Genomic DNA, 72,089 nt, shown 5'->3' with positions numbered 1-72,089 from the left:
ATATACGTCCATCTGTACGTGAGATCCAGACCGCCTATAGACACTCTTTCTTTCGCCATGGCTGACGTCATTGAACTACCGTCTTTTGCTTGCGAAACGAGGTTGTTACAATCGGAAAAGAAGAGAGGAAGGAAACAAAAACTTGGGTAAGTGCACTAGTTAACTATTACTTTAGTTAAATATTCCATTAATTATATATTCTTTTAGTGTAACTTGCTTTAGTATAGTACTAAGTAAGTAATATAGTTTATGACTACAACTCGTTAATGATTGAGGAGAATGGAATGGGTGAATCTGAATTTTGAGAAATCTTTGAATATTAATGTTTTGAAACATTTTACGTTACAAGGTAGCAAAATGAATGTTATGTGTTTATTCATTCCGTTTTATATGTGACGATTTATTACGTGGTGCAGAGTTACTACAGGACTGCTTAACATAATTGCTAAGAAACCGTTTTCAGCGCGAAAATTCCCTTGTGTAGTGAAGATTTAGGCTTTAGGTCTCTGGGCTTTCGGCATCAATGGCCTTGTTAGCCCGTCACATATGAGGGATGACGTCCCTCGATGAGCACACTATCCGGGTAAAGGAAGGGAAGAAAGGATTGGGGAAGGAAGAAAACGGCCTGGGACCTATATGTTAGGTACCACTCCGGCATTTTCCTGCTGTGAATGAGGAAAACCCAAGGAAATCTCATTCAGGATGGCTGGACTTAAAATCTTTTGATACTTTTTCGACTGAGGAAATCGATCCCCAACGGGATCGAACCCGGGACCGTTCGCACCGAAGGCGAGAGCGTTAGCAACTACGCTACGCGGGGCCACTTGTGTAGTCTAGAAAACTCAGTTTTATTAGGATATTTGCATTTTTTTTTTTTTACTTTTAGTTTAACGCCCCATGATTGTACATAAACGTAAGTGAGAAGGTGACGATGAGATACATGATAATGGTGGAATCAAGAAAATGTAAGGAAACTGGAAAGTCTTAAGAATAACCACACATACAGTGTTCACCAAAAGGCTATTTGTCGGGAGCAGGAATCGAACCAGGGACCTAACAGGTCAGAGGTAAGCGCTCTACTACAGAGCTTTCTTTTGTTTAAAGAACTTGTTTACATTGAAATATATATATTTGACGAAGATATTGATATATTTTACAGCCTCACTGAAATTTTAAAAAAAGTAGTCAGGGAGAGCTTACTTGTCAGGTTTTTATTTTTTAAATTTAATTTGATTTGATTTCTATTTATTTATTTTTGCTTGTTATGTTCCCTAGTTAATTAATGTTTGGGTTACTGAGAATTAAAACCTTTTTAGTATTATTGTTATGGCATCACTTTGGAACCAAAAAGTTTTGATTTTTTTTTTCTTGTGTTTCATATAAGAAGTTGGTAAGTTTGTGCCTTAGCATTGGTTTGGTTTCTACTGTAGAACGTAATTGAAGGTCATGTTGAGTTGAGTCTTGGCGGGTTTGAGTTCGTGAAGTGTCAGGCACTGATTGTGCCCTGTCTTCTGTCTGTGATGTTTCTGGTTTTGGGCAGTGACGTATTTATGTTGAGGAGTACCAACGCAGCCGCGTAACTACAACACAGCTTCAACACCTACGAGTGCCAGGCGTTTGAATTTCACCCTTCGTTCCGGCGTGACTAATGCAGTATAGTACTAGGTTCAAATTCTATGGCTGGTAAAAACGGTATGGTAAGAAACACAACGTAATAGTTATAGTTTAATTAGTGTTTCTTCATAGTATTGTTTCACTATTTCTAGAAGGAATTAACTATTAACGAAGTAATGAATAAGCAAAAACACACTTTGATTGACGTTTACGATTTCTCATACTCCATTGAGGATGTTTTGATCCTCAGTTGCGCAAACATCCAGTGTGCGTTTTTTTTTTTTTTTTTTTTTTTTATTTTTTTGTTGCTTACACTGCCTACAGATGAGGGTTATAGTTAAGGAGCCGTACTTCCCATTTAGGAAGGACGAGAAAACGCCATACTTTCAGGAATTATTCATTGACTATCTAGGACAGCGTTTCCCAACCGGTGCGCCGCGGCACACTGGTGTGCCGTGAAATGGGCCGCTAGTGTGCCGCGAGGAAGGTCGAAGCAAATTATTAATTCTATAGCAATCAAATTGCAAGACGAAGGAAAAATGTATATTTTTATTTCACATTACTATGAACCTCTACTATGAATCTACAACTTTAAGTTTCATACCGTGTTACTTTTCTGTACATTTTTAAATGTTGAAAATATATATTGGTTATCATTGTTGTGACTATTATTGCTTCTTTATTGTTGCAGACTATTTTGTAACTTGAAAATTTAAAATAACATTCAATCCTTTCGACAAATTAAATACATTTGTATTTTAAAAGTAAAAAAGATTTGTTTGTTCGTTCGTTATTTAGTGATCTTACTTCTTAGTGAAAGGTTGGATACAGTTTTCGAACAAGAAAGCTTAGTTTTAAAAACCTGAGTCCAATATTTCATTGCAATTGTTTTATATTTTTAAATTAGAATGAAAAATAAGCATAATAATTCACCACGGGGAAAAAAACAGTGATTGAGCTTTCTTCTCTGTGAGAAGGAGATCAATAATCGCAGAAAAAATACTAGTTTTATATTTACAAATAATAATATCTATGAGTGCGCCGCGAGAATTCAAGTTACATCCGTAGTGTGCCGCAAGTTGAAAAAGGTTAGGAAACGCTGATCTAGGATGTTAAAAAGCAGGTAATAGACTGAGTTCTTGCCCTTGTACTTAGGGTGTTTAGGTAGTGCAACAATAAGATGTATCCTCGTGCACGGGAGATGAGAAGTACCTGTTCTTAACTATTACTCAGATGGGTTCCCTCGTGGCTAAGTGGTTAGTGGGACACCCGGGTTCGATTCCCGGCCGGAGCTTATGTGGTTCGGATTTCACGTTAATCTGTAAGTCCATGTCTCATACAGCCTTGCTGCTGAAAGGAACGTTAAAATCAACTCAGCACTGCTTTACAGATGCAATTGTTCGATTCCGAGTTTGAATGGAGCTTTTTACGGGCAGGGGGTGACTTTTATATATACAATCCAAGCATTTTAGTTATCAGTCAGTGATGTAATATATATATACAGTAATATATACTGTAATATATATATACAGTATATATATATATATTACAAAATTGAAAGTGACTAAGTTTATGACTCTCAATCTCTTAGGGCCGCGGTGGCTCAATGGTAGAGCGTTCACCTCTGGTGCTTGGGGTCCCGGGTTCGATCCCAGCTCCCGCCAAATGAACTTTGTGGTGAACAAACACCGCGTGCGTGGGTTTCCTCGGGATTTTCCCGTTTCCTCCCACTTTCTTCATTCCACCATTTCATTCATTGCTCATCATCACCGTCTCCTTTAGCCTAACCGGCATAACCGTGAGACATAAAACTCAAAGATTTCATTTCATTTTCATTTCCATTGTAGCTCTCCCCGCAACCAGTGTTGCCAAAATGTTGACAATAAGTTTGCGAAACGAGAGGTGGCGACTCGAATTTTGGGTGAAAAGTCGCTATAAAAAATAATCGAGAAATTCATTGTCTATAAGCATTGTTTTAAAGTTGTAGATGTAAACTAAACAATATGTTCTACTCACTGCCGCAAATCCCGGGGGGGGGGGGATGACGGATACATGTCCCCTCCAATCTTGGAACTGAGGGGGAGTTTTCCCCAATAATCCGATTTGAAATGTGTTTTTTGGGAGAAATTTGATGATTTTTGTCCAATTGCTACAAAGGAACGTGAGATAAAATAGACGTCTCCCAGAATAAGCCTCAAATCTGCAGCTTCCCAATGCTGAAGACAACTCTGATACTCCACAACATTGTTTTTCAACTTCATAACTATTTTGGACATCGCAAAATAAAAAGTATGGTAACGGTCTTACCCTTCCCCCCCAATGTTGAAGACAGATTTGCGCCGCTGCTTCTACTCACATCTTTGTAAACAGGGCGCAACCAATCCTTGAATTCAGGGATCATTTCAGATTGTTTCGGGTACTTTTGTTCATATTGTGGAGTCAAAATAGTTCCGAAATAATTAACACTACAGTACTTACGTTAAGCAATTTTTTGTAAAAGAAAAACTGCAGAATAATTAAAAGACCCCAAAGAACAAATATAACAAACATCCACATCGCCTTTATTCACGCATCTATAGCTAATCTTTTTGCTATCGGTAAAGATGTATTACGTGTGTCTCTCAACGGAAACTGCGAACTAAAGGACATCAAGTTTGTAGTTCTTCTTCGTTAGAGGACAAGGGCAACATAACAATGCAGGATTGTGGGCCAGTGGGTACGCTGTATTTCCAAACTCTTCATCACTTGCGCTGATTAAAACAAACAAACAGAAAAAAGAACAAACAGAAGCATTATTAGTTCAAAAACTGTTTTGAACTAATAATGCTTCTCTACAGATGAAAATTTTGTTTGCAGCAAAAAGTCGCTAAATGTATAAGTAGCTGAATCGTCATTTAAAAATCACCCATAAAAGTCTCCAATCGGAAAAATTATTCGTAGGGCGACCATACGTCCCGTTTTGACCGGGACAGTCCCGTTTTAGGGGCGTTTCCCGGCCTTCCCGTCAGTAGATGGAAAAAAGTAGTATTCGTCCCATTTTATGTAAATGAAAGAAGTAAATAACAAACCCAGTACCTTTACTCCTTTTAAAAGTATTAATAACAACAAAGAGGCAAAAATTGAACTGAAATTCCCTATATTAAACATACTCTATAGTTCGTAGTACTGCTCGAAAGACAGCAGAGATTTAGCAGTTGGTTGTGTGTTGAACAAACTTCAACGTGTCTTTCCTTTTTCATAAGTACCCGCTCAGTAACAAAGAGAGAGAGAGGGGGAACTCTGATATCAAGGCACTGATAAATGAAATGAAATGAAATTTTTGAGTTTTACGTCCCACGGTTATGCCGATTAGGCTAAAGGAGACGGTGATGATGAGAGATGAATGAAATGGTGGAATGAAGAAAGTGGGAGGAAACGGGAGAACCCCGACAAAACCCACGCACACGGTGTTTGTACACCACAAAGTTCACTTGGCGGGAGCAGGGTTTGAACCCGGAACCCCAAGCACCAGAGGTGAACGCTCTACCACTGAGCCACCGCGGCCCCAAGGCACTGGTAAGAACAAAGGTAGATCTAAAAGCCAGAACCTATCCCGTTATTAACTGAAAATTTTATGGTCACCCTACGCTATCGTTGAGGTCGAATTCCCCTGATTTAGTGACTTTTCCCAAAATTGGCAACATTGACCCCCACCGAACAACACCAAGTCATCTGTAGCCTAGCAAGCATAATAGTGGGACGTAAAACTTAAAGATTTTATTTCATTTCGAACAACACCCCCAGAAACCTACTGTTATACCATTCCCAAAACACCCTTTTGTACAATTCTCCCTATTCGAAAAAAAATGTAAATAGCAGGGTTCATACATAAATATGGAACTCAATTTCCCTGAATTTTCCAGGTTTTCCAGGTATTAATTTTGCAATTTCCAGGTCTAGTGGAAGAAACTAATAATACGAGAAGACATAAATTTTAAGAATACTATATTTATATATTTGAGAATGGCCACCCTTCTCCCCAATGAACGATTGCAATTAAATATTGAGTCACAAGAAAATAAATAATCAAAACAAATAAAATTTAAGTTGAAAAATATTAAGTTGAGAAGCCTACTAAGGGAATTAACTAAACACTTTTGTTCCATACTTGAATACATTCAAAATATATAAAAATATTGGGTTGGGAAAGAAAAAAGGGCCCGCGAGATTTTAACTGATTCTTGTAGTACTCGACGACAGAAATCGATTACTGAAAGAATTTTCAAAATCGGCGCAGGCAAATATGGAGAAAATCATATTTTCATGTACCTGTTCAAAATGGGGAAGGAAAAAGGGCCCGCGAGATTTTAACTGATTCTTGTAGTACTCAACGAGAGAAATCGACTAGTGAGGGAATTTTCAAAATCGGCGCAGGCAAGCATGAAGAAAAACCCATTTTCATGTACCGGATCAAAATGGGGAAGAAAAAGGGCCGCGAAATTTTAACTGATTCTTGTAGTTCTCAACGAGAGAAATCGACTAGTGAAGAAATTTTCAAAATCGGCGCAGGCAAGCATGAAGAAAAACGCATTTTCATGTACCGGTTCAAAATGGGGAAGAAAAAAGGGCCCGTGCGATTTTAACTGATTCTTGTAGTACTCGTCGAGAGAAATCGATTAGTGAAGGAATTTTCAAAATCGGCGCAGGCAAACATAGAGAAAATGGCATTTTCATGTACCGGTTCAAAATGGGGAAGGAAAAAGGGCCCGCGAGTTTGAACCGTTACGATGTATGTTCACGAATGTGCTCGTCTTCTCAAATTTAGTTAATTACTGTAGCACTGAAACATGTGACACAGAGTCACATTGTGGATGACTCTGCAATCGGCAACCACTGCACATATACTCCTCCAGTCCCACAGTTTTATTATTTCGATCCATTCCTCACGTGCTAACGGCATGGTTTAACATCTGCAAGAAAGAGGTAAATGTAACGTTCAATTGGCAATAGCTTTTCACCAAATTAAGCTGCATGAAATCTGATTGCATTTTTGACATACTGAGAAAATTCTAGCCCGTGGCCATATGTATCACATATCCCACCAGTTCATAATAAAAATTTTGAACACAAAATTACGGTCGTCCGTGTGATGTACTCCCAAAAGGCCTAATGTGTATCACCCACCTCATATTCAATGAAACCACATCCGTGTAGAATTTAGAAAGGAACTTCTTATGATGTATACAGTATGTCTCAAAAGTTCCCTGACATAGGGTAACTCTGTTATTATCAGAGTTACAGCAAAATGTAAGAGGAAAAATCATATCGAAATATGACGTTTTCAATCTAAAGTGAACACTTTTTTTTTTTTCAAAAAAAATCGGACGAGATATTTGTGCTGTATACTCTTTATGCACCCAAATTTAAATGAAAATGCAACGTTGTCATTTACCTGGACCCACAACATAAGTGAATGAAGTTCCTGTTTGAAACGGGGGCTGGCCATCGAAATGTTAGCGCAAAAGAAAGTAACTTTATTCACTTATGTTGTAGGTCCAGGTAAATGGCAACGTTGCATTTTCATTTCACATTAGGCGCATAAAGAGTGTACAGCGCAAACGAGTCATCCGATTTTAAAAATTCCTTCACTTTAGATTGAAAACATCATATTTGGAGATGCTTTCCTCTCCTACATTTTGTTGTAACTCTGATAATAACAGAGTTACCCTATGTCAGGGGACTTTTGAGACACCCTGTATACCTTATTTAATGTATGTTTTATGTCACTATAACTGTAGTATAATTTAGTTTGTTTAAATTTACAATTTAATATAAGTAGATTCGGATTTACATGCGTAGGATTTTGTATGCATCTAACTAATGAATTCTTTTATATTCATGCTTCACTTAGTGACTTGGCTTTGGACTGCAACTGATTATTGTAACCCATTATTGCTTGAGAAGAAACAAGATATCCGAATCTTCATTTGAAGAAATCAAAGGTCTATTGGAAAGCTGGGGATTACAATCATTCATTTCTACATTTCAAGGTGCGTAAATTATATATTCTGTGTTTCTTGTTAAATTACTATTACTATTATTGGGTTTAGAATCAATCAAGCACTTCATGATATTTTATGGGGATCAAGATGGGTGCCGGATAGATAAGTATTTAAGCGTCAGGTTCTTAATTCTTTTCAATTTAATATTTAATCAATGATTATTTTCTCCCTCGTTATTCGGCCAAATCGTATTCCAAGATCATCAATTTTCATTACTCAATTCTGACCGTCAACCTACATAGCATATTCGTAGGACGTAAAACAAAGATTTCCTGTTATTTTTTTTGTTTCTATCTCTTTCCTCCATAGCTGTGAAAAATAACGCCTTCAGCATCATAAATTTGTATGCTACTTGCGCCTTCAGTCGTCTACTCTTCGTTGGCTCAGTGGTAGAGCGTTCACCTCCGGTGCAGGGGGTCCCTGGTTCGATCCCAGCTCGCGCCGTGTGGACTTTGTGGTGGACAAACACCGTGCTCGTGGGTTTTCTCGGGGTTCTCCCATTTCCTGCCACTTTCTTTATTCCACCATTTCAGTCATTTCTCATTATCACCGTCTCCTTTAGCCTAACCAGCATAACCGTGGGACGTTAAAGATTTCATTTTTTATTAATCTCAGTATTTTATAGTGTATTCTTAAGCTTAAGGTGATGTATAATTAAATTTTGAATTCAGTTAACTTATTTTATTTCTCAGATTGTTTTTAAAATGAATGTACAAACGTTTATTTTCATTCTTGAGTGTTTAAAGTGATGTATAGTTATTAAACATAGTATTTAATATTGTACTCTTAACGTGAAAGTGATATACAGTTAACTTTTGAATTCAGTTAACATTTTTCTTTCTGAAATTGCTTTAAAAAGTATGTAAAAACGTTTCTATTTTCTTTCTTGAGTGCTAAAAGTGATGCAAAGTTATTAAGCTTACTACTTTATATTGTATTCTTAACCCTAAACTGATACACAGTGCGTTTTTGAATAAATTATATCAAGTTATTTGAGTGACGAATACTGGTAGAAAATCCTGACTACTACTGGAACATTTTGATTTTAAGGTGACGACTACTGGTGCAAGGATTTTAAAATATTGTTTTTCCTTCAACGGCTACTCCTTTTTGAATTCTGACTATATGGTCATTATAGGAAGGATCAGTGAGTCCTTCCAACTATGGTACAGCTCCGACAGATTCACGATGCTCAGAGAAGAGACAAAATAGTATGTTTTCAACCTTAAAGTGAGAACCATTGGCGTTTTTACCCTGCTATGCAAAAGTAAGTGAGTACTCCAATGGGGTTCCAATGCGGTACCTAATTTCTGCATTTTAGATATTTGGAAATACATGTCTCTAAAATGTAAACAACTGATTTTTTTTTTTTTAACTGAAAACTGCAACTCGGTAAGCCTTATGGATACCGAGATATGGGAAAATAAAGAGCGATACTATAGGTATGTGGGACTTGCATACTTGACGCTAGAATTCGGAAATTGAATTAAAATATGACTAACGGCTATCAAGATGTTGTCAAATAAAGGGAGGACCAACACAGTTAAGGGGTTTTAGCTAAAATTAAGGGGTTTAAGATGCTAAAATTTCCGAAATCGGTCATAGAAAGTTAATAAACACCAGTAGCAATTTCATCTTAAAGTAATTAGATATCTTCAGGGGGTGTTAGAACATCATGGAGTCTACCAAAATTAAATTTTAAAAGCTTTTGAAAATATAATCTGACATTTGTAAACAATATTTGAAATATGTGTTTACCCAAAACTTCCAGCTAGTACATCTAACATCTGGAGAAACACTGAAATAAAAGCGTATGAGATCTTGAAATTTCGGAAACAATTATTGGTCGCAACAAAATTAAATCAGATGGGTACTTCTATGGGTTAAATGAGTACCTTAGTACAATTTCGATCGAAAATTTAGTTCAGTCCTAGGTTTTCTTCAGGCAATTCCAAGGGTTCATCGAGCTGTGCAAAAGAATGAAAAGTCGCTGTCAATATCTAAGATAGTCGAGAAGATATAAGGAATTATATATTTTATGACGTAAAAATAGATCTTTATGGATTTGTACTTTTGGGTCTTTCCCATAAGAAAAAAATTCAGGAAACTACTGTATATACCTTAATAGACAATTCAATGGACGGGGATACAGTAGCTTAGTGGTAGGGTTTTTAACTAGTCTTCTTTTGCAGAAACTATTGGAGTTTTCACTTATCCCATAGAGATACGATCATACTTAACTCCCTATTTCATTTTAAAATTAAATAAAAGGAAATATTTCAGTGTAGCGACCCACGATTATGCATTTTAGTCTCAGGGAGATTACGATTAAAGCAAGTGAATGTTGTTGACAGAATTGATGGAATGCAAAGGTGGGAGGAGAGGTAGTACCCCTAGAAAACCCACGAATACGATGTCCACTACAAACTGACGGCCGCGGATCGAACCACGAACCCAATACACCAGAGGTAAGCACTCTACCACTAAGCCACCGTGCTCCCGCCCATTTAATTTTCTATTAAGGTATATACGGTTGTTTTCTGAAATTTCTTCTTACAGCAAAGACTCAAAAGTACAAATCCATGTGGGTCTCTATTTTTACGACGTCATAAAATAATTTCTTATATCTCGCTTGCTATATTAGATATTGACAAAAAATGTTCACTTATTTCAGAGCCCGATGAACGCTTGGAATTGTCCAAAGAAAATTTAGAGCTGAATTAATCTTTCGATCGAAATTGTACTGACAAGTCTGAGGTAGTCACTTAACCCATAGAAGTACCATCTTATTTAACTTTTGTTAGGATCAATAATTGTTTTCTGAAATTTCAAGATCTAATACGCTTTTATTGTATGGTGTCTCTCTAGCTGCTAGATGTACTAGCTGGAAATTTTAGGTAAATACATATTTCTAATACTCTTTACAAATGTCAAAATATATTTTCCAAAGCTTTTAAAATTTAACCTTGGTAGACCCCATGATGTTCTTAAACTCCATGGAAGTACCTAATTACTTTAAGATGAAATTGCTACTGATGCTTATTAACTTTCCATGACCGGTTTCGGAAACTTTACCACCTAACACGAAAATCCCATAACTGTATGGATCCTCCCTTTATTTGACAATATCTTGATAGTCATATTTTAATTAATTTTCTAAATTGTACTGTCTAATATGCAAGCTCCACGTACCTATGGTGTCGCTTTTTATTTCACCATATTTCGGTAACTGTTAGGCGTACCGACTTGCAGTTTCGGCAAACACACACCTCTAACGTTCTTTAAAACGTTATTAAGACATATTTTAGAATATTTAGAAATGAGAGTTCTGCGAATATCATGGTACCCGAAAAGCCCCATCAGGGCGTGTGTGTAGTGTATTTAATTGAAATTACTTTTGAGGTTGTTGTAAGCCCTCGTAATTACATTTCCGAAACTGCACCATCTAGTACTCAAACCCCACACTTCTATGGTGTCGCTCTTTATTTTCCCATATCTCAATATCCATAAGGCTTACCGAGTTGAGGTTTTCGGTAAACAGATGTCAGTTCCTTACATTTTAGAGACATACATTTCCATATATCTAAAAAAAATACAGACATTAGATACCCCATGGTACCCCGAACACCATTGGGGTACCCACTTACTTTTGAATAGTAATACATTTTGAGTTGTTATTCAGCATCAATAAACACTTCGTAATTTTTCTATGTGCAACCTAAAAGTCCATACCTGACCGAACAGATTTTGTCCATTTAATCTCAAAAATGTTAAGATACTTTGTATTGTTAAGTACAACCAAGTTGAGCACACCGAATGTAACATTTTAAATGTTTTCTGATTTTTGTTTCAGGTATTTCGTGCATCAAACCAGGATTCTGCTTGAAAGACAGTGAAAAGAAGCAGTGTAGGTTGTGGCTAAAAGTACGTCCTTTCTGAAGACAGACCCAATTGTACTTACATTCTTTTGTACGAACATATAACCCTAATAAAGATACTGTACTACAAATTATTTCTTTCTTCCATAAATTAGAATAAAATATTGTCTCTGTTTAAAGAAAATGTTTGTTACTGTTAAGTCATTTCAACTCTTTTTCTCTGTAATAAGAACATTATCTTTCGCAATATTTTGTTATCTTCGTGCTATTACGTTTGAATGAAGTAAAATTCTATACGAAGCACTATTATTTCAGACATGCATTAATAACTAATGTATTGTTCTGTATGTAAGACCATAGGCGCAAATCTGTCTTCAACATTGGGGGGGACGGTTAAGACGTTCCCATATATATATAAGCGATGTTCAAAATATTTATGAAGTTGAAAAACAATGCTGTGAAGGATCAGGGGAGAAGAATTGTCTTCAGTGACGTATTTAGGAGGCTATCGGGTTCATTTTCCCCTCGAAATAATTTGTTAGTTTTACGCATTCCACGCACAACAATAATCCTTCTTACCATTTCTAAGAATGTCATTGGCTTTCCATTTTCTTATACTCTTTGTTCAGAAATAATACTGTATTTTTGTCAAATTTCATTCTATGTAAGAACTGCATCCTTAATTGTTCTTTCTGTCATCCTTTCTGTTTTTCTGTTTCTTTTTCTTGACGTTACTACTTTCATTTCGCCTATCATAATTTATCGACCGTTGTCAGTTGTGATTCAAGTTGGCCGTCATCGGTAACTCCGAAACTAACAAGGCAGGGTACACCGCGCAGTGCTGTCTCGCTGGCTGCCTATATGAACGGCGTTTGCATCCTTTTTGTGTGTTATCCCATCTTTGGGCATTGAGATAAATCTGCGTCTCTTTCGCATATGGGTGATGTATGCACCCAAAGCAAAAACACGTATTTTCTGTTTTCGTTTCTTCTTTCTTCCTGCTCCTTATCACCCTTTTCGCTCATTTCCGTAACACATTGTGACAATGTTGTACACGTGATTGGTCCATTTTCGGATGTTCTGCTCTCTTCTCATGGGTGCGTTCTACCTCATTGAATTGCGTCGACTATGGGTAGTATTTCGTACATTTAACCTTTTCCGATATCCCTTCTCGTTCTCGCTATATTCAACATAATCTCATTTTGACCCCATTTTTATGCCCCTATTTGACCCTTTCAATGTGCTTGTTGGCCGATATAAAAAAATACGTGTCGCTTCTTTTTCAATGTTCTTTATGTCTGTGGAATCTTATCACAATCGGCGTGTTACACCTGGGTACCCTGCCTTGTAAGAGGAGTTGATAAGAGAAACTAGTGTTCCACACCAACATGCGCGGATATCAACATGACAGGACTTTAGTTATTATAACAAAGGAACAATTACATCGTTTAGTTATTTTTAAAAGAAGGAAATGTTTGAATTAAAGAAAATCAAAACGGGGGAGTAATTAGCCCGGGAAATTAGGACGGCCAAGAGGATGCTTTCTTTTTCTTGTATGAATAGAATAAAGGGTTAGATTCACTTCTAAATTTTTGTATCATATCATATAGGATTTATCGATCTGTAATTCTTGCCATTATAACTTCAATTTATGCATAAACTAAAATATATTTAATTCTCAAATTCAGGGGGGCAATTGCCCACTTCCTTCCTTGTGTTGGACATAGCCCTCGAAAGAAAATCCTACGCCATTGGTTGTCTTCAACATTGGAAGGTGGGCAGATTTGAGGCTTATTCTAGATAAGGGAGATGAAACTCATATTACAGTAGATGAATCTGATCAACTGTTGTAGAGTATATTATATATTAGGTGATGTAGATGAAGTAGTAGTACATATCAGTATTACAAATCACTACCGTGAAAACATTCTGAAATCTGAATACATGCATATTTATAATTGGTATGTTTCTAATTAGGCATCCACAAAGATCCACGTTAAAATTGTTTTATAGTAATATAATAATTAAATGACGACTTCCCCAAAACTATGAAGAAAGAATATCAATTATGTATGACGCAACAATACTCTTTGAGCAAAATGATTATAATCTCAATAACATTACAGGAATCGTTTCAGAAATCTGATGCATGTCATACTCTTTACTTAACAGATGTAACCTTAAGATTATAGAGAAAAATATTCCAGCAACTGAATTCTTTTCTTTGCTTACGAAACATCCTCTCACAAAAGAAAAATTGGGACACGCGGAAATACGTAGGAACAAACCATGGTTATAACTAGCAGAGAAGAGAAAACAGGTAAAATTACGTTGGCTACAAAATCCGAATGAAATAACTACACAAAATTTCGTAGACATCAGGCGAGGAACTTCCAAAACTTTTAGAACAAAAAACGCGATATTTTGAAAGCTAAAATTTAGGAACGAAGATAATAGTAAAAATAAAAACATTCGGGACATGTATAAAGGGATCAACGAATTTAAGAAAGGCTATCAACCTCGTTCTTATATATGAAAGAAAGCTGATGGAACAGTTCTCACTGATACAGATAGCATTTTAAATAGATGGAAAGATTTATTTGACGATTTGCTTAACACGCAGCCAAAAACTAATGTGCGTGGAGAAAGGAAGATACACACCGCAGAACCATATATTCCAGAACCCAATCGAATAGAAGTAAAAATCGCTATAAAGAAATTAAAGAAACACAAATCTCGGGTGTAAACGAAATTCCGGCTGAGTTAATTTTAGCTGGAGGCAAAAAAATGTGGAACAAGATACATAAACTCATTCTCCTTATCTCCAACAAGGAAGAATTGCCACAAGAGTGGGAAGAATCAATCATTGTTCCAATCCACAAGAAAGGCGACAAAACTGACTGTAATAATTATCGAGGCATCTCTCTTCTGTTAACATCCTATAAAATCCTTTCAAACATTCTATTAGCAAGATTGACCCCATACGCAGATGAAATTTTTGGAGATTATCAGTGTGGATTTAGACGAAATCGATCAACTATCGACCAAATATTTACCATTCGCCAAAAACTCGAAAACAAGCGGGAATACAGTAGTCCGGTACATCAACTGTTTATTGATTTTAGAAAGGCTTATAACTCGGTTAGGAGAGAAACATTGTACAACGTTCTTACAGAATTTGAAACACCGAAAAAGCTAATTAGATCAATTAAGGCATGTTTAAATGAATCCCAAAGTAAAGTCCGGGTAGGAAAATTTTTGGCCACGAGCTTTCACGTTAAGAATGGCCAGAAACAAGAAGATGCGTTGTCGCCATTATTATTCAACTTTGTCCTGGAATACGCTATAAGGAAAATCAAAGATAGCAACCAGGGCCTAGAGTTGAACGGTGTTCACCAGGTTATGCGTACGCTGATTATGTAAATTTAGTAGGGGATGATAGGAGAAAAATAGAAAGAAATGCAGAGGTCTTATTAGACGCGCTTGCATGGACATGGGTTTAGAAATAAATGCAGAGAAAACTAAATACATGGAAGTGCGTCGGGACCGTAATACGGCAAATTATGTATGTGTTAAAATATTAAATAATACTTTTGATAAAGTGGATACTTTCAAATATCTAGGATCAATATTAACAGACGATAATGATATTCACGAAGAAATTAAATGTCGACTAAAAACAAGGAATTCGTGTTATTATTCAGTTCAAAACCTCTTGTCGTCGCGAATTCTGTCGAGGGATTTGAAGCTTAAAATGTATAAAACGATAATCATACCTGTTGTTCTGTATGGTTTCGAAACATGGTCGCTTACTGAGTGCAGAGCATAGACTGAAAGTATTTGAGAACAAGATCCCGAGAGAAATATTCGGACCAAGAGGAACGGAAATGGGGAATGGTGGAAACTTCATAACGACGAACTACGTAAATTATACGGCTTACCAAACATTGTTAAGGTCATCAAGTCTAGGAGGCTTAGGTGGGCAGGACATGTAGCCAGGATGGAAGAAAGTAGGAACGCTTTCAAAGTGTTAGCGGTAAGACCAATCGGAAAACGACTATTAAGAAGACCTAGGCGCAATCCAATTGGCTAAGAATAGAAGTCAGTGGAGAGCTTTTGTGAACGCGGCATTGAACCTCCGGGTTCCATAGGCTATAGAGTTAGTTAGCTTACGAAGCATGAGTAGATGCCTAGGCTGATACTACAAATAGATTAAATGCGCATTTACTGAAAAAATGAGTTCTACTGACATTGGATAGTCTATATACTCTTCGTGTGCTAGGGCCTAGGGGAGAGGAGGAGATAAGATTTCATATCAGGTTACGTCACGCACAGTCGCACGCCTTCATTTTCATTAAAAATGGAAAAACCAAGAAAAACAAATTTCATCTCACTTTCCTTTGTGGCAGTCGGACACAACTCATCACAGTTATCTGCAAAAAGCACTTTTCAAATCGGATTATTGGGAATGCCTCCAGTTCCAATGTTGGGGGGGACATGTTGAAGGGTTCCAATGTTGGTCTTCCCATTTCCCCGGAATTTGCGCCTGTACCTACAGCTGAGACAACTTTCCAGCATGAGGAGTGGGGCATATCCTCCTCTGGCATTTATTGCAATTTGTGCCCAAATAGCGGAAGTGGGATTAATACATATTGATGAGACTACTAAACTCACTACAGCACGAAGTTCAGTTTGAAATACTACAGAATACGATTCTTTTTTTAAAAAAAAAAGATGGAAAAAGCCAAGAGAAATCAATTTCATCTTACATTCCTTTGGGGCAGTCGGACACAAATCATGACACTTATCCGAAAAAGCACTTTTTAAATCAGATTATTGGGGGGACAGTCCCCTCCAGGTCCAAGATTGGGGGGGACATGTCCCCCTCGTCCCCCCCGGGATTTGCGCCAGTGTGTAAGACAATGTGTATACTGAACATGTCTAGCAAAGGTGTTGTTTTAATACAGAATCTGTAACTCAGCTTTTCAGTAGTCAACTTTATTGGGAATCCGAAGAAAGAAGTAAAAAAAAAAAAAAAAAAAAGTTCGACTTACCAACGTATATGTGTTCGAATTCTGGACTAATCCAAATTATCCAGAGAAATCATATATTTTTTGTTGCAATTTCAGATGTATCCTTTATCCAAGTCGTATGAAACGGAGACTTCATACATCGCTATACTTTGTATGAACTATGTTCCGTATTTACTTAATCACTTTGTAACTTTCTCTAGTGTTGACAAGGCCGCAGGTGTCAATCGAATAGTTTAGTGTTTCACTCATGTCACCTTGTGACTAAGGTACGTCCTGTCGGTATATATATATGGTACTGGGTTCAAGTAGCGATAAAATACATTTTTAGCATTAAACAAATGCAAAAGTCTACACGAAATGAGATACCATGATCTCTGACTTACGGATAACACCATGAACTAATGGTACTGAGTGTGATTGAGTTTACTAGTTACTATCTGGCTAAAATCAGTGTTCCTTTAGCTATAGTTCTTTTCGTGCTCTGAATTGCAAAGTTTGAAATAACAGTTTTAAATTATTGTATATATATATATAATATCTTCCGAGTAATTCTGAGAATCATTGCTCTTTCTTTAAGCAATGTATGAGACTGTTAATCCGCTCGTTGCTTAAAATGTTGCACTAAGAAGGATGCACCCACGAAAATCCAAATTTGCAGAATGTCTAGAGCAGGGAAGGATAAATATGTTTAGTCGATGGCTGCACAACGCCTCCGCTGTCACCACGTTGTCGCACAGCGAATACGGCGGACGTTTAAGAGTATTCTGCACTTACTATTAGGTATCGGCCTGGGAACTTTGGCGCAGCTACCCAGCCTCCTTCTTGGTGTTGCATTTTTATGGCGAGTACTGAGTAGAAATTATCTTGTGAGCGAACACGTTTTCAGCTGACACCATACTTTTAATTGTTGCGACATTAAAAAAAAAAAAAAAAAAAAAAAAAAACATACCTGTTAATTAAAATGTACAGAGAAGTTGTTTGAGTTTGAATATAGGATTGTATATGGCTGTGCATTTTGCATTATTATTAAAGTGCTGGAACTAACTAACAACAAAGCATATGATAAATTCTTACAGTAATATATCACATATTGATTTACTCTGTATGAAAACGAAAATAGTTTAACATATGGTTAACCTCCTTTGTGCCCATAATTTTAAAATTAACGCTTGTGTCACTTTTCAACACTTGGCTTTGCAGTAGCTTCCCAACGAATTAGCAGGAAATCCAAACTTATAGGACACCCTGCAGGTAAATACATTTCTTTGGACACTTTCACTGCTCCAAACTAAGATTGTTAATTTTATTATTATTGGCACAAAGGAGATCAAACATATTTTAAGCTATTTAGTTTTCATACAGAGTAAAACAATATTTGACAACATTACAGTAAGAATGTATCATGCATTTTGCAGTATGTTGCAGCACTTTAATAATGGTGCACTATACGTACAATCTAGATCCTGCATATGTCCAATCCATATATTACAAGAAGGCAATACGTATGCGATACAAGTAAAATCCGTATATTTCATATGGACAACCTATTAGCTATATACATCCAATCCATACATTACATATGGCCAACCTGTACGCGACATACGTATAATCTATATGCTGCATGCATACAGTCTGTAAGCTACATATGTGCACTCTGTATGGTGCATATGGATATTCTGCATGCTGTATCTGGACAAGCTGTGTGCGACATAAGGAAAATCTGTATAATACATACGTACAATACGTATACTGTATCTAGTCGTACGTACGGGGCACAAGTACAATATAGATGCTGTCTTGGGGTTGAACGAAAGAAACATACGTAAAGAACGTATATTGCATACTTCTTGAAATTATGCTCCGTCCTGATAGTCAGTGTGTGTCGTCATTATTAACCCACATGCTACATACGATCCTGACGTCACAAAGCTAGATATCACCTCCGTATATATTTGTTACTGCAGATGACGTCACACGAATGACGTCATTGCACTTATGCAGACAGTGCGTATAATACATACTTTTTCAGCTATACGTTTGCTGCAGGATGTTATATACGGTTGTACGTTAAGTCCAGAAACTACAGGAATTACGAATGTAACCTACGTTTTTAAGTATGCCACCTACATTTTTTTTTCTCAGTGTAAATGGCATAATCGTGGGACGTTAAACTGAAATATTTTTAGACACCAACACTGCTTTCATTTAATGATTTGACAGCCTCAAAATTAGTCATTTAAAGTTAGTTTCTATGGAAATGTATATATTTATGAGTTCTCCAATTTGAAATTTGCAACATCAACATTTGTTAGAAAGTATATTATTGTTATGAATTACGAAGGAAGCAGATATACCAATCCTATTCCAAGTGATGCAGTGTATTCTTGTTATACGCTACCAGTCAGCAACTTAAATGTCCAACGAGTGTCCAAAGCAGTGGTTATTATACTTGTTTATCTAGTGCCCTATTTTGTGAACCCCGCATACTTCACCCTCCCCTCTAAATTAACTATCCGTACTTCAAGTCCCCTTGTCCTTCTGTGGCTTCAGCTGCAGCAACGAATTCTCTAACCTTCAATAATAATAATAATAATAATAATAATAATAATAATAATAATAATAATAATAATAATAATAATAATAATAATAATAATCGAGGTTGGTAAAACATAATATGCATATGGTGGCTCAGTGGTAGAGCGTTCACCTCTGGTGCTTGGGGCCTCGGGTTCGATCCCAGCCCCCGCCAAGTGAACTTTGTGGTGGACAAACACCGTGTGCGTGGGTTTTCTCGGGGTTCTCCCGTTTCCTCCCACTTTCTTCATTCCACCATTTATTCATTACTCATCATCACCGTCTCCTTTAGCCTCACCGGCATAACCGTGGGGCGTAAAACTCAAAGATTTCATTTCATTTTTCATAATATGCATATGTTTACAGAAGAGCAAATTACAAGCAAGAACGTAGTCATTGGCGGATTAAACCAAACGTCTTGGGGGGGGGGGCTCTTTGTTGTGGATTTCGATATGTTCCCCGAAATCCATCCCCCCCCCCATAAAAGAAAGGTAAAACGGATTCAGGAAAAGAGGGTAAAAAATATAATTGCCACGGAATTTTCACCGCAATGCCCCCTCCCCCAAAACGATATTCTGTCTACAGACCTGGTCGTGGCTATGCTTTACTAAATATTTCGCTAGAAAAAATATCAGGTTAAACATATTTTAGAACGCTCATAATGTTTCTGTATTTTACAGGCAGTAAAATGAATTAAACAAAAGGACAAAAGAACTTAGAAGTTACACTCAAAACACGCGATCTACGACAATGTCCCTATGACATTTAAAAGTGCTAGTCCCTTCAGCCGCTTTTGCCAGAACGAGATCGCAACCACGTTTTCAGTCGGTGCAATGTGGATTAAGATCGTTCTGCACTGGCCACGGTCGAATGCAGCGTTACAAGTTGAGTTGATGTTGAGTTAAACGTCCCTTTCAGCAGCGAGGCTATATGAGACCTACTGATTAACGTGGAATCCGTACCACAGGGTTACAAGTATGCGCAGCAGTTTTCGAATAGTCAGTCACGTGAAAATCTTCGTCGCTGGGGGCAAGGCCTCCAACGCAGTCCGTGATAGAGTTCCACCTTCTTCTTTAATTCTCTTCCATTTAGAAGTGCACATTGCAAATTCAGAACTAAAGAGGGAAAACAGCATTTTCTCTTGAGTTCCGATAGTTTTGTAAAATCTTTCTGTTAGAATGCGGAAGTTGTTGCTCAGAGTTTAGTCAGTTGTGCGTGTTGGCAAAAAATGTTGAGTCCGTATACATTGAAAACTTCTTGTGCAAGACGAGTTTTGAGGTCCACTCCAACCGACTCTATAAACGGAATGTAGACAGTTCTTCAGTAGTAAAATGTCGTATCATCTGCCCTGAAGGTCGTACGATGTGTTTGTCTTTGAGTGAGATGAGGAGTTTGAATCTGCACGTCGACACTAGCAGCCATTCTGGATATTGCTTCGAAAGTTGCCTTGAATTCTTTGCTGTTTGAACGTTCCTTGTTTAATGCTGCGATAGTGTCCTGAATGGCATCTGACGTTGCGTTCATGCCTAAATTTGTCTTCTGCAAAAGTCGATTGAGGGGAGGGTTATCGTGAAAACATCCTGAAGACAAGTAATAGTTACGATAAACTCGCTGTCGTGCATGGCAGAAGAAAGTGCCCGTGGTTTGGCTGCTGTATCTAACTCGGACCACTTGGAACACACTGTAGAGCCTCGCTTATTTATTGAAATTTCACGTGAAATTGTAATACCGCGTCATTTCGTTCAACCCATCTCGTTTCACACAATGTCTCCAACTGGCCACTAACCGTAAGCTTAAGGACAGTATTACGTTTTGAGATGCGGTGAAAAACGCAATGATCTCTTTCGTTGTTCCCAGACAGTTCCTCACGCACTGTACTGACGACGACCTGAAGATGGACAAGTTGAGGCTGTGACTACAATATGAACAGTGCAGCGCATTTGAAGCCTCCTTCTGGATCTCCTGCACTGCCGGCGACTTTGAGAGTTCGTGGTGGCCCAACCATCTGTACCAATACCAACGCAGTTTTTCGGTTCGAGTGAGAAATCTCGTAGCAAAGATAGAACAATTTCTCCAATTTTCCCTCCAATCAGTGAGAGTTCGGGTGGTTCTGCGTATTAGGATTCCGAGCTCGAACCAATGTCCTCACCTTTCAGCTCTGCTGGTGGAGGATCAATGAAACAGTCTTCTCTTTTTTCACCCATGTGTTCGTACCTTAGAATCAAAGACAGCTGAGATGTGTGCGAAACGACCGTAGTCTCATCAAACATAATAGAATAAAACTGATCCTCTCGCGCTCGATTGACAATTTTACAGACGTGATTTCTCATCCACAACTCTCAATGAGGGCATTTTGTGTGGTTTTATTGGCAAAAATGATCCTTTTCGATGCTTTCTTTCAGCGATTCTTTAAGAAATCGTCACTACAAGCCATTCTAAATTTGAGCAATTCTTAAAAATTGACCTCGTTGAACTTAGTTTCTGCACCGTCACCATCTGAGGTCCAATTATCTGCACAAGCATCGTCCCAGGAATATCACTTTCCAAGGAATATCACATTCCGCAACATTAGTTTCAGTTTGTCGCGATTTTGGATGACTTATCTTCTTGACGAGTTGATTTGATTCTCGACTGATTTCACTGGTTCCCAGTAGCTTTTCAGAAACGCTTTTCCGACCTCAAGAGCGTTAATGTGATATTGTGCCTTGTTGTGAGTTTCTAAAATACCGTAGAAAGTAGCGAATTTCTTCAAAGGTTTAGTCCCAAGAGTTTGGAGGGGCACGGTTCTTCGATAGCCCCCCCCCCAAAAAAAAACGTTGCAAAAAGTGAACAATATTTACAAAAAAGACCCCTCTCCTTATGGGAAAGAACCAGCCATTGATAGTTTTCCAGATGTTCTAGCCTCAAGTAACCGTCATTCTTCCTGAGATTTATCTGATATTATGACTCGAGTTATTGTTAGCGAAAACGCGTCATGCCCGATAGAGACTATTTTTAAATATAATTTAAAGAATTAACCCTCTTTTGAAATAACGCAAGAACGATCCCAAACTTTCGTTCGTGTGGCGGTAAGCTACAAGCAGCAGTGTGTGTAATTTTAATATTTTAGTAATAGTGGTTATTAGTGTTACAGTGGTACTATTAACGTGCACAAATATTTCGTGTCAGACTCATTTCCCCAATTACGCGCCATGTCTGTTAGGTGACCTTACTTTGTGCTCGGCTGCAATGGACATTCATTTTAAATTTTGCTTTTTGTGTGTGTTTTACTCTTCAAAGTTTTAAAATACTCTTAAAACTTTGAAGAGTTAAGAGAAGCTTAAAATACTCTTCAAAGTTTTAAAAGACAAAAATTAAAATCAACTTTACTGTATTTCATTTAGGTTTTTTATGTTAAAAAAGAAAGTTATATTATCACCAGGTAATTACACATTCTCATTTCAAGTGCTGCCACCTGTCAGCAAACACACATAGTAAGAGAGTTGTCACAATTTGTGACGTCATTTGAGGGGTTGTTTTTTTGTTGTTGGCCAATAGACATCAACTGCTCTTCCCTCTCTCTACCTCTTTACCTAATGACACGTCTTCCCATCCAAAGAACATCCATCATCCACAGAGAGAGAGTTGTCCATCAATCCTTCTTTCCATCTGTCTATATATCTAGACTTCGATAACTACGTTTTCTGGATCACCGCAAATTACCTTTTAATAACGGAAGATGGCGGCTGTGCATCCTGAGGAAGCACATGAAAGAAAAGTGTCGCCCTCTCGCGACATAGGACCGAGGACAGACTTGCTGAAAGCTCCGGGTGATTAATGGAATGTAAACAAACACAAGAAGAGCCTCTTATACACTGCTCTGTAGGACCACTTGACTCACTCCCTTCCTGCCTCTTGTAATGATTGCTTTCCTTTTTATATATAGTAAGCAACAGTGCAAGAACAGTGTTGCAAGGTCAAGTCCTTTAAGCATATAAGCCAAAGATACTTGTATATATGATGCAGGGACGTCATTTCGGGCCAGCAGAACGAAATTTTCTCCCCTGAGTTTGAAAAGTCCATACATTTTAATTGACTGTATACTAATATTGTAATTTAAAAAAATAATAAAACGTGAATCTCTACCTCGATGGAGCATCTTGCATCCCCTGGGGAAATCTGAAATGATGCTATTGTACGACGGTTGATTCTTAGATTTTAACATTTGCTTCAGCACCAAGGCTATACGACACGTGGACTTAGCTTTATATATATATATATATATATATATATATATATATATATAGTGGCGGATCCAGGATATGATCAAGGGAGAGGCTAAACCACAATTTGCCGTTTTATCCAGTGTAAAGCTGAATTGAAGCCCATTTTATCCAGTGTAAACCTGAGCGTCAAGGGGGGGGGGCTATAGCCCCGTAGCCCCTCCCTTGGATCCTCCCTTGGATCCGCCCTTGTATATATATATATATATATATATATATATATATATATATATATATATATATATATATATATATATATATATATATATAGAGAGAGAGAGAGAGAGAGAGAGAGAGAGAGAGAGAGGGCAAGGGAGCCGATTTCTCTGTAACTTTAGGGGGTATTCATATGTGTTTTGTTGCAGATAAGGGTCAAAGAAGGCAATATGAGGATTTTAAGACAAACTGAATTCAAATTATGCCAAATATTATATATTCATTAAAAAAATACATGTAACAATAAAAGATAGTATAAAAATACATATTCATTTAATACATGGTGGTCCACATGAGCATTGGGGGGCAGGGCCCCCCAGGATCGGCGCCCTTGTATATAGGGTGTTCCAAAACAACACCGACAACATTTGGGTTGTGATTGCTGACACCTTTGGAGTTTCAGGCTGCCGAAAACATGAAAAAATAAACTTTAAGGTCGTTTCCACACAGGAACGATAATATCGATGGAAGCGCCGATAATGTCGGCGGTGGAATCGACTTCAATGTACTCAAATCGTAGCTTGCACACGCCACCGACTTTAACGGCCGATCGGCCGATACGGCAAATGCTGTCGGTCAAGCCCCCGATATTGCTGGCGATATCGCCGATACCGGTTTTGTCGGGGGCAATGTTTCCTTATGATTGGATGCACATGCGGCCGATAATGTCGGCCGGCCAGTGCTTTAGGTGAAGAGAGTGACAAGGCGCTATGTATTCTCTTTCGTTTCTTGTCTTCGGATTTTGTTGTTTCCGTTTTTTTATTACAATTGTATAATATTATTGTTATTATCTTGTCCTGCAAACAACTTCGGAACAGCTTATTATTATTTTTTACAGTCTCTGTTTTGGAGTAGCTAATTCCTTTATTAAATAAAGTATAAAATCTGGGAAATCTGAAGAGTACTGGTTTCCCTCTAAATAGCTATTATCAAACAGAATATAGGAAATTTAGAATTTTAGATAACCAATTTCCCTTGATTATTTTCTACTCCCTTTTTATTTTTGTTCTCTCTCTCTCTTTGATTGTATATTTTTAAATCTACTAATGCATTTAAATTTTATTAAATTCTGGAAATTAATTTTATCGTAATTTTCAAAGTTTGATATACTGAACATAAGCCTGTGAAAAAAATCCTGATTATTATTACTTCCTTTTATTTTCATCAGAAGTGTGTGCAGATCACTTTTCTCGGTCCCACTCAATAACCAATGATTAACCAATGATTGAATAGAATATTTGTTGACAAGTTAAAGTAGAATTATTGTTATTTTGAAACGAAACCAGCACAATGAAACACTCTTTGCAAAGCTCCCAAGGACAAGTAACTCATTTGGCATTTTCTTGATTGTGATTTCAATAACAGGGATGTGACTCCACGCTTCACTTGTTGCAGATCATTTCTTTCACTTCCAAAACAACCCCCCTCCCATTTTTAAAAGAATTTGTGGAGTGGCAATTGAAAACAAAGACCAAAGCTATGTATTGAAATTTTCCCTCTCCCCTTTGTACCGGGATCGAAACCCTGATAGAGTTCTGCAGTTTAGCTACAGTGACTGGATGGAAAGGTTGTGTAATATTGCATTGTTACCTTTCTAGTTTTGTTTAGAATTTTAGAGATGCCAAGAATTTTTCCATACGATATTTTAACCCTTATTGAACTTGTGGAATGTAGACCTTGCATATGGGATAAGATAGGCCTAACAGACTCTTTCAAGGACAGAATTGAAAAGCAAAAAGCATGGCAAGAACTTTATGCAAACCTTGCCGTGGATTTTGAATTCATGGACAAAAAGAAACGAGAGACGACAGGTATGTATGCAACAGCGCAAATCTGTCTTCAACATTGGGGGGACGGGTAAGATCGTTTTCATATCACACACAGACACACATAAAAGCAATAAAGCGATATTCAAAATATTTCTGTAGTTTAGAATCAATGTTGTGGAGGATCAGGGGAACAGAGATGTCTTCAACATTGGGAGGCGGGCAGATTTGAGGCTTATTCTGAGTGGACATTAATTTAATCTCACTTTCCTTTGTGGCAATCGGACACAAATAATCAAATTTCTCCCCCAAAAAACACATTTCAAATCGGATTATCGAATCCCCCAGTTCCAAGATTGGAGGGGACATGTCCCCCTCATCCCCCGGAATTTGCGCCACCAGTGTATGCATGAAGCAATATAAAACAAAATTACTAATTCGAATCTTATCATTTAATCTACTATAACATTAGTGTTAATTGCATGGAAAACAAAATAATATGCATACATACGATATGTAACAGTGTTTCAACAAAAAAATAAAACTAATGTAGTTTGCAATGTACCGCAGTATCAGTTCTCATCGAAACGAAAATAGCATGTTTACACTGTAAAAAATCGTTGTGTTATTTCAATGACATGCATATGTGTTAACACGATTGTGTTAAAATATAACACAAATAGGTGGTTAGAACAACTCACTCTCCATTTGGAGTTGTGTGTCAAATGCCGGTAGTTGAAATGGCACACAGCCTGTGTGTTAAATTAACGCAAGTGTAGAATCTTCGGTGTTGTTTTCTGCGTGATTGACAAATTTGTTGGGTATCTAATTATAAAGGCTTATGTACTGAAGCTACAATCAAACACAGTAGAAAGAAATACTTAAACAAATCCAGGTATTCATAAAATTTCAACTTGCAAACCTCGCGATGGGCTCTAAATTGTTAGCGAGAAACAACACCGTATTACTGCATCACTTCTATACTGCACTAGAGCTCACCAGTCAACAGCAGCGACTGTGTTTCAAAAATGGCGGAAAACCGGTAGAAACACGATTAAGAGGCAAAACATACTATAAGGATATAGGTAAGAGTTTCCTATCATTTTTGAACAAGTTGTTGGTGAAGGTTGTGTTTCGAACCAACAAGAAATACTTCACAATAAGTGTTGGGGAGGACGACAAAAACGTTTATGAAGATTTTCTAAATGAAGTGTTCTGTAGTTTACTATTCTTATTTTAAAATTGAATCTTTCGGTAATCGTAAGCATGCACACCACAAGCTTTTCCAACACAGAAAAATGGTTACATCACGGAGTTATTTCAATACCGAAATAGTTGTCGTAGTAACAGAACTGGAGTCGAACTAACACAAAAAATGTTAGTCTGGAGGTCTGACCTTGAATTTTAACGCAGGGAGTGTTGAATTAGTATCAAAATGGTGTTACTTATACGGCTTTGACCTTGAATTATGACACAGATTACGTGTTGAAATAATAAGCAATTGGTTTTGAAATACCACAAGTACTGTGTTATATTGATATTTGAGATGGTGTAATATTAACACAAAATAATTAAAACACTACACACTGTGTTAGTTTCTTTGCGTTGGTACAACACCGCCACAAGTAACACTCAACACTTTTCTCCACACTACTGACCCTGATATGGTGTCGAATCAACACCGAAAATACTAACACAGATCCGAATTTAATACCGCTCAACATCAGTTGTGTGTTAAAAACGTAACACCCCCTGTGCTAAACGCTAACACCGCGGGGTCTGTGTTGAATTAACACCTTATAGTGGTAGTCACGCTGGAACCACTGTCCTGTGTTAAATTTGAGCTGAATTAACATAACCATTTTTTACTGTGTAGGAAATCTATTTAAAACGGCACTGTTAAATCTAAACATGTTTAGGCATAGGCCTATTTTTTCTAAGTTTTGTACCGTCCTCCATAACTCTTCAGAACAGTTTTTGTAGTTCTTGTTTAAAAAAAATAATTCTCCTGATTATTATTACTTTTATTTATTTTTTCATATGTGGAAAAGATTTTTGGAAACACAGCGCAGAATATATTGTGTGTGTCGATTAGTTCGCCATTACTGGCAACGATATTCTCGGGGCTTCCACCGATATTGTCGGCGACGTGTGCAAAGTACGCCGACACCAACACCATAGGCGGTGCCAGGAGTTTGGGAATGTGGGTGCAGACTGGGAAGGGATAAGACATAGTAAAAAATAGGGATGCGCTCGAGTCGAGACATGTCTCGAATCTCGACTCGACTCGACTCGAATTCGAGTCGAGATTCGAGTCGAGACAGACTTTGTAAAATTCGAGACGAGTCGAGACAAACGTATTTCTCGACTCGAATTTTCGAGTCGAGACACGAGTCGAGTCGAGACGGCTCTTAAAAATCTCGACTCGACTCGAATGTCTCGAAAATCTTTCTATAATTTTTAATATTATTTTGAAGAAAGTATTCACTCAGAAACAGCCTTGAAACCAATTCCAGCTTTTATTCCTTCAGAAAGGTACAGAACGCATAAAACTAATAGTTAATCTTTAAAGATCAAGATTTAATTTTCAGCTCAATTCAGTTAATTAGAACTAATAGTTAATGTCGTTGTATTTGGTTGTACTGCAAATATAATGATAATAATAATAATAATAATTGATTATCTAGTTTGTATAAAACTATTATCCGTAGTCTAAATCTAGTTTGTATAAAACTATTGCGATAAAGTGAACCTCATAAATTGTCTGAATGAGCAGTTGGTAGTCTATAGTAATTTAGCATAGTTATAATTATTGTGTTTTCGTTCCCATGAACGCAATAGGGTTACGTAACTTCTGGATTATTCGCTTGCCCAACTATTCTGAGGCTTTAATATGTTGCAGCATATCACGAGCTACGGATAATATATAATGTAACATTTGTTGTACATCACATATTATGATACGAGACTATTTTACATAGTATATCTTATCTAATATAAATAAAATAAAGAGTTTGTTTGTGTGTTTGTCTGTCTGTCTGTGTGCGACCTGGGAACCAGACGAGTGGACCGAGAGTTCCCAAAATTTGGTCACGGGTACCTTAGTCCAGGCCCCAGATCAAGACGAAGCGTTTTTTTAAATTTCGAACCAGGGGGGTCTCGGGGGGGACGTTTACTGGGACCGACCTGGGGACCAGACAAGTTGACCGAGAGTTACCAAATTTTGGTCACGGATACCTTGGTCCAGGTCCCAGTCTAAGGCGAAGCGCTTTTGTCAAAATTGGAACCAGGGGGTCTCAGGGGGGCGTTTAGCGAGACATGTAGTAAAAGTAATCCAAATTGATCGACATTAGTGTCAAATCCATAGTTTTCACGGTCGCTGAGATCAATGGTGACACTTCCATCAGCGATGACTTGCAAATTCAGCTACTACTGTATGCGGGCCGGGTGTCAGCGGGTGAGGAATACCGAGACATGTATAAATAGCCCATATTGGTTGATACTAGTGTCAAATCCATAGTTTTCGCGGTCACTGAAATGAATGGTGATACTTCCACAGGTGTTGACTTCCAAATACAGCCCCCATGCGAAGAATGGGTATATTAAGCTAGTATTACAATAAATGGACTGCTTGGATGCCAAGAACTTGTACAGATAAGTACCATTCACTTCTATGAATAGGTATTTTTTAAAAGGATTTTTGTAAACACTAAGTTATAAAACAATGAACTACATACAGTAGTTATGGTTTTGGTTCCCAACATAAAAGAAATATGGACTGTTCATGAGATATTGAACTTCAACTTTCACTCCTGGAAAATTTCAATTTTGGAGTTAGGCCACTTGGCATCAAAGCAGTTCACTAAAAGATAAATACATTCCGCACATTAGTAACATAGTTGTTCAGGGGCCTTCGATTTCCATCCTCTCAAATGAAAGCTGAACGATTGCTTGATACATGCTGACTATATAGGAGAAATAGTGTATTAAGTTTTCGAGCTTTGGTGCGTATCCGTATTTACACTCTGATATAACTTTAAGTTCACACTCAAATCGAGCTAATTGTTTAATGTATTTCGAAAGCTTTTGTTTTTATGCAGCTCATTAAGGAAAATCTATTTCATAATCGTGACATTTATGTACTAAGAAACTATGAACATAAAGTGGACTCGACCTAGCCCCGTGGTCGCTCTGACTCAGTGGCACAGCTCTCACCCTTGGTGTGTGAGGACTCTGATTCTGTGTGTGTGTGTGAACTCCGCGGCTAGTGTACGCGTCTTTGCCGTGGAAGACTCGGGTTCAATTCCCGGCGCGAGCTCATGTAGTTCGGATTCCACGTTCATCAGTAGGTCTACATTTCATATATCCTCGCTGCTGAAAGAGACGGTAAAGTCAAAATCAACTCAACAATATATATGTGTGTGTGCTTATGTGAATTTCCTCGTGGCTGTATGGTTAACACATACGCCTTGATCGCGGGAGACTCTGGTTCGATTTACGGTGGAAGCTCATGAAGTTGTTACCGGTATCCCACTTTAAACTGTAGATCCATGCCTCATATAACCATAGATATAATATATATGCCTTTGATACACTTATTTTCCGACTTGGAAGCCATCGAAAATTTCCGGACACAGAGTCGCGTAGACCGAAAATGAGAAACATGGGTACAGAGTAAAACAGCCATAGAAATTTAAGCTTTTTAGGCTAACTTAATCCTTACATATAATGCAACTAGCTTGGCCAAGTTATAATGGAGGAAATGCTATCATTGCAACACTCTGAGAATAGAAAATGTTCGTCAGGTATTACTATCCCCCCCTCTCCTGCAGAATGAAAACCCTGACTAAAACTCAATATATATATATATATATATAAAACTATTTTGTGTAATGTAACAAACAGTGGCGGATAGTATTCATGTTTCCTTGCAGAGGTCCTTACGAGGGTTCGCTTCCATCTTCCCCTCCCCAAGAACTAAAATAAATTAAAAAATTGCTATTACTTGTTAATCTTGTACAAAGGACACAATTAAAGTCCCAGTGTAACACCTCTTCACATTTAGATTTTTCCCCTGGAAGAAAACCAGTTATTATTGTTTCTTGATTTCTCAGTCTCACCTACATAAACATACGAATAGAATTACAGGATAGGACATGTTTAGAGTGCTTGCACGTGACATCTAACTATATTTCTCATCAAATGTGTCACAGATGAAAATTTCCGTTTGTACTGCCTCTATTTTCTGGTACATATGTTTCATTTATGTTATGTTGCTAAAATTTGTTAGGAAACAAGTACAGACTGCGCCTGTGTGCCTGACAAAACGTAAATGTACTGGATAATTATTTCTTCACTTTCTTAAAAAAAAGTAACCCATCTCATGTCGGCTAACAAAAGGATGTAGCGGACCAAAGATAGCCGTTGTTTACCTAAGGTCGTTACACAGCAGGGGTTTCATTCAGTCAGAGGGAAAAGAAAAAATAATTTAAGGTTTCTACATTTGTTTTGAACTGCAATATACTTCTTCCTTTTATTTTAAGAACCATTTCCTTCTCATTTGTCTGCATCAGAAAAAAATGCAAAAAATCACTAGAATGTGCCTATTTACCCAAAGTACGTACTAGATCACTAGTTCAATAGTAAAATCACTAAATCTAGTATTATACGAAATCATAAATGTGGCATCCCTGGGTTGGAGCGAAAGTAATGGTTGGAGTAAAAACTAGTCCGTATTTCTACTGCGTTCTGTTGTTGAATTCACAGAAATGTTCAAAAATAAATTCAAGAAGTAAAACACGATCCTAGAAAAGACTGTTTACTTGCTCACTGGTTTTCGTATTGTGAACTGAAACTCAAGTGCGCAGTCATGTTGAATACTTCTGTTACTTTCTACTTTACAACTTGAGGTGGGATGAGGGTCAGGATAGATCTAGTGATATACCGCTAAAGGAAGTGCTTCAGTACAGAGTCGGAAGCGGTATGTATTGTTTATACTACTTACAACGTTACCCCCCACATAAAATATAAATTCACCCTTTCTCCCTTCCCTTTTTCGAATACAATGAACCGACTCTTTTGCTGAAGAAAGACGCTAAAAGAAAATTGAAACATCTGTGTCTAAACTTTCTTTGAAGCGCAGTCTTTTGTATTTGTAAGGTTTTGCGAGTATTTTCGAGATAGCCAAATTATTTACCATGGACTTCTGCTGCGAACTGACCGTGAGTAAACACCCGATCTCGCTGTGCTCGATTTCTCTCGCACACGTGAAATGGGTTTGTTGTTTCCAAAACAAATAGGAAGTTACCTTGTGCTTTTGCATTTCTGCACGCACACAGGTACCATTGTTGTTTTAATGATCAGAAGAAATATCAAAACCATCCGATATATATTATACGAAACAGCTAACAGAGGGAGGCAAAGATAAAAGTAGGCCTATACCAAGTTTTCCGCGTGGTACCATTATGGAGAATAAATATTTGATAAAGTCACGTAGATGCGCTTAAACCTATTCCATCTGTCCTTCTTATAATTTTTCTGGTCTCATCAATTTCTCAGGAGAATACGTACAACATATGTCCAAATTCCATATATACTCTTTCTAAACTAATGAGTAAACTCATTAAGAACACCAACTGATATCAATAAACAGGAAAGAAAACAATACTTTATACTTCTATCATTTGGTACACATCTCTATGAAGCACAGCTTGTTTCTTTTCGAAATAGCTCCTTCGTGTCACAGCTGTGGTTAGTTTTGTTTTGTGTTAGGATGAAAGAGAGAAATGCAACATTTGCTTCGCGGTGAAGTTATATATACTATTAAGATGAGGGGTGATAAGCGAGGTTTAACAAAGAGTGCCTTTCGGATGCACAATTTAACGGGTAGTTGCAGTCCGTGTTGAGAATCGAACCAAAGCTATGTAAGACATGTTATGACAAATCCAAAAGGTGTGTTGTATCGGTGCAGTACCAGTTTTTCACGTTTTTCAAAATGTTCCAAAACCCAAAGAATAATCTTTAATTTCTGATATTTTAGTCGTCACAAATTACAATTTTATAATGTAGTCAATGTTTATAATTACTGGGCAGTTGGGCGTTTAAAATAATGACATCATAATAAAGTCAAAACCATAATTTTGAGTTGAATTGATTCTGACAGTGAGTTTAACGTCCCGTTCAGCAGCGAGACTATGTGAGACGTGGACCTACTGATTAACGTGGAATCCGAACCACATGAACTCCCACCGGGAATCAAGCCCAGGTTTCCCACGCCAAAGGCAAGTATGCTAACCGTTAGCCACGAAGGAGCTCCACCATAATTTTAGTGGGCGATAAGAAATATCTCGCCAGTGCTTTTACAATAAATAAAATTTTATAAGTATTAAAGAATAGTGGTAAGAGATTTTATAATAGCTCTTTTATTTATGAGATATGAGTATTTTTTTAAAAAAAAACAACTAAAGAATAGGTTGGCGGAACCACAAAAGACTCGTAAAATAAACTTTCTTATAAATACATACGCACCTTACTCACCTTTTATAATTGCCGTGCTTACGTTCTCCATAAAAACAGAAATTCTCTTTTAGTGATACTTTACACAAGATCATGAAGTGGGTTCAAATTTAATTAAAGGCAAAATACAATACAATAATCCACAAATATTGCCTCAAGTGAATTTAAAGATTTCTAAACACTTGTGCGAAACCGGGCTCTACCGTTGCGATCGATTTACAGGTCTTGAGACGAAAGTAAGAAGGGACTTACGCACACAGTAAGTAAAAACAATTAATATGCCTGTAACTTTCCCCCAAATGGGTGTATCTTAAAACTAACCTCACCATTATTTTTCTAATTAAATTCTAGCCCGAAATTATGTATCATATTACCCTATTCCCATTTTGAAAACTTGACCTTAATTCAAAATGGCGGATTTCAAGATGGCTGCCATCAAGGTCATATCTACCATACGACTTCCCCTCAGGACTTATATGTGTCCACATGGTTTTTCTTCACTTTTCTTCATTAACGCTCCGTTTACAAAGGGTAGTAAGGGACTTCTGTATTAATCTCTAATAACCACATCACAATTCATAAAAGTTATTAAAAAAATAGAAAACATGCACCATGGCAAAAATTTGTCATCACAAGTAATGATGCATACATGCCTTCTATCAGCAAAAAAAGTTTCATTGAAATTGGAGCCGGACATTTGAGTGATGTCCCTTGTGGGATGTGATTGAACGTGACGTCAGAACACATCGCCCCCCTTCCCGGAATTTACGGGAATTAGGTGACCTGAGTGAGCACATGTGGTGCTAGCTCTCTCCAGCGACCTATCAAGGATCATTGCGTGTATGCCAAGACGTGTCGCCATTTTTATCCATGCCAAAAGTCGACATACTGACAATTAGGTAGGTAGTCATAATGGTCTGGCTGATATGTGCATATATTTTAACTCGTACATTTTGTCTCGACTCGAATTTCGAGACGTCTCGACTCGAATTCGAGTCGAGTCGAGACAGAGACTGTCGAGTCGAGACACGAGTCGAGACAGAAACATATTTTCGAGTCGAGACACGAGTCGAGACAACATTTTCTCGAGACGAGTCGAGACAGGCTTAAATCTCGACTCGACTCGACTCGAATGCATCCCTAGTAAAAAATATGAACATGATACGCAATAAAAACTTATATGTACATATTTAAAGAAAGTTACTACATGGATACACGTGTATGTGAGTTATGGATTTATCAAAAAGATATTAGAATTTTTAAATATATAAGGGTACTTTTTTTTTGCAATGGCATCAATTACAAGAGCTTTTATAAAGAAATTCTTATTTTGAATGGAACCATGGCTTTAAATTCTTCAATGACATTTTCAATATCTATGCTCACTGATATCGACTTCTCAACAGAAAGCAATATTATGGAGTTGAGTCTCTGTTGAAGTACAGTCGATATTAGTTTGGACTTAACATAATTCATCTTAGTGAAACTCCGTTCTCATGAGCAACTAGTAACCGGAATCACTGAAAATTTTCTCATCGATCTGTAGAAATTCACATACATCCTTTCTCTTCCGGATTCTTGCAAGCACTTTAGCCAATCAAAAACTGTAGATGGAGGATTGTTCAAGCGCCTTGCTCTGCACTATTGTGTCTTAAGATCTAAAAAAAATCCCTAAATTTTAATTTTAAAAAACTAGAAAAAACTGCATGATAGCAAGTAACTTATGAGAGACTTAAGAAGTCACTCAAATATATCCAAACATAGAAAACAATAAATATACGAAATAGGAAGGATTATTCTAGGAAATCTGAAAATTGAAGTTAACCACCCACTGCACCCACTGTGTAACGCTAATTCTGTCGTTAACTATGTTACATATGACCTGATTCTAAATGTTTAGGCAATACATCAGATTATCTGGAATAATTCAACACATTAATGCACTTCATATTATATATATATATATAATTATTATTATTATTATTATTCAACGTATATCTTGTTCGAAACCTTAAAATATTGTACATTCAGATTACACAAGATGGTTTCTCGTTACATCTATATATATATATATATATATATATATATATATATATATATATATATATAGTTACTATAGCAACGACATTAAAACAAGTTAACAAATCGTCATAGCAATGATAACAAAATTTCAATATAATAAAAATATTTAAATTATTTTTTTATATAATTTCTTCTTCTTCTTCTTCTTCTTGATAGCTTGTGCTTTTTTAAATAGCTCATTTTGCCCGTAAATATAAATAATACTTAAAAGTACATAAGAATTATACATTATCGTTGTATAATGGCTCCCGAATTACTGGGACTTCTTTACATTGTTCACAATTAAAGAAAGAATCCTGGACCGTTAGACATTTCACATACAATAGTTACCTTAGTTTTTGAATAACCCTCGTATATATATAAAAATTACAATTCATAATTTAATATGTCATTTTCATTTTATCTCAATATCATTTTTATATTTATTCCTTAACCAATTTTATTTTAAATCTATAAAATTACCGACGATAAGGAGATATTCAAAATGTAGTACGTTTGTTAGTTATTTTTAGGTCCTAAATAAATTCTTTAATTCAATGCCATTTATACATATTAAAAATAAATTTGGTGTACATTAAAATACAACTTAACCTATTTCATTTATTCGGGCAAAGCATAAATTTGATAGACTATATTTGTATCGATGCATAGATGTAATTTATAGAATATTAGCGAAGGAGAATTACAATAAAATCAAAACAATGTTCAAAGTGAAACAAAACAAAAACCAATTAATATCACAAAAGAATAATCGCACAATAAAGAATTGGTTACACTAATGATTAATCTGAAACTTCGATATTATCAATATTAATCTTAGATAAGATTTCCGAAGGAACTACACACAGAGCCTGAAACGACTCAAAAAGACACAAAAATGCATGTCTTCAAATTTGGACATACTTTAATGTGTACAAATTAATTGCCTTCTAATGATAGACATAAGGAAATATGTCGATTTTTTGACATTACGGATATGTCCGGCATGAACATAAAAAATGTAAGCAACTATAGCATGTCAAAATGATCTACTGCCTTGTTTTCATTAGCTTTGACGGATTAGTATGTTATGTTTTGATCACTGGGGCAATGTTTGAGATGATATAATTGTACTTCAAAAATGTATACACATGTGCGGAAACGTGAGGCGGTTGTCGTTTGTCTCTTGTTATCAGTGTTACCAATGTAGCACATTGTCGCTTGATCTAGAAATTTTTAAGGATATTTTTATCAAAAACAATTGGTTCATTTCTATTGTTAGAATAGAAATTTATCACCTTTTAAATGTTGTCTAGTGACTAAACTACAATTATTTCCACTAAAATTAATACTTCTAGCGTCATCTTGCAGTGTGTTTAGTGACAGTATTATTCACGTTGTTGGCAGTGTGTTTAGTATCATTACGACATGTGTGTGTGCCTTATTACGGACAGGTTTGATATATATTTTTATGCCATACCTTATACTTCGGGCTCTGTGTGTAGCTTTTCAACTAATTGCATCCATTTATTTTTGGTGTGCTTTGACGGACGCCATAACTTTAGTTCATCAATATTTCGTAAACCCAATAGTTTACCAGTCTTACATCCTTTAATTCGAAAGCCTTAGGGTAAACTTGTCTACTTCATAAATAAGGTCCAGCATATAGATCACAGAACTTATAAATCCTCTTCAATGATGCATCACTTTGTGTATGTAACCTCACAAAAACCAGATCATTGATCTGTTGATGTTCAATCTTTTGGTTTCTCAAAAGAAATTTCCGTGTTCTACGAAGATGTACCCTACTGACAAGGTTTGAATAATCTAATTCATAATTCTTATTAAGTTTGACATTAAAATGCTGTTCTATGGTTTTTATTGAATCAGTTCCATTATGAATATTCGCCGGAGCAACTACTAAGGTATCAGAAACGGAATAGTTTAAAAAGTATGTAATTTCCGTGACATACTTAATCCAATCGGTATGTTTATTTTTTGCAACAGTGTCAAAATAACATACCAAGATTTCGATGAACATTCTAAACGATAGAGCTGCTAGGATAGTATGGAGTAACAAAATGTACTTTAATATTGGCATTATTCATCGCACGGATAAATACATTACTGCGAAATTGCCCACCGTTATCGCACAAAATATGTTCAATCGGTCCACAATGTGGTATGTACACATTCAAAATCCGATGTACAATTGTAGATGAAGTTGCCTTTCGCAAAGGATACGCCATTAAATATCTTGTAAAAACATCCATGACAGTCAAAAGAAAAGTATCATTAGTAGGTGCTCGAGGAAGAGGTCCATACTAAATATGAAATAAGTGATACAGATTCGCCGGTGTCAAATCAGAGCTTGAATGGGAATATCATTAATTTTAACATGTATTTTATCTGTACAAAAAGTTTTCAAGAAAACAAAATCATTATTAGGTAAACACATATCTTCTACATCATCATCAAACATCCAATGGCAATTACATACAGGAATATACTGAAGCTCATTACACGGTTTTAGGAATTGTTTCATGTATTGAAAAACTAATAGAATAATTCCCATATAAATTTAAATCACTATTTTGCTGATTGCTAACATTTAAAGGATTTGGATCTTTTAAATTTAAGTCACTATTTTTATATTCTTGCGAATCCATTGCTAACGTGGCTTTAATCCAATCTACTTCAACTACATTATCTCTTGTACTAGGATTACAATTCTCTCTAACACGTATATTTCGAACAGAAATATAATTAGTTTGATTTCTATTACTATTACTTTGAAATTTAACCTGACTTTCCTAATTATGATTGAAATTTATACATTGTGACGAGATTAATACTTGCTGAAGCTTAAACGGTAGTAGTATTCGTACTGAGGCGGTAATACGCGACTCCTGTTGGTAGGGATTGATTTGTTTCAAATCATTATACACGGCGATCACAAAATCGGTAAGGCTTTTATCGACTTTTGGATCAAAACGTTGGTTCCGGATCTGAGCATCCCTGTCTGCTAACATAAAGTCATTTTCGAAATTAGCTAGCAAGGCATTTTTGAGATCAGAATAGTTACGTAAATTACCGCTAATTGCCTTAAACCATACAGAATAGGGTGGTAACAAAATATGTGGTATTATATTAAGAAAATTTTTCTTACCTATGCCTATTAACTCGCACACTTGCTCATTTTTTCTAGAAACATACTTGCAGGAATATCTTCTTATCTGCCACTGAATTTGGTCAGTGAGCTTATTTCACTGAATTTCACCTTTATATGTCATTTTCTGTGCATATGATTCCTGCGAGGTGTCCTCTTTTCTTCATTCTCCGTATTTGAAATAGTGTCTTCCCTGTCAGAACAGATTTCGGATGAATTTGTTGTGTTCTTCGCGGTGTCTTGGTTCAGGTCTCGTGTATTCATCACGCAGAGCATTGAAGGCAGGATCAGGTTTACAGATGACCGCATTGATCTTCTCTTTAATAGTATGGATTTCTTCCTGCAATCTTCGAATTTGATTAGGATGTTCGTTGACTTGGGTTTCAACTACGTCAACATTACTTTTCACCAATACAAAGCTATGAACAATCTGTTCCATCCTATTGTCAATTACTTTGAATTTGGTATGTATCTGTTCCAATCTGGAACCTAATTCATTTCCTATTTGTAGGGTCACTTGTTCCAACCTGGTGTCTAATTTGGAATCAATTTGTTCCACTCTGGTGTTCAATTTGGAATCAATGTTTCGTGTCAGTTATTCCAACCTGGTGTCTAATTTAGAATCCATTTGTTCCAATCTGGTGTTCAATTTGGAATCAATGTTCTGTGTCACTTGTTCCAACCTAGTATCCATCTGTTGTGACATGGAATTCATTTGTTGTCCTAGCTGTTGTAAAGGTTTAACTACATCTGATGAAGTTTCACTTCCAGGAACATCAATTTCTTCAATTCCGGTATTCACATTCATTATGGGTCTTCTGTAAATTTTTCTTTTATTACGAAGCAATAAATAATCTGTGGGGATGAGAGATAGTTTACTTTTACTTCTAACTGATCTCCAAAGTCCCCGGTTTTGGCCCCATATAATATGTAACGCTAATTCTGTCGTGAACTATGTTACATATGACCTGATTCTAAATGTTTAGGCAATACACGAGATTATCTGGAATAATTCAACATATTAATGCACTTCATATATATATATATATATATTATTCTTCAACGTATTTGTTCGACACCTTAAAATATTGTACATTCAGATTACACAAGATGGTTCCTCGTTACATCTATATCTTTTTTAGTTACTATAGCAACGACATTAAAACAAGTTAACAAATCGTCATAGCAACGATAACAAAATCTCAATATAATACAAAATATTTAAATTATTTCTTTATATAATTTCTTCGGCTTCTTCTTGATAGCTTGTGCGTTTTTAAATAGCTCATTTTGCCCGTAAATACAAATAATACTTAAAAGTACATAAGAATTATACACTATCCTTGGTAACTGTACCCACTATGCCACCGCCTATGACCAACACCGATATTATCAGGGCTTCCGCCGATTTTGTCGATATCGTGTGCAAACACGCTTAGGTCCATGGCTCCAATACTACGGGAACTACCGTAGCCGGGCCAAGACTTCACTTAGGAATTATTATGTGTGTTATCCAAAAACACATGTTTCAGAATACTGCAGTACTCACGCAACAATTTTTATAGAAGGAGTTTGGCTACGACCATATAATTTGAACTACTCTGGTTGGTCTCTAATTGATAGTATGCATGTCTTTGGTGCACGAGATATCGAGCTCGACTCCCGGTGAGAAATCGTTGAAATTTGGAGAATTAGGATAGTTCGGATTTCACCTTAAATTGTAGGTCCACGCGTCATAGCGTCGGTGCTGAAAACAAACGTTTAACTCTAACCATCCTTCCATCGAGAACAAAATGTCTAATGAATATTGGGTAAGAAAACATAGTATTTGTTTTGAACCTAAACTCCATAATTATAACCAGTAGATATGAAATGTTTCAGTTTTCAGATGCCGGTTTATCTATTTTCGGTTACAGGAGACCTAATGATTTTTTTGAGAGCAGGAGACCTAAGTTGAATCCACATATTGGATTCAACAGTTGTTCCAATCCTTTCTCATATCAATTGAGGCGGCATCCGGAAAAAGGTCACATAGGTATATGTGCCCTTTTTCCGACTATCATCTTTTCTAACACGCCGTGGTTTGAGAATACTCAGTGAAAATTTCAGTTCAATATCTCAACACGTGAGTTCAGTAGCACAGTTTTTGTAAACACATGGGTTTCAGAGTTGTTGTGAGCCTGTTGAATCATAACATAACCTATTGATACAATGTTCTTGTAGTTTGGGTCTTAAATATTCGTTATTAATTAGCTATAGCGATGGATATAACTGAGCCAGTTAAAAAGAAGAAACGATTGATGCATAGATACATAAATAAGAAACGAAAAAGGTAGTAAAGTTCAAGGTGAAGAATGTGTTACACACAAAGGTAACGTAATTTCATCAAAAGCTTTTACATTGGTTAGTGAATGTTGTGTAAACAGATGTTATGAACAGTTTTCACTTCAAGACCAGTGTCACTTATTTAATTCATTCTATAATGGGCAAAAGAAGGCACTTCAAGACGCCTACCTATCAGCTTGTATGATCCTGTCTGCTAGTAACAACAGTCGTAGCAACCAGAAGAAACCTCGTGTCAAAACTTGGCCTTACTCCATCAAGCAGAATGGTACTCAAGTTAAGATGTGTCCAAAGTTTTTACTCACTAGTTAACAGTTATCTGTTAAAAGGCTTCATATTATTCAGTCGAAGTCCTTAAGTGAAGTACGGGTTTACATGTCCTACCTAACACAGACATAACCTGTTCTTTTTCTCTCACATAGCTGCTTATTTTTGCCAAAAAGTTAGTTTCGTACTCATACAACCAAGATATTTTATACTTTTTGGGTGCACAATAGATGAATATTTTAAATCTTTGAGTACACATTGTTGCAAACCCAACTCCTGGTTGAAAAAAGGGCACATAACACAAATATTTTATTTATCTATCTAATTAAAACTACATTTTTTAAAGATCAAACACACAGTACAGATAAAAAGTAAGTAGACATCAAAAACTCTTGTGATAAAACATGAAGTCAATCATTTATATATTACGAGTTATCAGTGTTTGAAAACTTGAAGGCTCAATATCTCAAAAGGAACTTTTGACTTATGTGCCCCTTTTCCGGATGCCGCCTCATTCCTCTCACCATCATTCAATCTCAGATTCAGTAACTTTTGTCATCCTCAGATACTATTATAAAGCCCACTCTCACTCAATCTTAGATTCAATAAATGTCCTCTACCTCACTCTTGGCAATGCTCTAGCTCTTGTTTTACTCACACCCAGATTCATTAACTATTCCTATCCTCAGTTACTCTTCTAGCCATTACCTTCATATATTTGGATCGTTGTCACGCTCACTTACTATATATACTCAAATAAGCCTTACCCTCATCTGTTGATAGCTAAGGAAATGACACCCGTTACAACTATGAGGTTGGCATCTTACTAGATCAGAGAAGATGAAGTTAGCTAAGCTTTGCTGTTCTCGTTGGGAACGACTATAAACAGGTTGAAAAACTTAAAATTGATATTAAAAAGAAAAAGAAAAACAAAATCAGAAAGGAAGAGAAAAATGCAACTAGACATGAAAAGGGGAAAGAAAGGAATTAACATTGTGTTGTGAAAGTGTCTGAGTACACAAGTAAGCGAAGAACAGAGGAACAGAAAGATTTTTACAAAAAAAAAAAAAAAAAAGTATCATCATCGGTGACAAAAACTTCATTCTCTGCTTTTCACATTAAAGCATGTGCGTAACAACTTTAGCACGGAGCCAAATTATGTTTCCCACTTCCATCTTCTGTCTAATCCTATTTTTTTCACTTTCACTTTCGTTACAAAACTTTTAGAAATTTCATTTTCCTTAAGAACTTCTGTTCTTTTCTTCTCTTTGCTGTTCTTTTATATTAGCTTTGTGTTAGGATGTTTTTCCTGCATTTTACTTCATTTCATTTTTTTATCAACTTGTTCATATGTTTTTACTTTGTGTATGTCCATGTCTCCTCTACGAATCTCTATAATTTTCTTTTCATTGAAATAAGTGTTATTTACAGTCGCTCTCACAATTGAGCGTACACCTTATTTATTAACATAAAAATGCACAAATGACATCTACATAAGTAAAGTAGGTATTTCAAACTTAAAATATTGCTTCCTGAACAGATTTAGAACAAATTAGAATACATTTTCCTCGTAAACATTATTTCATTAATGAGTAAAAAAATAAGAATAAAATAGTGTGTGTTTCTGGAGTCACAAAATTGAGCGTACACGCTTGAATACGCATTTGAATATTGAGCGTACATATTTGAATATTGAACAGAAAATAAAGTTCAATAGTTGGTAGCGCCTCCTTTGGCTTTTATTACAGCAGCTAACCTTTTAGGCATGGAGTGTACATATTTGTGGGTCACTGAAGGAAGAATTTTGCTCCACTCTTCTTGCAGAATCCTTTTCAACTCAGTTTTATTCGTTATTTTATGTTTCTGAACTTGTTTTTCTAATTGCCACCACAAATTCTCAATTGGATTTAAATCCGGAGACTGTGGTGGAGTTTCCAACCTTTTTGGAGTGTTATATAATAACCACAGTTTGACAATATGGGCAATATGCTTGGGATCGTTGTCATGCTGAAAATAATACAACGGCCTCATACCAAACTTATTTGCACTTTCCTTGATGTTATTCTTTAACACTGACAAATAGCTGTATTTGTCCATTGTGGTATCAATAAACTCCATGTTACCGACACAAGAAGCGGACATACAGCCCCACAACATTACGGAGTCACCTCCGTGTTTGACAGTAGGTCGCAGATTTTCCTGTTGTAGGGCTTTATTGGGTCGCCGCCACACATACTGCAGTCTATCTGACCCGAACACGTTAAACTTGCTTTCGTCACTGTATATCACTGAATCCCAGAATGCAGGAGGCTGTGAAATGTACGTTTTAGCGAACGTCAATCTTTTACGTTTGTTGACTTCACTTATCCATGGCTTCTTTCTGGCTATGCGACCATGATATCCAGCTCTTCTCAATATCCTACGTACCGTTTCACACGAAATTGCTTTTCCCGTCTCAAATGCAATTTTTGTAGCAAGTTTTGGCACACTTTGACGTGGAATTCTTCTTATTTGCATAACTACATTTCTTTGCTCTCGCTCATTTAGAATAGATTTTCTACCCCTCCTTCTTTTATTGCGCACTGTCCCTTCATATTTAAATTTGTCAACATTTTTTTGCACTGTAGAATGCGTTTTACCCACAAGCTGTCCAATTTGACGCAATGACTTACCTTGCAAAGCGAGTTTCACTATTAAGTTTCTGACTTCAATAGTTGTCTCTTTTCTACCAGTCATTTTGCTCTTGTTTTCACAAAAAACACATTGGACGTATCAATGTAGGTATTGATGAAGCAAAACGATCACTGACTAAGGCCTATTGCAATGTTGTACCTCCTCTACAGTCTTGCAATGAAGACAAATACTAAGGTGTACACTCAATTCTGTGTCTTTGTTTTTTATATCTTGCGGGACTTGGTACGCATATGTCCTTCGAAACACAGCAAATTCTTACTTACATTGGCTAAAGAAGCCTCAAACTCTTTCAACATAGACCCATGCTAATTTACCGAAACAAAATATTATATACGTAGACGTTATAGTAGTTTTAACATAATAACTACAAGTGTACGCTCAATTGTGAGAGCGACTGTATATCTTCTTCTTTCTTTTATATAAGTTGCTAAAAGTTTGTTTCTCTTTCTCGGAGCAAGATAAATGAAAAATGCCTTCTATGTAATCTTGTCTACTCACTTTATGAAAGATCTAGTAGATATGTGCTGTAATACATTTAGTATGTTATATATATATATATATATATATATATATATATATATATATATATATATATATATATATTAATGACAATTGAAGCGGTTAGAGGATAAAAGTGATAAGTAACAAATTGTACATTTCGGGAAAATTGACTTTCAGAATTATGTCTGTTAACATACGCTCTTCATTGTTTCCAAATCTCTTCACTGAGACAAGGACTCATTAAATGATGTGTTATGTTGCATGACTAACATATAACATGTGCATGAACCGACAGAATTTAACGTTTCGAAAAATGTAACATAACACCTTTATCCTCTAAGCGCTTCAATTCTAATACATATGCATTGTAAAGCACTTAGACAGTTACTCTTTGCTTTTACTGTAAGGTTCTCTACTCTTTGTTTATATTTCTTTCTAGCCACTCGAGTAAATCGGGTCTCTCACGCTAAAGGTAAGCACATTAGCTACCCATGGAGTTCCGTAACGTATGCAAGAAATGTTAAATTGCATCTAAGGTTAACATATTACTGTAAGACATAGAAACAGTAGCTTTATCTACATTACAAGAGGTATTTAATGTTCATTATTTCCATTAAATTGAACAGCGACGTAAATGTAATAGCTTCGAATGCATAATAATAAGTAGTAGTATCACGCCTACATCACGTGAAGGAATTTGGTTTGTATGGCGTGGCATGGTCTCAATTAAAACCGGAAGATGTAGTAGATTTCTATAACTTCCGGCTTTGGTAGAGAGATTAGAGTGGAGATGGAATATATTGTTGGAAACGCTTAATTGATCGCAGATAACCGCTTCTTGCTATCTGTTACCGTTCTCATTCTATCATGATCAACGTTATAACCGGAAGTGATATTGATTTCTACCACTTCCGGTTTGAATAGAACCTTTGCCAACGAACTCGATTCCTAACTTTTGACCATTTACATTTTGACCAAAATTGATGGTGCTCCATCAAGTGACTCTAGAGAGTTTCTGTTTCCCAGACGGATGGACACACATGGACAGTGTAAACATAATGTATATTTCTATTTTAAAGGAGTTTTGGTGAATCAAGGTTCTTCAATACATCAAATAGTGTTCTCGCAATTTCTTGATGACTATTTCCCACCTTCGTTCAGTCATATCTCCTATGAATCAGGCAGCTGCACTACCAAAGTGTGTGTGATCGAGCGACGTTCTCATATTTTTGTTCCTCTTTTAACTGTGATGAATGATTTACATGTGTGTTTTAGAAGTTCCCTTCAACACTCATCAGCAGGTCTTTAACCCGTTTGGGATTTTAAAGGAAAATTTTAGACTTTCAGTCAAGCAGCCACTACATCATCATTATTTATCCTAGGATTTTGGTTTGTATATCATTCTCTTCAGAATAAAGCAATTTTTTTTAAACGGTATTGTTCGCATGTCCGTATTGTATACCTGGAAAGGAAAATTCTAGGAAAATGGAATTATTTTCCGAAAAATATCCCTTTACAAAAGTTTAGGCTCCTCTGGACCGGCTCTGTGTTAACGTACAGATCTCAAAATCACTTCAAAAATACTAAGTAGTATACACAATGCGTGTGCAAAATATCAATCTGATATGTTGAAAACTAAGGAGGTGAAACATACAGCATTTACCAATGTGCGATGAATATCCCAAAAATAATCCAGAACTCTCAAAAAAAGAAAAAAGGACGTAATGTAAATTATTTACTAACACATCATTATTTATCCTAGGATTTTGGTTCGTACCTCCTCCTCGAAACACATGTGACTGTTTCGCAATGCATGCATGACTGAATAATTTTTAAAAATCCAACAGTAATAAATGTTAAATGAGCGTTTTAAAACAATACACACGTACGATATATATATATATATATATATATATATATATATATATATATATATATATATATATATATATATATATATATATATATATATATATATTGTAAGGATCCCCACATCACAACACAAGCACATTATCATAAACAGTGCTAATATTTACAAATAAACAAACGATACATTAAAGAGGAGGACACGAATTGAACCGAAAGAAGACGAGCCACTCGAAGAGGACATATAAAAGAGGAACCACGGAGGAAGCAGGCAGCAGTCGATCACTGATTGCAACCTATCCTAATAACCCTGGAGGCTGCTCAGAAGTGAAGGGTTCTCCTAGCCACAACTATACCCTGCAGGCTGCTATGATGCGAAGGGGTTTTCCTTAACATTACCGCACCTCAAGAAGGCTGCTATCAGCGCAGATCTCGTAGAACCTCTTCCTTTGACAACTCTGGAGGCTTCTATAAAGCAAAAGTGTTCCCCGTATGAAACGATATAACCTTCAACCTTGGTCATAATAGAGACTTTGTTATAAGAACTTTTGTAAACACAGAAAGAACTATTTTATAATAAAATAGGTGGAGGGTTAAATCTCGGTCCATTGTTGACTCTACCTATAAAACATTTCAATATATATGTAAGAACATTCTCAATTAACACAGAACAAAACAGAAGGTACTCACCTCTATCCCGAACGAAAACTGGCGCCCAATTTGAATCTGTTGGCATCAGAGTATTTCGGATAAAATATCTATTTTAGTACCATTTAGTGGGAGGAGACGACCAACAGATCAGCTTCCAAGACCACAAAATGAGATCATGCACATATTAAATTTCAATTATTAATACTGTTAGTAATATAATTGTTAGAATAATACGTTATGTGATGAAACTAAGAATAGGTAATTCGTTATAAAATTTGGTTATTTATGTGAGAGTGATTATTTTTTTATCTTTAATCAATTGCTTTTTGAGGACTTGCAACAGATGTGTTTATTTTTAAATGATATTTACACAAACCAATGTCGAACCTGAAGCTTCACAATATACATGTACCGAGTAGTAGTGAAAGAGAAAAAAATCCATATTCTTCAAACTATTGCATAGATTCTGTCAGCGAACTTGCTACTAGAAATAATTGTATACATGTATGTAATTTTACTGAAATTCATGCATTGAAACTGTTAAAACTAAGACAAAATAATGATGTTAAATTGTATAAACATATCGTCCCCAGAAAGCAGAAAGGTGGTAACCACCATTTTCCTTGATTTTTAACTAAGTGTGCATATCCTGACTACCTGTTTCATGTTTAATGTTGTGCAGAAAGGAGGCAAGTGGCAGGAGACAATATGAAAGGTCTGCAGTGAAAAGTGAACTCTAGAAGAAAGAAGGAATCGAAATTAATTAGTGTTCCAATCGTTTTCATTCATCTCCTGAGAATTTTGCAGTTTGGCGCTATATTTTCAAAAGTATTACAGTTACACTTTTGCCCATGAACGATATATGAAATGAACCACAAACTCACCAAGTTTATACACCCTTTACAAATGTTCAATATGTGCCCCTTTGTTGACACGACACACGTCCAGACGATACTCGAGCTCATTCCATACATTTTGTAGCATAGTCCTGTCAATTGTCTGCACTGCAGCAATTACGCGTTCTTTGAGCTCAACGAAGGACAGTGTATACAAACAAGGTCCTTAACGTACCTCCACAGGAAGAAGTCGCAGTGTGTTAAATCAGGAGATCTGGGAGGCCAGGTGCTTTTCTCTTTACACAAGCAACCAGTGTCCTTGAATTGACGATAACACCGCAAAATGCTTTGTTTACGTGGCGATTCTTTTCCATACTCGCTTCTGAAAGCGCGTTGCACAGCTGTAACAGACGAACATCTGGTACGTTCAAGCAAAAAAAAAAAAAAACTTTTTTTCTTGTTTTCCCTCCATTTTCGACAGATACTCGTACTGCCTCAATCAATCGGAAAGATAATGGACTTGTGGTGCCATACAAGCGTTTTCAAAATGAATGAATCGTTTATGCTAACCCTGAGTGTTATGATCCTATTTAGTTAGTTATGCTTACTAACAATTTTCTAAAATGATATTAAATTAATTATATCTAGATGAACTGTTATTCCTCGTGATAGAGTATGCTTAATAGAAATAAAATTTTTATTTTTATCGTGCTTTGATGTCAGTTAACTAAATCATGAAGGGAAACAGAATATAGCCTTCTTTTATGTGAAAAATATGCGGTTGTCCCGTCCATTTCTTCCAAACTTAATCTCATATATAAGAGAAAACCAAGTTCAAGAATAGCCAAGCAATGGTAAATATAATCCTAAATAGACGCGATTGAAGGAAAATAAAAACATCTAAAAGTTACGATTCTTTTGTGAATTGTGATGTTTTCATCTATCAATACCACATGTCTTATACTTTGAAGTTTTAAGGTTTTTTTCCCCCTCTTTTCAGTGTGATATACGAAAGAAACAGAAAACGAATACGAGAAATAAAGAACATTTTCTTTTTCTTTCCCTTTCTTAGATATTTTCAACTAAAAGCTTTCACTTTAATCCGTTGGTTGATTTTCGACCGCAGTGCTATTTCTTCGTCGGGGCATTTGCTCGTAATGATTTTCTACTCGAAATCGGTTATTGTCAGAAAATCAAGAGTCTTGTAGTCCAGTCCGAGCCTAATGTTGAAGAACCTCATGGCTCTATCTGAATCCTAAATCACAAACAAAAGCATTTAAACCAGCCAAAAACAAGGAACGAACTCCAAAAAGTTTCTGGAATTGCTTTTCTTACATTTTCAACTGAAACAAAGTGACATATCATAATCGAAAGAATGTATACATATATATATACTATTTGAGATCAGACAGAAACGTACGTAGTAATTTATTTCGGGGGTCCAAATTCAATACGAATATAAATCATATTAAAATCTGTTAAATTTGTAAAATTAGTCGATTTATAGAAAAGTCAAGATTTCGAGATGGATCTGGACCCCGAGGACACATCCCTTTTGTAAACCCCTGTTTGAGATGACAGCAAAACAACAAGTTTTAAAGCTACTGTAGTTAGATTGTACGGCATCCTTACCTGTTTTGTTCTTTTCTTCTAAAGATCAACAACTCCTGAAAGTAATTTCTAATTTGCAGTCTGCTTCCAAATATCTTGTATTAAAGGAAAGTTCTGTATGTTAAAGGAAATATAGTTGGTGTGAAAGATGAACAGACATTTTATTTTTGCGTTTCTGTCGATGTTTTGTTCTTCCATGGACGTAAAAGTTCTTTTATTATGTTTTTACTAATCTTTCAGCGTTTCATTCCAGTTTTAATATTTTTGTTGTACTGTATATGTATGATAGGTGCTTCTATTGTTATTTTATATAGTTTTAATTCATGTGAAATTTGTGCACATTCCGCACCAAATCAGATAAAGATATTTCCTAAAATTTTTCATAACGATGCACAATTGTGATCGAAATGAGTGATTTTGTGTGAAATTCTGGCATTAGCATGTTGCTCGATGGTTGATTTCGTAATCCTTAATAATAACTGTATCAATGTGCTACTAGCGAAGAAGGAAGAATATTTCCAAAGCATAATAATAATAATAATAATAATAATAATAATAATAATAATAATAATAATAATAATAATAATAATAATAATAATAATAATAATAGTTTATGGAAGTTCCTTAGTACTAAATAGTAGTTTATATTCATAATTTATTTATTTATTATTATTTTTTATTACATAAGTCTATTATGCAGTAGATTGATTTCAAACCATAACTCTGGGCGCTACTAACAATGTAATGCAGCAAAGATTAATATAAGTTAGAAAATGAATGATTTTGTAAAGTGATTTCCTGCAATTAAACTTAGGCAAGATCAGTTCTTTTCGGGCAAATGTCACGGCAACATTCTTTTTTTGGGCTAAATCCAGGAAATTAATGAACGGGGAACTAGCACGTTGGGCAGAAACCACGGAACACAACATTAATCAACCATTTCATTTTTCAAGGGAGATGTCAAAATACTTAAAATTTCGAATGAGAACAAAACTCTTCTTCAGAACGGTTTAGTTACTCTCTTTGAATATTTAATACCAGAGAAAGGAAAATTTCGTCTACTGTATTTGTGAGAACCATTCTTGTGGTCTACAGACCTTTTTGCAAACTGTTTTGTTGCATGATGTGTGCTCTTGTGATACCCTAATCAAGAAGACACTAAAGACAACCTAAAACTGAGTCGATTCTAGAACGGTTCGTTTATCAATTTAATTGTTGAGCCCATTAAAATACATCATACATCAATGTATCCTTTATGTACTTATCTTTAATAAATAAATGAAGAAGTGTACACATACGTTTTAATATGTCTGCTTAACTCACTCAATCAAACTATTTATTTTTGGTTGTCCTGACAACGACATTCCAAAATCCTATTATTTAAAACCATTTGAATATCTTTTTATAGACATTATATCTAACTTATTTCTTTTTCTTTCTCTTTTTCTAATAGTATAATCAGCCTAGTACATATTTAAAATACTTTATGGCCCAAAATTACAAGTTAGTAATCGTTACAAGTAAAAAAATATACAACATACCGTTGTAACTCTATGGTCCTAATTCTGAGAAAAATGTACGCAGATAAGCAAAGTGTGAGGAAAAGAAAGAGTGGGTGACAAAAGCAGTATTGCCACTTCTTTACCTTCCTCTTCGCACTTCGCTCTATTACCAAGTTTTGAGAGTGAAATAGTAAACACTTATGTTTGCGACAGTTTTTTTTGTAACTTCTCCCTTTATTTGTATAATATTCACGAACCAACAGATTATAATAAAATAAGCTTCATATGCTCCTGAAAACCAGGAAGAAAAAGATTCTATGAGAATCAATCAGGTGAACTTCCAAATGTTGTCATAAATACATCAGTACCAGGATGGCCAATTCCAGAATTTTTTCTTTCTGGAATCCGGAAAGTAAAATCGGAATAATTCCGGATTTGGGAAAATTCCGAAATTCGGAAAAATCCAGAATTTAGAAATTTCCGACTTCGGAAAGTGAAATTTCCCATTCCAAACAATTTTAGCCATCCCTAATCAGTATCAACATTAGTACTAAATAAGATACATCTTCAAACAAAGAGTATAAATTTGGGATGTTACATTCACTTCGGTTTGTAAATACTGCTACGTCGAGAGTGACATGCAATAGTGAAATGAAATTTATACCATAAGTTCATTACATATTATTCATTACAACACGATTACAATTTTAGAAGTATATAACATGATACATCGCCATGGCTAGAAGTATCCACATGCTGAATCAAAACCTATAGGGTCTATACGTCATGGCGTTGGATATGCTGTGAGAAGTCGCTTGACGCGCTGCCTGCACGTGAGTTCACAAGACACCGATATTGTCTGCTCGACGATCTCCAACATACAGAGGACCAACCACTTCCAACACATAATCCCTCAGCGACATGTCAGGCGGCTGTGCAGGTTATGGGAGCAATGCTACTCGTCCCTTCTTGAATAAGGCTTGCACATTCCATGGGATGCATGTGTCCGTTCATTATTTTGCCAAACATAGCATCCTAAATTTCCCTGAAGAGATACAGATGGTGATCAGAAAAATGGAAACACCTGTAGTTGGCAACACGTCAGATGTATGGGTTGGCAGTGGTGTCGTGGCGCCCGCAGCGCTGGTGGTGGTGTGTTAGGTCGGTCTCCATACAACGTCAGGCGCAGTGGAACAGCAGTGTCCAGTGGCTGCAGCAGACGGAGGTAGTGTAAAATGGGAGACCTCTCAGATTTTCAAAGAGGGCAAATTGTTGGTGCGCGGTTATGTGGAGTGAGTGTGACGGCAGTGGCTACTGTGTTAGGTGTGTAGCGTGGGACAGTGTCGAAGGTGATGACGGCCTATCCAACACACGGGAAAACCACATCGGGGAAGCGGAACACTGGGCGGAAGAAAATCATGAGTGACAGGCCACCGCCGGGTATTAAAGCACATTGTCACGCAGAACCGTCATGCCACTGCGGAGCAAGTGACGGAGGAACTCAATCAGCACCTCCCCCACCCTGTTTCGACAATCACAGTTCGCCGCGAATTACATGACATGAACTTACGGGGTCGTGTTGCACGGGCCAAACCGCTCATCAGGGACCATAACGCTTTCGCACGCCGCAAATGGTGCCGCGACCATGTAACTTGGACTGGAAACGTGTGATATGGTCGGATGAGTCATCCTTCACCCTATTCCCAACCACGGGCCGTGTTTATGTGTGAAGAACGCCCAAAGAAGCTTATGATCTGCAGTGTCTCCGCCCAACTGTGAAACATGCCGGCGGCTCGGTGATGCTGTGGGCCGCCATATCATGGTTTTCATTGGGTCCTGTGGTCACACTTAGCGAACGAATCACTGCCAACGATTATGTCGCAATTTTAGGAGACCACTTGCATCCTATGGTCCGGATGTTGCTCCAGGACAATGACGCCATCTTCCAGGATGATAATGCACCCATTCACACAGCTGGCGTTGTTGCAGCGTGGTTTGAGGAACATCGGGATGAAGTTCAACACCTCCCCTGGCCCACCCAATCCCCAGATCTCAACATAATTGAACATCTGTGGTCCGTCTTGGAAACACGACTCAGGCGACGATTTCCACCTCCATCCTCTCTCACAGAACTGGCCGATGCCCTGTACGAGGAATGGTGTAAAATTCCACTTGCTACCATTCACGACCTTTATGCCTCCATCCCACGTCGCATCAAGGCTGTTCTGAAGGCGAAAGGTGGCCCGACACCATATTAATCTGGTAACTTGCAATTTCATTCAGGTGTTTCCATTTTTCTGATCACCATCTGTATATGACCTCGGTACCCGCAAATTCCATGATACAGTCGTCACTAGTGAGATTGCTCTCAATGCGTGGCAATTGACCTAATAGTGCCACATACCAGCACACCTGGCGATCGACCGCATTGATGTTCGACAATGCATTACGACAGATAACGCGCATCATGATAGAGTCTAACGCATGTGGGCCCATCACTGTAGAAGAGTTTGAAGCGGGCTCCTCCGGAAACACGACTGTCTGCCACTCAAGATGACACTGTCGGTATTCATGCACCCATTGTAGCCTGAGGCACTTATACTTACTTGTAGGTTAATGGAAGCTGATGTAGTGAATATGTGCGCCATTAGCTCATTCTTCAGGATGCATCTTTTAATTGTCGACTTCGACAAATTCATTGCCTTGAAGTAGTACTATACGCTCCGTCATATCTGCTTGGACAAGATGTCTGACATCCAATCACTAGCCGATTCTTGTTCTGTACAGTTCTCTTCTGTCCATTATACCATATACGCATGAACTTCCTGGCTGTATGAGCTGTCCGCCTTCCAATAGGCCGACTATACGGCCCCGTTCGAATACAATTACTGCGCCCTTTGATGTCAACAACGTGAAGTGTGACTTGTCCAGAAGTTTCTTGTTCGCGTATTTCCGTTCCATATCTGAGTGCTACAGAACCATGCCTCACATGAGCCGCGCCTATTCATATATAACTTATGAGAGGGACGTTGATATATGTATGTTTCGTTTTCAGATACATACGAGATTATCAGTCTAACCCAACAGCATTTCTATACTGAGAAGCTATGGATGTAAGTTTAACACTTCTTTGCTGCTTGTGTGAGCACTGGTGGGGGCAGCTCTTCGTGGGCCTGATTCAGCATAACGACGAACAAGTAGTCAGGACGTCGCGTCAGCCTACATCTAACATGGATATCAGGAGATCTCTGGAGCTTTGTGCTGCCAAAATGTCTTGAGCCGTGGCAAAAATGCGAACTAAAGCACACATCCCGACACACCCACGAGTTGAGCCAATAAGGGTTCAGCAGCTGCTAAGCGAGAGAGCCTTAGCGAAAGAGAGTGGAATTCGTTCAGCCGATAGCAGCGCCTGAAACGGAAGACTAGGTGTCAAATCAATGTGGTATATTTATAGTGATCGTCACGGCTTTATTCACATGACTCCTCAGGCTAGGTAGACGCCGAAAATTGGGGTGCACTGGCCGGGGATCGAATTCGAGACCACGTAGACTACTAGAAATATATCTAGGTACCAGAAATACTCTACTCTTCTACTTCTTTCCTTACTACAATTCACGTGGTTTCAATCCTAGCTGATATTACGTCTTTCTAACATTTATTTTTTTTCATATCATACTCTACATCTTTCTGTCAAATTTTATATCATGTTCTAACATTGTATCATGTTTTATCATGTTTTTCGAATCTACGAGAAACAGCAACGACGATACAAATATCAAGACCATAAACCGTAATATGGCATAAATACGGTATATTTTTTTTAAAGGCAAACCGTCTCAGCGATTCTAGATTGTACCTTTTTTTAAGTCTTCTTCGCTTCTGCCAGTCTCTGTTTCGTTGTTTGTTGTTTCTCATCTTTCCGTCTCTGCTCTACCTATGATGTAAAAGCGTCATAGAACGAAGAGAAGAAAGAAAGATAGAAAGTAAGAGGAAATAAAGGGGAAAAAAAGAGAGCAACGTTGTGTAATCAGCTCTGTTAATGAAAATCGCAACGTGAGGCTTCCAAATAAAACTCATTCGACAGAGGAAATTAAAACACGTTGGTGGAGGGAGCGGAAACCAACCCCGCCCACTTTTCCATAACAACATTCCTTTTTATATACGTCCATACATACAGATATACGCCTCTCTCTCTCTCTCTCTCTCTCTCTCTGTATATTTAATATATATATATATATATATATATATATATATATATATATATATATATATATATATATATGCATATGCTCATTCCTTTCCTACTTTAAATGAATACGAAGAAACAAACTTTACATCTAAGGTGATATTTAACAAACAAGGCTTTCATCGAACTCGGTATTAAATAGAAACTAGGCCTTATATTCATAAACTCACCCCATACGGTATACGAACAAAGTAAGTCACTATACCAGGAGAGCAAATAGTATCTATTTTCTTGTACGACTCCACAGAAGGTGTTATGCTCGGAAAGTTTGGGCACTCGAGTTCTTGAGATGTTATATAATCCACTAACCGAGGAAAAAAAAAAAAACACTAAGTTGGCCGCTACACTTGCTCCTACCATCTTGTAATTGTGAGGAATGTTACAAATGCTTAGAATCCTATCAAACCATAACCATAACACAGTACTCTTCATTTTATACTTCTTATGAGAGACTTCTTAAAAAATTAGTCTACTTTCTGAAATGTCAGTTCTTCATATGGGAAGAGTTGGTTTATGAAGAGATTTGAACCTTTCTTTCCGTTAGGATAGTGATTTCAATGAAAGCATTATGATTAAAATCCGTAATGTTACCCCTTCCAACCGCATCCTTCATTGCCAAGTCCATGGTGTGAACTTGCACTTATATATAAAAATATGGAGTGTCACTATTCATCTCACCATCTCCAGAAATTTAGGATTGGACACTAATATCAGATGTTTTCGATTATATATAGGTGCAGACTTACTGTACGGACCCACATATTTGTAAAATTTACAGGACAAATTTGTAATAATCTTTTAAGAGACCAGTGTGTAAATAATTGAAATAATAGAAAACTGGAATTAGAATAATAGTGAATCGAGAATTAGAAATATTATAATAATTAAATAAAAGAATATCGAACGAAGTAATAACAAATGAAATAACGAGAAATGAAAAACCTAGAACAACAGATGCAGAAGATAAGATTTAGAACGGAAAATAAATTAAGACAAGAATAATTGGAACTCCAAAGAACTCACAGAAATTGGAAGAAAATAATATTATGGAAAATAGAAACTGTGAAGAAAATAACAAAACTGAGAATGATCTGTTGAAGGATGAAATATTGACATGGTGACAAGACATCTTACTCGATTTCAAGCTAGTATTAAAGATGGTATAGCGCACGGAAATGCGAAGAACACAGAACGTTAAGTTTTCTTTCCCATGCATAAAAAAATACTGTGCAAAATTATCCCACAACGAATAGAGGGGAAGATCGAAGAACGGTTATCAGAGGACCAGTTTGGATTCAGGAGGAAAAGAGGAACAAGGGAAGCAATACTGAGTCTACGGTTGATCATGGAAAAGCGCCAGAATTAACAAACCAATTATGATAGCATTTGTAGATATAGAGAAAGCTTTTGACAACGTAGATTGGAATATCGTGTTCAAAGCGTGGAAGAAGCTGAGAGTAGATTACAAAGACAGAAGAATAATATACCAACTTTATAGGAACCAGACAGCTGTTATAGAAAGGGATCAGAAGGAAGCAATAATAAGTAAAGGAGTGAGGCAAGGATGTGGACTTTCACCTCTCTTGTTCAATGTCTATATAGAAGAGGCTATGAAACTTGGATAAAACGAAAAAAGGCGTAAAAGTAAATGGTCAGGTTTTCAGCACAATAAGGTTTGCTGATGACATAGCATTGATAGCAGAGAACGATGAGGACATGCAGGAAGCACTTTCAAACTTGAACGACCAACTGCAAAAATAAACATGCAAAATGAAAATAAGAATGCAAAGTGATAAAGTGGACAAGAGCAGGACAGGAAGGGACAAACGTATGGCTAGATGGAGAGAAAATCGAAAACGTTAAGACGTTCCCCTATTTAGGAAATCTAATATCCTCGGACGGAAGAAGTGAAAAAGATGTAAGTTCCAGAATAGCACACTTTAAACAAGCATTCAATAGGGAAAGAGAACTACTAACATCAAGAAATGTGTCGCTGGACGGTTTATTAAGACATTGATATGGAATGTGTAGCTGTACCGATCAGAGACGTGGACATTGAGAAAAGCTGAAATATCCAAGCTGGAAGGATTTGAAATGTGGCGTTGGCGCAGAATACTGGACATATGATGGACCGAAAGGAAAAGGAATGAAGACATACTAAAGGAAACTAATGAAGGACGACAGATCACGAAGATAATAGGAAAAAGAAGAAACAGCATGCTTGGCCATCTTATTCGACACTCCGATTGGATCACTGTGCTGCTGATAGAGGGAAAGGCAGAAGGAAAACCAGGAAGAGGAAGACCAAGGATAGAATATCTAGATGTAGTTAAGAAGAAGAGGCCTTATCAAAGTATAAAACAGCTCTCTCAAGGGAGGGAAAATTTTTAAAATTTTCATGTTGTCCACCAACCTATGGTAGAGGTGAACAAGAAGATGGCTAGAGAATTTTCATCTTTTACCGTGCATTTGTATGCGACGAATGGTGAACTTAGGGAAGAGTTAAAGCAGGAACTACATGAATTTAAGAATGAATTTAGAGAATAGAAAAAAATCCCATTTGGAGACACAAATTCAAGTGAATTAAAACGACAAGAAGAACAGGATAAGAGAATGGATGGTTTAGAATCTGTTGTGGAGACAATAGTAAAGAACAGTGATGACGTTGTTGCTACAATGCATTAAAGACCAACCAAAAAGAATGCAAAGAAGAAATTACAGAAAATAAGAGACAATTAAACCGATTGGAAGGTAAACTAAAGAAGATTATGGAAAACTTAGAAGAAGAAATTCGCATGTTAGAAATTTCCGGAAGAAGATACGCTACAGACAATTTAGCACAAAGCAGTGGTGAAGCGGTAGCGGTTCAAACTGCTAGAAGTTTGGTTATTGCTCACATAATTACATTTACGATAAAAAGTAATACTCAATCATATTCCGTAAATATCATAAAATATGGAACAAGAAAGCGACGACTTTGGAAAATGGATCAGAACTCTCACTATAGGTGAATACGACTAACTCTGGTACACGTGAAGTTGTTGGAAAGGCCAATGAAGTAGTGAGACAGAATGTAACACAAACTCTGTTATGTTAGACTACATCGAGAAAATTTCGACTGTTGCTAAAAGCACAGATATAACAACAGAACTTGAAATGGTGCAAGCCTCCAAGACAACCACGGGAAAATACAATAAAATTAAGCGATCTTAAAGATTTTCCCAAATTCAGAGGACAATTTAATGGTGCCACAAAGACTCTTATAAAGGAGTTAAATAAGACCTTGGAATTGTTTCGCTTAACTGATAAAGAAAAGTTAGTTACTGTCCCAAGATGCTTCAACAAATTTACTGATGCATGGTACCACAACACTCAAGCCGAAATTAGAACTTACAATGAGTTTGTTCTTGATTTCAATCGACGGTATCTATCTTCTAGAATAGAGCGTGTTCAGAAACGACAGTTACTCTCTTTAGTGGTCAATTTTAAAACCGGAAGTTTTTGATTTCTGAAACTTTTGGTTTGATTATAAGGTTAAGAAAGAAGATGATACTTACTCTTAGAGCGGTAAGACTAGAAGTTACTTTTAGAAAGTTAAGGATAGAGATGTAATGTTTTCTTTGGATGTTTAATAGATTGCAAGAAAACTGCTTCTCAATATTGTAATGTAAGGTAAAGAAGCAGTACATGGGGTTTTCCATAACATTTTTTATAATAAAAGTTTATATACAGTTTTGTACACACAAGTAGAAATAAGTAAAGTCTCAAATAATACTTTCTCTATAATGTGGACCTTCTGCCCAGAGCAGCGTGGAGGTCTTGTCGTTATTGGTTAGGAACCTCTTGCCGAATGCAGCTCTGAGGTGGGAAAATATCTCCTGCCCAGACCATCACAGAGATTGTTAAGGAATCTCTTGCCCTTAGCAGTGCAGAGGTGGGTTCGTATCTCCTGCCCAGTGTAGTGCGGAGATCAGTAAGAAACCTCTTGCCCGTAGCAGCGCAGAGGTGGTTGAGTAACCTCTTTTCCCATGTAGCACGGAAGTATTGTTGGGAGTCTCTCCCGCCTAGAACAGCCTGAAGAGATAGTTAGGATGTGATCACTTGGTGACTGATAGCTTCTGCCACTATGCATCCTTTTTTATAGCCAATTTTGAAGGAGAAGCCTGTGGAGGGGTTGAAGAGGTCCTCTTTCGTGACTCTTCGTGCTCTTCTCATATTTCTTCGTGTCCTCCTCGTATTTCTTCGGAGACTCAATAGACTGGAATAGTGATGTCGTCATTTCCTTCCCGTTACCATATGGTGATCGCCATGTTTTTTTCTATACAAACGCGTGAAGCTAATGGAGCTAAAGAGCTTATTTCTAAAAGCTCCACATCCCTAAGTAATAATGTAGAAATCGAATAGTTAATGTAAGCACAATTAGTCCAGCATAAGAAGGAATTATACGCAATATAAACTCCCTAACGTGTACATTTACAAACTGTCGGCACAGAGAAAACTGTAAAAATATATATGATTTTTTAAAAAGAAAAAAAGTATTTTAGAATTATGTTAATTCTATTGGGGTATTTACACCTCTAATGTCTACCGTTTATAATGGGAGTGCACAATATTATTTCTAAGTATACATTACAAAAGAAAGAAAAGGCTAGCCTTTAGAAATATTCAATCCAGATCATCAGTTGATATAGGTAACATCTTTTTTTATATTCTCTATCAACTTTTTTTCTAAAAAAAAAAAAAAAAAAAATTTAAAAAACGTACAATAATTACACATCCAATTATGAATGGTTCAGAATATATTTTAAAAAACTGTTAAACAGTAATCCTCTACAAATTTTCAATAGTATATCATACTCATATTACTGAATCAAAAATTTTCCGGAATTATTTAAAGTTAATATCTGATTATGAACAGGGTGAGTACACTTTAAGGTTTAATTTAACCTGAAAATATAGAAATTCTTAAAATATATATATCAGAGGGAAAATTTCACAAGACATGTGAACTCGCTAATTTCAGTTTCAATGCTTCTCATGCACGTAACATTATTTAACATATTTCTTTTCTAATTACCTTTTCTACTTTTTTTTCAGTTTCAATCATTAGAAATATTTAAAAAGAAACATAAGTATTTGTTCCACTCTAATGTTTGTAGTTCCAAATATTTCATCATTATTTTCATTTTGCACATAGGTTCTTTACATATTTAGGCCACTTGTTGTTTAGAAAATAAAATGGCGATCACCATGGCAACGAGAAGGATGTGACGTCACACTATTTCAGTCTATACGTTGACTGCTTGGTGATGTTTTCGCTAAAGCACGTAATGTTGCTTACTAATACGAAGTTTATTGCAACCAGTGTTCGTAGTTTGAGGGAAATTTCCCTAATATAGTGAAATTTCGTAGGTAAATTAGCAAAAAGAAAAAAAAGGGTTTTTTTCGTAAAAATCCAGGGAAATTCTGGCGCTGACCGATTGACCAATGTTTAAATTTATTTAATGTATGCATTTTTCTTTGTTGTTTAGAAATAAACCAACATAACAACAATAGGTGTATGTGTGTGTGTCTCTTTTCAAAGTAGCATAATTTGGACACAATATTGGCTGGGTGTATTTGCGCGTTTTTCTTTTTGTAAAAAAAAAAAAAAAAAAAAAAAAAAAAGTGAAGTAAAAGGTAAAAAATAGAATCAAAAATCAAATGAACAAAGCAAAAATGCTTGGTATTTCCTTTAATATACCTAAATTAATCTTATCACATATCATGTGTTATAGGAATTGGACAATCAACAAACTAGGGAAAATTTGATACGAAAAGGGAAAATTTTGTGTCACTCGAGAGAAATTTTCTTAAGGGAACCTACGAACACTATGCATTGCCGTTCCTGCTCTATAGTGATCAGAACGGTAAAACCGGAAATAGTTAGATTTCTACCACTTTCGGTGGGCGGATCACCTTCATCAACGAACTAGATTTTTTAACTTTTGGTCTCTGACCAAAATTGATAGTGATCCATCATGAAGTTCCTGAGATTTTTTTTTTTGTCTCCCAGACGGACAGACAGAAGGATAAATATATAAAGATTTTTTTGTAAAACAGACTTCTTAAAAACTGCTTCAACTTTAGTGGATGTAAACATTCTTGTTAAAATTAAGCATAAGTATACTGTTATAAAACACTTGATGTTATACGTATAATCGTAAACAGGGGCGTATCCACGAGGGATCCATCCGGTCTGGACACATCCCGAGACTTCGTATCTCTGTATACGTTTGTATACTTTCTCAGTAGAACTGTACTTGTTTCACAGAGAAATAATTGATGTAGCATGAAAATTTGATTTTACATTGCATCTGTATTCTTTCTCTAGTTCTATCACTTTTTTTCCTGAAAATATGATGAAGCATTTTACAATTACTTATCTTCTTTTCGGGTGCAGAATAATACCTATTCAATACTACATAGACGAAGTGGCTTGCAGTATTCAATTCTCCCCCCCCCCCTTACCAAGCTTAGACTACTCTCAACAAAAATTTCTGGGTGTGCGCCTAATCGTATATAAAAGCACTATTATAAACATATACAGTGTGTGTGTAGTAAAAAGTTTTAAATAGTGTGTGTCACACTATAGTATTAAATCTTAAAGATATTTTGTGCTGAACTCTAGTGATAAAACAATGTAATACATAATTTTCGTAAACATTAATTTAATAAATCAATAGTATTTCAGTATTTCAGTGAACTAGTGAACTATTATCTCCCCAACAGACTTTTAATATTTCTCTTCTCATTTCGAAAACTCGTCTCGGAAAAACGAGATGACACGAAAAATGTATCGTCTCATGAGCAACATTGGGGAAAATAGATTTTTCGTTAGATTTTAGATTTCTAGAATCGTTTAGATTTTCTTAAATATGAAAGTACAATTCAATTACCATTACGGAACAGAACTAAAAAAAAAATCATGAGATAGACATGTATAATCTAATTAGATAAAATTTTGAAACTCAGATATGCATTGCTCTCACAAGGAAAAAAAACGTTTTATGTTTATTCTATTCTTAAAAATATGTATTGAAATGGTGCATGAATTTCCTCATGGCTAAGCGGTTAGTGTATGCGCCTTTGGCGTGGGAGACCCGGCTTCGATTTCCAGCGGGAGCTCATGTGGTTCGGATTCCACGTTAATCAGTTGGTCCACGTCTCATATGTCTCACTGCTGATAGGTACGCTAAACTGAAAATCAAACCAAACTCAAATGGAACATGTTGCGTGTCATTCATTTTACATTTATAAAGTGAAATAATATCTTTAGTTCAGCGCACCACGATTAGCTACCGTATGCCCTGTAGGCTGAAGGAGACAGGTGATTAATGCAGATGACTGAGTATAAAAGAATTGATAGATCGAAAGATATAGGAAGAAACGTGAACACCTCGAGATAATCTAAACACACGGTCTTGGTCGGTTTTTCGATTGAAGTTTCTGTCAGCACCGCGGCTATATGAGGCATGACCCTGCAGCTCAACGTGGGATCCGAACCTCATGAGAACTCACCATGATTCGAACCTGGATTTTCCACATCTAGGTGCATACGGTAACCATATAAGCAAGTGAGAACTCACTAGACACGATGTTGTCCACCACTAACTTGCCTATGGCCTAGGATCCAACTAGAAATCACTCACATCAGACCGGTAGACAGCCCAAAACTGTAGGGGGCCCAATAGAAGTTATGGGGCTTGATTCAACCATATATTATAGTTCATCACCATATTATAGTTCGTTTGCAAGCCTACCGTGAAAATTTTAGGGGACAGTAAAATTTTAGGGGAGCCCGCCCCCCCCCCCTACACCCCCTGAATACGGGCCTGCCTCACATAGAAGGTAAGCATTACATTCGATACGATTCGTACTTGAAACATTATTTTCACCCACTGCATATTGTAAATTACATACTTTTGAATTGTAGCTGCGATACCTTGCACAAAGACGAGTGCCACGACACGTAGTTTGAAAAAAAAAATGAAATGAAATCGTTAATTTTAACGTCCCACGCTTATGCCGGTTAGGCTAAAGGAGACGGTGATAGTGAGAAATGAGTGAAATGGTGGAATGAAAAAAAGTGGGAAGAAACGGGAGAACCCCGAGAAAACCCACAAGCACGGTGTTTGTCCACCACAAAGTCCACACGGCGCGAGCTGGGATCGAACCAGGGACCCCAAGCACCGGATGTGATAGTTTGAAAAAAGAACCGCTACGTTTTTATTTATTTATTGCAAGGAAGAACCAAGTTGAAAGTTACTGTACAGTATATGTACAATATATATATATGTACAGTAACTTTCAACATGGTTCTTCCTTGCAATAAATAAATAAAAACGTAGCAGTTATATATATTAGAAAATTCAACAGCCTTTAACCGTCGATGACGTGCAATTTTCTGCTTATTTTTCACCTCTTATGTAAAGAGAAATTTCGCATATTTTATTATATACAAAGAAAGAGAGAGAGAAAGAGAAGGGAAAATGAAAAGTCTTTCGTCACCACAACAAACGCCATATTGGCTGTGCAGTTATGTTAATTGCTGTTTTAATACTAGCAGCTACCCGTCAAGAGATCTTTTGTTCGAAAGATCGTCGGAACATCCAGATGTTACTCGATTGTTCAACAATAGCCCTTCGTCCTCCCCTCCCTCAACCCACTACTAAATCCAAAATTCCCTCTCTCCTATCCCACTATATACCACCACATTTTGGGATAAAGTAGTGGCAACAGAGGGAAGGGATAGCACACACACACAGACAGAAGGAAAACACCGTCAGTTCCCCAATCTGACAACTCCCGGGAGTCTCGATCCTGACACTAGCTCCCGCCAGAGGTCTCTGGCTGTCTGGCACTGTGCCCGTGGAGCCCTCTAGTGGGCAGATTTATAGCAGCTTGGGGACGAACGTGCTGGTTCTCTGTTCACCACGATCTGACCAATAGTGTTCCCCTGCTCGAAGCGTGACTTCGTTATACGCCATATGACCTGCTTGCTGTACTACATACAGAGTATATATATATATCCAACTTATATATATATACATATAGTTCCAATTTTAGGTCGAGATTTATTGCTAAGCAATATACTGTATTTTCTCCTATTATCTCTCCGCACGTAGTACATTCAAATACAAGCAAAACACGGAAACATTTTTTACTAAACATTTTAAAATCTATGAGGAAAAGTGAAGCGACGAAATGTGTTAAATCTACGACGAATAGGAAGTAAAAACTGAATGAAAATGAATTTGAACACTGCTTTCAGTAATCCGTCTTCTGACATCGGTCTCGAGTCGTCTTTTCTATAAAAAAAAATTCATTGCTGAGCAGCAGCTCTGTAATGGGATAAATAGTTCTGTTAAATATGAAGTGTTCAGTGAGAATTATTGTTATTACTTTTTTTATTATTATTATGACAGTACTTCATGAAGTTCAGCTATTTTGTTATTTTTGTTAATCTATTTCGTAATTGAATCAAAAGATCCAATATATTTCAATCAAAAATTTCTTGTACCCCTCATATATGGAGAACTAGATATAGTGTAGCCAAACCGAAACTATCATTTAACTCAGTAAGATGTGCTTATTCCGTAGAAAATACAAAAACTCGATTTAGGGTCTGTTCAAAAATTTTCTGGCCCTGATCCAAAAACTAGTTGCTGGCCAAGATCGCAATCTTTGGTGCATTTTTTTTTTATCATTCCTAAAACTCTTGTTTTGTTTCTTTAAATCATCCAGTGAAGTTAGTCTATTTTCTCTTACCGATATTATTATTAAAAATAATTTTACAATTAAAATACAATGAAACAATATATAATTATCATATTTATATCGGGGGGCCGCGGTGGTAGAGCGTTCACCTCTGGTGCTTGGGGTCCCGGGTTCAAACCCTGCTCCCGCCAAGTGAACTTTGTGGTGGACAAACACCGGGGTTTCCTGGTTCGATACCAACTCGTGCCAAGTGAACTTTGTGATTGAGAAAGACCGTGTGCATGGATTTCCTCGATGTTCTCCCGTTTCTTCCCACTTTCCTCATTCCAGCATTTCATTCATCTCTCATCATCACCGTCTCCTTTAGCCTAACCGGCATAACCATAGGCGCCGACTTGAAGAAAATATTGAGGGGGCCAAAACAATGAATAAATATATAATCATATTCAGCCGTTTTCTACCAACTGCTGGATAAAGGCCCCCTTCCCTCCACATCTCGGTCTGCTGCATCCGCTCGGCTGCTAAATTCATGACCTAAGTCAAATTTGTGTGCACGCATTAAAACAAATTCAAGTTCAAATTCTGGGAACTAAACTGCATCAAATTGATCTTCACTTCTCATATCAGTGTTACCATAGTGTTGGTTGAAGCTTCAGTGCTCTATTAACTCTTTTAAGATTTTTGGTAACTTTTGTTACCATGGCGTACTATGGTCTTTCACCTCTTATTTAGGTTTTATAACAGGTACTAAGTCGTTTTTTTTTTTTTTTTTTATTAGTCAAGTCAAGGATGGACCAAAGAACACCCCAGATGCGTTTTGGAACCAGATGGTCAACTTGGCTGCGTCAAGTGGGTGCGGAAGGGCGTGACTTTTTACTTTTTCTTAAGGCAAATTTCAAAAAAAATTCACGCCTGTAGTTTTCACGATATCAGATTGGAATTGTATGTACTTTGGATATTTCTCATTTTTTTCTGAGATCTCTACGTGAAGCCGAGACCGGGCACGAGGGCCGCAAATGTTCCGAAGGGCTGATTTTTTTTTTAAGAAAAAAAAAATCAGTTTTCCCGATTTTTCCGGTTCAGGAATACGATACATACATGTGCGTGGCGCCGTTGGAAAGGGCTTGTTATACTAAAGAAAATAACGTTTAAGCCATGACTCTAGCCTAAATAGTAATGACGCAGTAAATTTTTATAATAAGTATATACGTATGTGTGTGTATAAAGAGAGAGCCTAAATTCAGACTTTCAACAATTTTTCTGCCCTTTGTTTTTAAGATACAAGATTGGAATTTTGCACACGTATTATGTACATAACAATGTATTTTTAGAAAACAATTCAGATCCCTACGTTAACCCAGGCCTAGGCCAGAGGGGCAAAATGTTTTGGTTGGATTTGCAAAAATACTTCCGAGTTTTTCCCTAATTATCTCGTTTAGGTGTATGATACGGACATGTGAGTGATACCGTTGGAAAGGGCTTATTATACTGAAGAAAATGGCGTTTGGACCATGGCTCTAGGCTAAATAGGAATGACGCAGTACATTTTTTTAAGTATTTTATACCTAGGAATATATAGAGGAAGTTCGGGTATTATGGAATACCATTTTTGTTTCGCTTGTAACTCAGTTAATAATTGCACATTGAAACAAAAAGGAAAACAAGTATACGTCTTACATATTTGTATTTATTTATGTATATCTTGATAAAGAAGTTTCGTTACAGGGGTGGGTAAAATGTATAATTTGTAAAGAAACAACTTTGGAGGGTAATATGAAATAGTCGGGCAATATGGAATACAAATGCTATATAGAAAAGAAAAAAGTTTTCTGTTGAACATACAATGAATATAGTGACAATATATGAAAATTCTGAATGCCAAGCCATAACTGATTGTGATTACTTGCAAAAGTCATAAATATAATACTCTACTTCAGGATCGGCACAGTCATTGTGTGCTCACATTAAACATGATGAACGCTGGACCCAAGCTCACCCCTTGTATCATCAGACAATTTGCTGTAATAAAAAATACACTTAGCATTGTTGTCATCATAAACGTATGTTTAATTGCCCAATACCGATAGATATTTTTGTAATCGGAATACCATACGGAATACGGAATACCATGCTTTTCTTGCGGGTATTCCATATTGCCCTCCACGCCAGCTTGGAAACGAAAGAGCTGTTAAACGCATTCGAAGGAGTATAATGGCGCATATCAAACTACCACTCTGTATATCCAACGTCATAGTAAATAAAGTATTGTTGTTCTATTACATTTCAATAGGAAAATACAGGTTGTAAACCACATACCTGTAAAAGTATTCCTGAATAAGAAATCAGGTTTTCACGTCTACCAACCCAACGAATGTCACAATCACATGGAGACTGACTGTAGAGCATCATGGGGACGTGAGGTAGTAGTTTCTTTCCTCTCCGCTTGGAAGCAACACATCACAGGCGAGCTAATGAGGTATTCCATATTATCCGACTATTCCATAATACCCGAACTTCCTCTATTTATATACATATATGAAAAGGTGGGTCACCTTCAGAGTTTCAAAAATTTCTCCCGACCTCAGTTTTCAAGATACCAGAACGAAGTTTTGCGCACGTATTATGTATATAACAAGATTTTTTTAAGATTCAGATCCCTACGTGAACCCAGGCCCGGGCCGGAGGGGCACCAAAATTTCGATTTAAAAAAAAAAAATCTCATGATTTTTTTAAAAATTTTTTTATTTCTGGTGTATAATACGGACAAGAGAGTGGTACCGTTGGAAAGTATGATCTATCCTGAGAAAAACGAAGTATGAACCACGATCCTACGATAAATAGTAAGGAAGCAGTAGCTGTTTGAGTGAAAGTCTAAAATTTACCACAAAAAGTGGAAATCCTAAAAAGGTTAAACGCCGATTTGAAACGGTGCTTTTTATCGAATAAGAAGGCTGTTCCTAATATTGAATTAAAGGCACAACGTAATTTACGACAGAAATTCTTGCTACTCTTTGGTAATTCTTCCTCAACTGGATTATATTGGGGGGGCGAGGACTCCACCGTTCAATATTGGGGGGGCCAAAAGTGCCCTGCTCCCCCAAAGTCGGCGCCTATGGGCATAACCGTGGGACGTAAAACTCAAAAATTTCATTTCATATTTCTATCTTAAAAATCATGATTTATTGTAAAAAAAAAAATAAAAATAAAACTGAAAATTAAGTATACCGGTATATAAAAATGGGGGCACGGTGGCTCAGTGGTAGAGCACTTGCCCTTGGTGCATGGGGTCCCTGGTCCGATCACCGGACAAGTTAAGTTTGTGGTGGACAGCATCGTGCTCGTGGGTTTTTTCGGGGCAATTCTGTTTCCTCCTACATTCTCATTCCACAAATTGTTTCATCATCATTCGCTTGCTCTAATCATTGTCTTCCTTAGCCTAAAGGACATAAACGTGGGACGTTAAACTCAAAGATTTCATTTCATATTTAAGTACACAAAAATCTTTCAGTTTTACATTCCAGGCTAAAAAACAAAGATGATCATTTAAAATGGATGATTTTAAAATGAATTTGTGGAATTAGAATGTGGGAGGAAATGGGAGAACAACGAGAAAAACTACAGACACAATCTTGTCTACTACAAATTCATATGATTTGGGCTCTACCACTAAGCCACCGTGCTTTTAACAGAAAGTTTAGGATTAGGATTAGAATTTAGATTTCTGAGCTTTCGGCATCTCTGGTCATGTTAACTCGTCACGTATGAGGGATGACGTCCTTCGGCGAGCACACTATCCGAGGAAAGGAAAGGAAGAAAGGTTGGGGGAAGGAAGGAAGCGGCCTGGGAACTATACAGTATATTAGGTATCATCACGGAATTTGCTTGGTGAATGAGGAAAACCCAGGTAAACCTCATTCAGGATGGTTGGCCTGAAAGAGCTTTTACACTTCTTCGACCGAGTGTCTCTACTGGGACCGCTCGCTCCAAAAACCAGAGCATTAGCGACTACGAACTGAAAGTTAACTAGTAACATATAGTATACGACACGTAACACAAAACATTATTTCAATAAGAACGTAGAAAAATAACAGAACATAAGATTTAAATATGATTTATTTCTTTAAGAAAAATATATAGACATACGTAAACAGATAATGCTACCGTTTCATAACCCAAACACACTGGCTTCGAATCTCCAGACGACGATTCTGAGCAGGATTTCTCTAGGTCTTTTCCTAACAAGGGTAAAGAGGGAGATTACATATCGAAGTTAAAGATTGTTTATATACCAATCATCGAAAGCAGTAATGACGCCTATTACGAATCTGTAATAAAAATTTTCCGAATGCATATACTGTGCGAGTTATATGAATATATACGATGTATAAAAAATCCGTTTCAACCCCTGGAAATCGCAAACGATGAGACATATACCAAAACAGGGAAACACGTGTTTGATTGTTTTAAAAGTACAACGTATAAAAGTAACAGGTGTTGTGTCAGGGCCACCCGCAGGGTCCCAGGTGGGGTCTAACTCAAAAATTGCAAATTGTCAGGGGGTAAAGTAGCATATCGTTGAAAACCTGTTGGGAAATGAAAGGAGGCGGAACAAGTCTCGACTCTAAAATTACCATGTGCAAATTAGCGGCCGGTCAAAATGTCAGCAAAAACGTCTTTGTAAAGTCTATGACCATCTCCAAAAAACCTGAAACGGTGAGACAGATGTCAAAACAGGAGAATCATATCTGTCATCTTTTCAAAAGTACAATGATTGAAAGTAAAAATATTTGTCCCAAGGTCTTCCACATGTCCCAGACGGGGTCCTACTCAAAATTTTCAAATGGCAAGGGAGGTCAACTAGCACATTGTTGGAAACTGTTGGGAAACTGTCAGGTTTTTTGGGGGTAGCCATAGACTTTACAATGACGTTTTTGCTGACATTTTAACCGGCCGCTATTTTGTACAGGGTAATTTCAGAGACACGGGACTTGTTCCGTCCTTTTTCATTTCCCAACAGGTTTCGAACGATATGCTATTTGACCTTCTTACCTTTTGCAATTTTTGAGTTGGACACCGCCTGGGACCCTGCGGGTGGCCTTGGGACAACACTTTTTGCTTTTATACGTTGTACTTTTAAAGTGATCAAACACGCGTTTCCCTCTTTTGGTATCTGTCTCATCGTTTGCGATTTCTAGGGGTTGAAACAGATTTTCTGGACACCGTGTATCTATAACTCGCACAGTATATGCATTCGGAAATTTTTTATTACAGTTTCCCAATAGGTGTTGTTATTACTTTCGATTGGTATATAAACAATCTTCTACTTCGATATATAATCTCCCTCTCTTCCCTTTTAATTCTCACAAAGGAATGACAACATATTTTTAAATATGCACTCTTACTGATCTTGTCCCTTCTCATCTTTCAATGTTATTTAATTATAAAATAGTTTTACCAACCCCATCTGGAACTGTTAGTTGGAAATAAAAAGATTTAAATAAAGATACAGTTTCGTTACTTTAAAAAAATGATAATGTGTTTTGTGTAATTATTTTAATATACGTAATTTCCATTCTCTTTAAATATAATGATATCTCAGATAAAGGAGGGTATGATATTTGTAACTTCGTATGAGATCTTAGGATTTTTCAGTGAATTATAACAAGATTCTAATATACAACTTGCTATTTTATCGTTATTCAATTTTACAGTAATGCTCAAAGGAGAAAATATTGATTAATATTTACATAACAATGATAAACCTTATATATTTAAATATTTATATATTTAAATAGCATCAATGGATTCCCTCTCCTCAGGGTCAGCGATAATTTAACAGTGATATGTTTGGCAATAATGCACTGTAATTTTACATAATTTCTCACAATCTTGTGTCTGTGTAATATTTTCTCTTTCGGGAAATTATTCTCTTGTTATTCTCTTATTTTTTAACTCCAGTTTTCGAGTTAACAACTCATGCGTCTATGAACTAGAAGACTGGGAGCAATGACGTGCCCAAAGGAGGGGGGTATTAAGAATCATTGGCCCAAATCGAAATTTTCAGGTATCTATGGGATAAAATGGATCAGATATTTTCAAGTCCCTCGTGTGTTTCCTTTTAGAAAATGCTCTCCTGACTTTTTTTTTCGTAGTCACGGTATTCGCAGAAATATATTTTGCTGTGCACCACAAAATTTTCTGTCGATATCTGTTAGACACAATTAATTATTTCAATTTGCGTGACAAGGAATAATATTCAATGTTTTGGGCTCTAAGAGAAGTACAGTGGAATTTATAAATTTAAACGAAAATAAAAATGAAGGCTGTACACGCTCTAAACAAAAAGCTGATTAATTGGTTGATTGGAATTTAGTTTCTTTTTCAGTACCGAGACTAGATCTGAAGTTTAAGGTGAAATTCAAACGCCTTAAACCATTCAGATTTCCATGCATATTTGGCATAGAGTTACTAAACTTTCCACTAGAAGCACAATTGGCGCTGCAAACGCATTGTTCTTCCAACCGCACTGGTGTACGGCGAAAGCGCGCTTGGGTAGCATTGTGTGTTCTGATATGACATTTATTTGGAGAAAGTCCCCGATTTCTTGTATGGCTTATCGCTGTGCAGTAGAGACCTGCACGGGCCGAATTTTTCGGCCCGAGCCCAATCCAGCCCGGATGTACGTAGGACCGGCCCAGCCCGGGCCCGAAAAGTTTTGGAGATTTTCGGCCCGAGCCCGGCCCGGTCCCGATAAATTTTCGAAGCTTCATTTTGTAACATTTTTCACGGGCACATTTCTTCGTCGTTTGCCTTTATTCTAATTGTCGTTTAACAAAAGTCAATAATTATTAAATAATTGCAATTAATCGGCCCCAGCCCGGCCCGACCTGAAGAGAAATCAGTGTCGGCCCGCCCAAGCCCGGCCCGGCCCAAAGAAATAATAGAGTCTGCCCGCCAAAGCCCGGACCGTGCAGGTCTCTACTGTACAGAGATATTTAAAAGAGAAAATGAACACATTGTCATACTTAAGTTAAACACGCCTGTAGATATTAGGAAATTATTTACCTGCAAAAGTAGTTTAATGTCTAAGATTAAGTCTATTATTGTATCACATTTATTGGTTCCTCAACTGCAGCGATCTTGCTCAATTTTCACAAAAGCTAAATTTATCATCAGTGGCGGATCTAGCACGGGGTCGGGGGGAGCCTAGGCCCCCCAGTTTTCTGAGTAACAAAAATAATTTAAGCAACTCTTTATATATTTTTGAAAGCTTATAGTAAACATGATATACCTATGATAGTCTGGATTCTGGCTGCCTAACCCCCCAGTTTTTACCTTCTAGATCTGCGTCTGGTTATCATACTCGAATATAAGGGAAGGTAGTATAATTCTCAAGAAAACTTCAAAGCAATTGATAACTTATGTACAGAAGATTATAGTACTCGCGCCGAGTCGTGAAGCCTGACCTAGATCTACCGATTTCACCACCCAATAGAACGCGAGGGTGTGTTCCAGTCGTCAACCCCCACCCATCAAATTTTGTCAGTGTCGTCTCTCGCGCTACACGGAAAACATGTCTCGAGAGTGCAGTGTTGTCGGATTGGCGTCAAGTTCCTTTTTGTTAATTCTTTTTTGTTGCGTTATATTTTCGTTGTTACTATTTGTGGTATTGTTACCATTTTAG

This window comes from Thermobia domestica, chromosome 8, assembly GCF_964235325.1.
Source record: "Thermobia domestica chromosome 8, izTheDome1.hap1.1, whole genome shotgun sequence".
Taxonomy (NCBI): Eukaryota; Metazoa; Arthropoda; class Insecta; order Zygentoma; family Lepismatidae; genus Thermobia; species Thermobia domestica.
The sequence above is the reverse complement of the archived record's forward strand: the minus strand, read 5'-3'. Positions refer to the sequence as shown.